At 39.6% G+C, this 72089-nt stretch overlaps 1 pseudogene; it reads right to left on the bottom strand.

The window, feature by feature from the left end:
• Nucleotides 1-46962: 46962 nt before the first annotated feature.
• LOC148043852 (small nuclear ribonucleoprotein Sm D1 pseudogene) lies at nucleotides 46963-47339 on the bottom strand (annotated as a pseudogene).
• Nucleotides 47340-72089: the final 24750 nt, after the last annotated feature.

The raw sequence follows: 72089 nt of genomic DNA, 5'->3' as shown, positions 1-72089 counted from the left end.
TCAAAGCAGTTTTACTTCACAACGGTTTTTGTGCTTCCATATCTGTAGGTCATTCCGTACACTTGAAGGAAACCTACAAGAACTTGGAATTGGTTCTTCGTAAACTTAAATATGAAGACCATGGCTGGCAAGTGTGTGGGGACTTGAAGGTCTTGTGCATGCTGCTCGGGCAACAAACTGGGTATACCAAATACCCTTGTTTTCTGTGACTATGGGACAGTGGAGACTGACAAAATCACTGGACCAAAAAGAGTTGGCAGCCAAGGGTGTTAACAGTCGGTGAAAAAAATGTCATCCGAGAAACTTCGGTACCTTTCCATAAAGTTCTTCTACCACCTCTCCACATAAAATTGGGATTGATGAAGCAATTCATAAAATCACTTCCAAGAGATGGAGAATGCTTCAAATACTTGGTCACAAGTTTCCATGCCTGTCAGAAGCAAAATTGAAGGAAGGTGTGTTCGTCGGACCAGACATTAGAAGGCTTATAGCTGATCAAGAGTTTGCCAATACCATGATGGATCCTCAAAAAGAAGGGTGGATTGCATTTAAAGAAGTTGTACAGAAATTTTTAGGCAATAACAAAGTTCCTCACTACAAAAAGATCATCGGAAGAATGCTGAAAGCATTTCAAGCTTTAGGTTGCCTGATGAGTTTGAAAGTGCATTTCCTCCAGTCCCACCTTGACTACTTTCCTGAAAATTTGGGAGCTGTGAGTTAGGAACAAGGTGAACGATTCCACCAAGACATTAAAGAGGTGGAAAGGAGATACCAGGGAAAATGGAGCATTACAATGATGGCAGACTACTGTTGGATGCTTCAGAGAGTCAGTCCAGATGCTACTCACAAATGTAAATGCACCAAGAGGAGGCTCACAAGGAAGAAGAATCGAATTAATGTGTGTAGATGAGCTCATTTCAGTTCAAAAAAGGATTTTCATGAAAATATTGTAATAAAACTTTAATTTTATAAGTCTATTTCCATTTATTTTGAGGTATTGCCTTATTTAACATAGTTACCTAAATTGTCAGGAAGTGTGATGTCCTATGACAAAATGGAGGTCATTTTTGGATTCAGTGCACCAAAAAACATAAAGATTACATGGAATAACCAAAACAGCTCTCAAAAATTTTTTTTTTGCAGACCTGTGAATTTGATTGTGATAGTACAGAAAAGAAAAAAAAGGTTATAAATAAGAGACAAGTTTGCTTTTATTGTATGGGGATTCATCAAGAGATGAGAATCAGTTAGGAAATGTTGGGACACTTCTCATGTTTTGATTGGAACTAAACCATATTTATTTAACTGAAAGATTTCTAAAAATATAACTCACCAAAACGAGAAAGGTGATAAAAAGCCATTTTTTAAAAAAAAGCAAGGATAAATTACAAAAATGCTTTATCCTAGTTTCAGATGTAGTGGATTGCTACCTTAGTCCAGACAGCTCAATTAGGCCCTTATGATAAAATACAACTTTGTGCACTTTTAAGCACTTAATGTGACTGAAAGGCTGTTAGCAAGAAATCTCAGAGAAAATAGGTGCTGTCGGGCTTCCAGGTGGTGACGTCACTGTGCTGAGAGCGGGGTAAGGGAGCTCTCCTAGCCCCTAACTCTAATTTATTCATTTGGGCTCATTTTTGGAGCACTCTTGATCCCGAAGAGACCAGCAGATCAAAGCGGATACTCAGTAGACGCCGGGGTGATAAGGCAAATCCCCCTGCGGATAGGAGAAACCCCCCTAAACGGATGAAGAAATATCCTACCTTTGGTTAGGACCTGAGCAATGGCGGCCGCATAGAAGGAAGAAGAAACAGAGATAAAAGCAGTTGAAATCGGATGCTTGTTATTATTGCTGACAATCCAGAGAGGAGAGCAATGCGAAACTGGTAGAGAGGGTGTGCTGGAAGAAGAAGTAGCCGGGAGAAAGGCTGTTTTTACAGTACAATTTTGCCAAAAAGGAGCGGAGCAGAGATGCTGTGTTAGAATGGACAGGAAGGGACAGCCAGAAGAGCCTAAAGATCAGCCACAGTAAGAACGAAAACCCGACATGGACTTCAGAAGATAAAATTTTGCCGAAAAGAGTTGGAAGGTTCAAAGAAGCAACTGCTTAATAGGCAGGTTGGTAAACAGAGTTCCCTTTTTTTCTGCTCAACAGTCCTTCTGCTGCTGTGTTGAACTTTTAAGTATTTGATATTAGAGCTTGGAACAGTGCCAGAGACAAAATATAGAGTTCTGTCTGGAAGTAGACTTTTGCTTCATGGATATTAACAGTGACACTAAGGAGAGAGTAACACCCAGTGAACTGTAAATTTGAATGGTGAAGTTGGTTGTAAGAGAACATAGAGAGACTAATTATTAGAATTGAATATTTGAATAACCGATAAAATTGAGAAACATTTATAAGATAAGAGTGTGATATATAAATTTATAATATATATTAATCAAATTAACTAAATGGAATACTACATAGGAATGTTTAAGTATTGAAAGGTGATATCAAGGAAAGTTAATAGTTGAATTGTTGCTGAATATTGAATTATACAATTATTTATATTATTGATATTACTGATAAAGTATAAATAAGGTAAAAGTTATAGCCAATTGTGGGCAAGGACAAATAGGGGGTTAAAAATGGCAATCTCAGTAAAATTAGGGAAAAAGACCATACCCAATGTGAGTTCAGCAACACCCCCTTCCTCAAATCAAAGATCAATGGAGAGTGCGTGGGGGTTGGAGAAAGCTGAAAAGCTGGCAGAATCAATGGGACCAGCACCAACGATGCAGAACATGCAATCGATGCTCCAGATGATACAGGAGACTTTGGCAAAAAGCCAAGAAGAGTCAAGGAAGAATCATGAAGAATTAAAAAATGAAATGGGAGAATTGAAAAGAACTATCAAGAATGTAGACGATAAAGTCGAAAAGATACAGAATGCCTTAGCAATCAATGAACAGAAAATTCCATCTATGGAAGAAAAAATAGAACATTCAGATCAGAAGATGGGAAAGATGGAAATAGAATATAGACAACTTAATAAGGAATTAGAATTATCAATAATCCGACTTGAAAACGAAAAGGCGGTATTCTACCTAAGATTTCAAAACATACTGGAAGAGAAGGAGGAAGACCTGAAAGAAAAAATGATTAATATCCTCACTGAATTTCTGCAAAAAAAAAAAAAAGAACAGGAAGTGAGAGAGAGTATCGATGAGGTTTACCGGGTGAATACTAACTATGCAAGAAGACATAGACTCCCGAGAGAAGTGCATATAAGGTTTGCTAAGAAAACTGCCAGAGATGAAGTGTACAAAAAAACCAGAGAAGAGACGATTATACTACAGGGAAAATAGCTGACCACGCTTAAACAGATCCCATGGAGAATTCGGGAACAACGTAGGCAATACCAATTTTTAACAAACGAGTTAAATAAAAATAGAATAATGCACAGATGGTTGGTACCAGAAGGGGTTCTGGTATCTTGGCAAGGAAAAAGATATAAGATAGAGAATTTAGAAGAAGCACACAAATTCTATGAAGAACACTGCAATAGGGAAGGAGAACAAGGAAGCAAAGAGGAACTAGAATGCAGAGGTCAAGAGGAAGAAACACCAGAAGACAGCAAAAGAAGCAGGAGAGAAGAACAGAGGCAAGAAAGAGAGAGAGCAGAGAAGGAAGGTGCGAGAGGGAAAAGTCAGATACAAACTAGAAGTAAAAGGAACAATTTCAGCTAAAGATGGATCAAGAAATAACAATTGTGTCGATAAACTTGAATAGACTGAATGCACCAAAAAAAGAACCCATATGTTTAATAAACTTAAGAAATTGAAAGTAGATATAGTCTGTATACAGGAAGTGCATATTAAAAGAGAACATAGGAACCTACTGGAAAACAAAAAACTAGGGAAATTATATACAGCATTGGCAGATAAAAAAAAAAGTGGGATAGCAACCTATATAAAGGAAGAAATAAACTCCAAAGAAGTTTACTCAGATGAAGAAGGCAGAACGCTAATGATTGAATTAGAGACAACAGAAAAAACGATATTATTAATAGTCATATATGCACTGAACCAGAAACAAGAGGAATTTTATAGGAAATTACATAACAAAAGAAATGAATTAGAATATGAAAACATTTGCTTAATTGGTGACTATAACGCAATAGTGGATAAAAAACTGGACTATGAAAGCAAAAAGAAAAATAAAACAAAAAAAAATACATTACCCAAATCCTTTTTTGAGATGGCAAGGGAATATAAATTACAGGATATTTGGAGAGAAAGACACAAAACAAGAAGGCAATATACCCTTTATTCGAGCCCCCATCAATCTCTATCAAGAATCGACATGGTTTGGATCTCATCCAGGCTGTGTAATCAAGTAGTCAAAATTGAAATAGAATCAAATGAGTGGGCAGATCATAACCCAATAAAAATAAGATGAAAAGGTCAAAAAAAAAGTAAAAGATGGATGATGAACTCAAGTATTGTAAAAGAAACAGAATACACTGAAATGCTAGAGAAAGAATTAAAATTGTTCTTTAAAATAAGCAAAAAAGAAGACACCTCAATTCAAAATTTATGGGATACCATGAAAGCATACACAAGAGGCCTTACGATTGCCTATATGGCGAGAAAAAGGAGAAAGCAAAAAGAGCAACAAGAAGGCATGCAAAAAGAACTTAGAGAAGCTGAAGAACTACAGAAAGATCCAAAGAATAAAACTAAAAAGGAAAAAATAGAGGTGATAATAAAACATAAGATCAATTTAATAACTCAAAAGAAATTAGCACAGAAAATCAAAACAGTCAGACAGTACTACTTTGAACATGCCAACAAACCAGGATGATGGCTGGCATATAGACTGAAGAACAAAAGAGATATATCAATTAAAGGATGACGAGGGAAGAACTCACTTCAAAACGGAAGAAAAGAATATCATTCGTAAATATTTCACAAAACTATTCACACAAGAAAATATGGAGGAAATCAAAATAAAACAATATTTAAATATAGAAAAGATAACGCCAATCTCAAAAGAACAAAGGGAGGCGATAAACAGACCAATAACGTTAGCTGAAGTGGAATCAGCCCTGAAAAATCAGAAAAATAATAAAACACCAGGACCAGATGGAATACCGGTGGAACTTTACAAATATAACAAAATAATATTGGAAGAGCTAGGAGTAGAAATGTTTAATGAGGTTTTAGGAAAAGCCAAGATACCTGAATCATGGACTGAAACAATAATATCCCTAAATCCCTAATCCCAAAAGAGGAAACCGATCTACAAGAAATTCAAAATTACAGACCAATCTCATTATTAAACTCCGATTACAAAATATTTGCAGCAATTATGGCAGAAAGAATTAAACAGGTGTTAAATGAACGAATACACCCAGGCCAAAATGGTTTTTTATCCCACAGACACATGAAAAATAATATGAGAGTTATTCTAGACATAATAGAGTACTATGAGACCCATCCAGAAAAGCAAATGGTACTGGTTTTCCTTGATGCACAAAAAGCATTCGATAACGTAATTCGGAAATTTATAACAATACTATTGGATGAGATGAAATTTGGAGAAAAATTTATAAAAATAATAGAAAGATTTTATAACACTCAGACAGCCAAAGTTCTGATGAATGGAGATCTAACAGAAAAGATTGAAATAAAAAAGGAGTCAGACAGGGATGCCCCCCTCTCTCCTCTGCTATTTATATTGACTTTGGAAACTTTACTAAATGAAATTTGGAATGACCAGGGTCTAAAGGTCTAAGACTCAAAAATGAAGAATACAAGGTCCAAGCCTATGCTGATGACTTAGTATTTGGTTTAGAGGACCCATTAGAATCTAGTTTGAAATTAATCCAAAAATTAGTAGAATACGGCAAAGTGGCAAGACCAAAGATCAATAAAGACAAAACAAAAATGATAACTAAGAATATGACAAAAAAGCAAGAAGAGGAACTGGAAGCAGCAACCGGATTGCAGTTAACTAAGAAAGTAAAATATTTGGGGATCTGGTTGTCAGCAAAATGTTCCACAATCAAAGAGGATAATTATAATAAATTAGTGATACAAATAAAGAAAGATTTAGAAAATTGGAAGAACATTCAGTTATCACTTATGGGACATATAGAAACAATTAAAATGAATATCTTACCAAGAATACTTTTCCTGTTGCAAACCGCTCCTATTAATCCAGGTAAAGAATTCTTTCAAGAATTAAAGAAATTAACCACTAGATTCATTTGGCAGGGACGAGGATTAAACCGAGGATGAAATTAAAGTCAATGCAAGACAGCAAGGAGAGGTGAGGCTTAGCACTACCAAATTGGGATTTATACGCAACTGCAGTAACAATGACAATGGTGAAGGACTGGATAGAGTTAAAGAATAAAAGAATTCTGATCTTAGAAGGCCACAACCTGCAGGCAGGCTGGCATACTTTCTTATGGGATGACAAACATAAAATGCACAAATACTTTCAAAATCATTTAATTAGAAGAACCTTACTGCAACAATGGCTCAAAATAAAAAAAAATCCACTATGTGAAAATCCCAAATTGGCTATCACCAAGAGAAAGGATGACACACCCAAATTTTACAGATTGGAACAAAATCCTAAAATACGGAGACTTAATTGGCAGACAGGGAAACTTAAAAACAAGTGAAGAATTGGCAGATCAGAATATGAAAGTTGATTGGCTAACTTACCTCCAAATTAAAACCAAATACAATAAAGATACTAAAATATATGGCATTGAAACAGAATCACATGAATTGGATAAAATTATTCAAAGTCCGGACAGAAAGATGATAGGGAAAATATACAAATTCCTCCTGAAGTACCAAATGGAAGAGGAAATTGTGAAAGAACCATGATAAAATGGGTGCAGAACTTTGGCTATAACATTGAACTAGACAAATGGGAAAAAATTTGGGGAATAAATTTAAGAATGACACTATCAGTCTCATACAAGGAAAACCAGTACAAAATGCTTTATAGATGGCATCTGGCACCATCAAGGTTGGCCAAAATTTCAACAAATACCTCCCCAAATTGCTGGAAATGTGATTCGGTACATGGTACATATTATCATTTATGGTGGACCTGTGAAGAGGCAAAACAATTCTGGAAAAGGATCAAAAATTGGCTGGAAGAAATAACAAGGGTTAAATTAGATTGGAAACCTGAACTCTTTCTATTAGGAATTATGTCAGTGAAACACAAAAAAGAAATACAATATCTAATACTACATATACTTACAGCAGCAAGGATTGCTTTTGCCCAGAAGTGGAAAAACAAACTAACCCCAAATGAAGATGAAATAATAAGAAAAATTATGGACTGTGCCGAAATGGATAAATTAACGAAAGAAATACAGGGAAAGGAAGAATCAGAATTCTACCAGATATGGGATAATTGGTATAGATGAATGGAGCAAAGAAATAAAGAAGCAAGGAAAGAATAGAATAACACTCAAAAATAATAGTTATGAGTAAAACAAGGGGGTCATGATTGGTGAAATCAAACCAGGATGATAGCTGGCATATAGACTGTAGAATGTTAGAGAAAAAAGGAAATGATATGAAACAAAAATGGGTTTGTGGAAATACCATCCCCAAGAAAACATAAACTGGGATTTGAAAGAGACACCTATAATAGAAAAAGAAAGGAAGGGAAGAAGGAAGGAAAGGAGGGGAGGGGAGGAAGGAAGTAGAGAATGGAAGGACGAAGGAAGGGAAAGGACTGGAGGGTGGAAGAGAGAGAAAGAAAAGGAGACATAGTAGGAGAGGAAAAAGAAGTGTGGAGAAGAGGTAAGGGAAGAAGAAAGAAGTAAGGAGAGGTGGGTGGAAGGGAGAGGAAAAGAAGAAGAGGAGGGAGGAAGAGAAAGAAAGAGAAGGAGAGAGGGTAGGAAAGAGAAGAAAGAGGGTAGGAGTAGGGGAGAGGTAAGGGAAGGAAGAAGGAGATGGAGAGGAGGAAGGAAGGAAGTAGAGAAGGAAGGGAGGGAGAAAAGAAAAGAAAGAGAAAACAAGGTGGTGTCATAGCAGGGGCAAAGGATGGTAAACAAAGCATTCCAAACTATACTTTATAACCTCTTAAATGGAATAATAATAATAATAATAATTAAGTTAAAAATTGACAAAATCACCATCAGTCAAATGCAAAAAGCCGCACTGCTTGGATCTGCACGCATATTACGAAAATACGTTACGACGTCCTAGGCCCCTGGGTGGGGCCCGACTAGTAACCAATGCCAAATCCGGTGAAACAACTGGCCGCTGTGATACAATTGCATAATAATATAAGAATGGCAAAGAAAAAGAATAACTATGTGAATGTATATCTATAACTGTATGTAAGAGAATAAATGACAGTAAAAATATAAAGCATAATATAGGTAAATAATATTTGGTCATAAGTAGCTAAGTATAAACAAATAAAGAATTGTACATAAAAATGGATAACGAACAAGGAGATTATGAACGCAAGATAGAAATGTATAGTAGGGAAAATACTAACTGCAAAGAAACCGATTCGGAACTGCGGTATGATATACGATGGAACTTATTGTTCCTATGTTGTTTTTAAGTTATGTGTTTGTTTCTGTTGATGTGCTTACGTGTATAAAATAAAAATATATTTAAAAAAAAGAGAAAATAGGTGCTGTCAAGTGTTTAAAGAAATTGAATTGGCATTGTATTTAACTTCATTTCTGAAAACTTGTACATAGGATTTTAGAGTAATTTAATTATATTGTCATTTTGAAGTTTCTTTTCTTACTTAATATGGTGCAATACTAAGAAGAAGGAAGATATTGTCAAGCATGATGACTGCATTCAAAGTGTACCAAATCATGACCAGATTGGAATAGCCCATACCGTAGATGAGGGGTCAGTTGGAATATTATGTATGCACAAGGATAGTTCATATTTCACAAAATAATGGAAAGATATGCTTCCAGATGAAGGGTTCACTTACCCTCTTTCAATCCTTAAATGTTATGAAGAAAGAATTGGGATATTTTACCACCACTTCCACTAGGAGAACTGCCAGAGAAGATCTAAAAGTGATTCTGCCAGCCTCTGTTTTGCTGCTAGCTTTTCGGCTGCCATTGAAATGGGAAGGGAGGGCATGGTATTTGGGTGAGGAAAATAATCTGTACAGGAGGATTGTTAATTGGGAGTTGTTCTCACCATCGTCTGCACATGTGGAAAGGAGGGGAGTTTCCCGCCAAGGCCAACTGTCCAGCATACCAACCTGATGATGATTTTTGAAGATGTCTCCCACCTGACAGCTGTGGAGATATTGGATTGGAGTATGGACTGGGGTTACCAAGGAGAGGGGAATGGGTCATGTATTGATATCTAATGCTTTCGTGCGCTTTTGCTCAGATCCAGCTTTGCTTAGCTTCTATTTACTTATAATCAGTAAAAGTACTCTTAATTCTGCAAAATGGAGTTGAGTGGTTTCTTTCTTGGTTATTAAGTGAAGCAGCATCTGACATTAAGCTGGATCTCATCTCACACCCATCCCGGAGCTGACACCTTCCGAGCGGGGTGCACCCAAAACCTGAAGGATGTCCTACCAGGACCAGGGCAGTGATCAAGAAGAAGATATGGGAGCAGCTGCATCCTCCTGCCCTTTGGAGATGGCTGGCCTGCACTTGGAAGAACGATCCATTCGACCCAGATGGACTTGGGGAGTGGGACGGAAAGAGGACCCTGAAGAACCTTTGACTGGGATTACTATGAGGAGACCCAAAAAACCAGTGGCTGACTGGCGGGACCCTGAGGAGGAGAACCTTATGATGTCCCAAGTGATGAAACTTTTTGAAGGGGCATGGGAGAGGTGCCGAGCCCGTGAGAGTGGTATGGAGAGAGAAGCCGATCTCCAGGAAACAGAGGAAAGGTATTCAGAAACCTTGGGTGATCTGAGAGAAACTGGAGGGGCTGAAGGGGGAGCTGAACAAGATGACCCAGCACCGACCCCAATCACAGTGGCTAGAAACATTCCAAGAGCCCCCCCCCCCCGAAGACGCCAGATGGCTAAGGTTCCTCTAAGTGTGAAATATGGAGGAGAACTGAAAGATCTAGGGTTCTTCATTGTTCAAGTATGGAACTATATGCAAATGTATGGGGATGAACTGATTACTGATGAGGCGAAGAGTTATTCTGATGGCTTTGGAAAGTAAGGCAGCAGCATAGATGGTGGGCTTGCATAACGCTGATTCCCCACTATTGAGAGACTATAATGGATTTATGGCTGCTTTGAGAAAATGCTTTGATGATCCCCTCACAGAACGTAAAGCTAGAATTAAGTTCAAAACTCTTACCCAGGGGAAACGGCCAGTAGCTGATTATATACAAGAATTTCGTGAGCTATCAGCTTTTATGAGGGGTTGGTCTGAAGATGCATTGTTAGACCATTTCACTGATGGGTTAAACAAAGAGATTTACCAGCATTGTGTGAACCGGAGGCCTCCCCGTAGACTGCAGCCCTGGTATGAAGCGGCTGCTGATGTGGAAATTGACCTGGCCAGGCTGAATTACCAGGGAGAGAGTGAGGGCAAAAAATCCCCGCCTGCCAAACCCCCCATAGGAGCTCCGAAAGGAGGGAAAAGTGGATCTGCAAGCAAACCAAAACCCTTTGTGTGTTTCCGCTGTGGGAAGGAGGGGCATCGTGCCATTAATTGCTGCGTCAAAATGGCCCAAAAGGTTGGGCCCTTGGAAAGAGAAAAGGCTGGAAAAACCTCCCAGCAAGAGGAAAGAACCTGCCCTGAAGGGGGAGGAATCTCCTCAGTGTTTCAGCCCTGGTGAGAGCGGGGAGGATACCCCTAGCTCTTCGGAAGAAACCAAATCTGATGATGAACGTTGGGTAAGTTCCCGAATGGGACCCATGACTATTCAAGTTGAGCTTAGGGTGCTCTCTTCTGGCGCAGAAGAGAAAATTCTAGCTCTTTTAGATTCCGGATGCACACGATGCATTATGAGCCCGGAAATAGTAGAAAAATTGGGATTGAAGCTAAAAACTTTAAAAATTCCAATCGCTTTTTGCCAATTGGATGGTTCTATTGCGGGAGGGAGCCCTGCTCATTTTGTTACTGAGCCTATTGAGATGTGGATGAGAATCCACCAAGAGACAATAAGTTTTATTGTAGCCCCGGGAATGGACCAGCCCCTTATATTGGGATTGCCCTGGCTGCGTAAATGGAACCCAGACATAAATTGGAGGAAGGGTTGCTTGCGCATCCGGTCTGCTACACCACCTGGAAAGGAATAAGGGTTCCAGAACCAAATAAGAGAGCCCCCAATCTAGCAGCCAGAGGGCAAGAAAAGATTGAGGGGGAGGAAAAAATCCTGAGAGAGTACTGGGACCTGAAGGATGTTTTCAGTGAAAAATCTTCGGATAAATTACCCTCACACTGGCCCACCGACTTCAGCATTGGGGTGAAACTCCCTAAACCTCAGATTTATTCAATAACTGCTAGAGAAATGGACGAATTGAGACAATTCATTGACAAAAATTTGGAAAGAGGATTCATTGAACCTGCTAGGCCCCGAGTTGCTGCTCCAGTCTTATTCAGAGAAAAAAAAGATGGCTCCTTTCATTTGTGTGTGAATTTTAAAAATCTAAACTGGGTATGTGTCCAAAATCTCTACCCTTTGCAATTAATGAAGGACATGCTGGCCCCGCTGGGTAAAGGGAAGATTTTCACAAAGTTAGATCTACAAGAGGCCTATTACCGAGTCAGAATTAAGGAAGGGGATGAGTGGGAAATGGCTTTCAACTTCCCTCTTGGTTGTTTTCAATTTCGCATTATGCCATTTGGACTACAAGGAGTGCCAGCCGTTTTCATGCAGTTAATTAATGAAGTTTTGCATGACCACCTTTACAAAGGCGTGATGGTCTATCTTGATGATATCCTTATTTACACAGAAACACGTGAAGAACACGTGAAACTAGTTCGCACAGTACTGAAAAAACTTCGTGCAGCGGAACTGTATGCTAAATTCTCTAAATGCGAATTTCATCAGGAGAAGGTGGATTACCTGGGATATCACATCTCCCACGAAGGGATATAGATGGACCCAACAAAGGTCCAAGCAGTCACTGAATGGGCGTCCCCCCACCCACAAATAGTTTCTTACGTTTTGCTAATTTCTATCATCAATTTATTCCTTCCTTTGCTAAAATTGCATTGCTCATTATGAATCTCCTAAAGTCAAAGGGGGAGGCAAAACCTAGACCGGGTAAACCATTAAACTGGACTATGAAATGTCAAGCAGCGTTCGAAAAATTAAAATGGCTTTTTGCGGATGAACCAGTTTTGAAACACCCAGACATGGATTCACATTTGTGGTCCAAGCAGATGCTAGTGATGTTGCAGTAGGGGTGGTGCTGCTTCAGGCAAATGCTAATGGGAAGTTGCAACCATGTGCTTACACCTCTCAGAAGCTAACAGAGACTGAGAGACGATGGGCTATTTGGGAAAAGGAGGCTTTTGTGGTCAGGTGGGCCTTGATGACCTGGCGTCATTTTTTGGAGGGGGCTAAACACCCTTTTGAGGTGTGGACTGATCAAAAAAATTTGGAGGCATTAAAGACCCCCTGGAAGTTATCCCCCAAACAAATAAGATGGGCACAACATTTCAATAGATTCAATTTCACTTTGAAATATATCCCAGGAGGGAAGAATTTTATGGCTGATGCTTTGTCCAGACTTCCTCAATATAACAGTTGAAAGCTTAATGTCGTCCAACCAGTCATGCCAACGAGAAGTCTCGCTGCTCCGGTCGTCACCAGAAGCCAGACCAGTTCTAATTTGGAAGTCACACAAGACCTCGTTACAAAACTCAAGGAGGCCCTTGAAATTGATGAATGGTTTCATCAACATGCAGATGAATGCACCATGAAAGATGGCCTGGCTTGGATTGGAGCTAAATTGTATGTTCCCGTAACTATTAGGGGCCTGGTTCTTCAATGTGCTCACGACTCACGCATGGCTGGACATTTTGGGTTTGTAAAAACCCTGCATCTCATTAAAAGACAATTTTGGTGGCCCTCATTGAAAAAGGACATTGAATCTTATGTAGCTAGCTGCCCCACATGTGCTACAGCAAAGCGGCCACCGGTGAAACCCCAAGGACTGCTCCAAGTGGTGGCCCATCCTGAGGCACCGTGGAAGGAGATATCTATGGATTTCATTGTTGAATTGCCAGAAAGTCAAGGAAATATGGTAATTTGGGTCATTACCGACTTGTTCTCCAAGCAGGTTCATTTTATTCCTTCTTCCAAGATCCCGTCCACTAAATCAGTGTTTCTCAACCTTAGCAACTTGAAGATGTCTGGACTTCAACTCCCAGAATTCCCCAGCCAGCATTTGCTGGCTGGGGAATTCTGGGAGTTGAAGTCCAGACATCTTCAAGTTGCTAAGGTTGAGAAACACTGCACTAAATCCTTAGCTAAGTTGTTCATTACACATGTATATCGTCTACATGGAGTACTGGACCACATCATCTCAGATAGGGGGGTCCAATTTACCTCCTTGTTTTGGAAGGAGTTTTTAAAGTTGATAGGCTCCAGCCAGGGCTTAAGCTCCACCCACCATCCTCAGACTAATGGGGCCTGTGAGAGGACTAATTCTGTGCTGGAACAGTACCTCTGATGTTTCATCAATTACCAGCAAAATAATTGGGTGGAATTATTGCCTCATGCTGAGGTGGCATATAATAACTCAGTGTACAGCAGCACAGGATATATGCCCTTCAAAATAGTGTATGGACATGATTTTGTACCTATCCCGGAGGTACCTCGAGAAAAACCACAAGTGCTGTCCCTTTCCGAGTGGAGTGACCAACTCCGGGAGATGTGGCCTTTGACATATTGGGCGCTGGATGCGGCACATCAAACACATAAGAGACAAGCGGATAAAAAGAGAATGAAGCCAAAGGATTATAAAGTTGGTGATCGTGTATATTTATCCACCAAGTTTCTCCAGACCTCTCAAAAGTTTAAGAAATTGGGTCCCAAGTATGTTGGCCCGTTCCCGATTGTCAAAGTCATAAACCCTGTGTCCGTACGTCTGGAACTGCATAAATATCTCAGTCGTGTCTACTCAGTATTTCATGTCAATCTTCTGAAGCCGGAACGTACTTCTCCCTTGCATGGCCCTTTGGCGGCTCCACCTGCCCCACTTCTGATCAAGGGTGAGCAGCATTTTGAGGTTAAAGAAATTTTGGACTCTAGGAAACATAGAAACCGCATTCAGTATATTGTTTCATGGAAAAACTTTCCTCCCCCTCATGCTGCATGGGTCGATAAGTCCCATGTGCGGGCTCCTCGACTCCTCCATAAATTCTACTCTACCCACCCAGACAAGCCTTGACCTCGATTGATTTCTCCTTTTTTCCCTTCCCTTTTTCTTTTATTTTATGTTGTTTGTCTGTTTTTGCAGGGATGATGTCCTTTTTCTGGAGGAGGGCCGGATGTCAGCCTCTCTTTTGCTGCTAGCTTTTTAGCTGCCAGTGAAATGGGGAGGGAGGACATGGTATTTGGGTGAGAGAAATAATCTGTACAGGAGGATTGTTAATTGGGAGTTGTTCTCACCATCGTCTGCGCATGTGGAAAGTAGGGGAGTTTCCCGCCAAGGCCAACTGTCTGGCATACCAACCTGATGATGATTTTTGAAGATGTCTCCCACCTGACAGCTGTGGAAATATTGGATTGGACTATGGACTGAGGTTACAAAGGGGAGGGGAATGGGTCATGTATTGATATCTAATGCTTTCACATGCTTTTGCTCAGATCTAGCTTTGCTTAGCTTCTATTTACTTATAATCAGTAAAAGTACTCTTAATTCTGCAAAATGGAGTTGAGTGGTTTCTTTCTTGGTTAATAGGTGAAGCAGCATCTGACAGATTCAGAGTGTCCCAATTGGGCAAGCTGCATATTCTCAGTGTTTTGCTGAAGAAAATCACATTGTTTCAGAATGCAGACTGTCTCGTTGAAGAAAAACATGCCTCCAAATTAAGAAAATATTTGTAGCTCAAGGTTGAAATGAGGGGTCCTTGGTGCTCCTTGAGTTTGGTTATTTTCTTGCACATGTTTCATAACCAAATTAGGTAATATCATCAATGCTAGTAAGGAGTGGGGTTTGCTCTCAGTTTATATTCTAGTGTTAGTGGGGTGGTCTTAGAGGTTCTTTGGTTGAGTTGTTTACTGTTGGCTTCTTTGGCACTTCCTTGATTGGGATATTGTTTACTTCATACAATCAGAATAGAGCTGGAAGGGACCTTGAAGAATTTCTTGGCCAACCCCCTGCTCAAATAGGAGACTCGATACTATTTCAGATAGGTGGCTGCCCACTCTCTTCTTAAAAATCTCCAGTGTTGTAGCACCCACAACTTTTGGTGGCAAGCTGGCCCACTGGTTAATTGTCTTCATTGTTAGGAAGTTTCTCTCTCCTTGATGAGTTTCCATCCATTGATTGTTGATCTGTCCACTAATTGGTGTTCACGACTCTTTTCTGCCAGTTTTCTGCCTGATAAACAAACAAAAGACTGACAAATATTCTGACAAAAAATTGACAAAGATTTGTCAAAAGATTGTCCTCCTCCTATTTTTTCCACAACAATAACCCTATGAGGTTGGTTGGCTGAGAGAGAATGACTGACCTGAAGTCACCCAGGTGTTTTTTCATGTCTAAGGCAGGACTAGAACTCACAATATCCTGGTTAATAGCCTGGTGGCTTAACCACCAGACCAAATTGGATGATTATTTTTTCCTTTGGTGAAAGTTTCTGTTCTCTGATTTTCACACAATGGAAAAACAAATACTGCAACTTAATAATGAAAAAAATAGCTGCATTGTGACTAAATATAGCTGTCAGCTTCTGCATATTTTCAGATATCATCTGTCCTTTGATATTGCACTTTATACATTTCTGTATAAATGAAATAGAGGATAAAATTCACATAGGACAAAATGTGACTTAGCTTTTAAAGCTTAAAGTGGCTAGGAGTAAACGTATGCTTTAAAATGTAATAAATCCCATTTGGCTGCCTGAATGAGTGAAGACAAGTAGATAAGAAGCAGCATCAAAGGGCCACTGCAGAGCTGTATTTTACGGAATGACACATCACAAGCCATTTGATAGGGTCAGACTATGGGAGGCACATCGTTCATTTTATTAAAGCTGCCATTTGTTCAAAAACATAAATGCTAAAATATCAAAGCTTGTATCAAAATTTATTTTTGTTGTATATTGAAAATATTGATTAATACAGATAAATAATATTATTTTATCTCTTCTAACACACAAACACATACAAAATCCCATAGTCTTTAAGAAATGAAACCGGTAGGATTGCTGAATTTGCATGAACCTTTTTTAAAATTATAATTAAAGTCTCTAAATATGTGCATCCTAGATTATGTCTATTGTGTCTTATATAAGAAAAAAATACAGATTTGAATTGGTCGGCATTCAAATTCATACATAGTTTTTTTTTTAATGATGATGCTGGCATTCATCCATAAGATGATAAACATTATTACCACAGGGAAATGTAAAACTAAAGCTGAAAACAGAAAAAGCTAGTCAAGGGATAATGTTGTCAATGGAAAAATGATTTGACCGAAGTCTCAAGAAACAGTTATGAAGATTGTGATGTCTCAAACCTCTAAAGTTATTTTATAGCATGGTTTAGTAAGATAGATAAATTTGAAAATAGTTTAAGATGTTAATAGAAGAGAAAAAAACTGTTCCTAGATAGCATAGAAGCAAAAGAAAACTAAATGTAATCATTAAATAAATGCTAATAACAAACAGGTACAATACTAAATCAAAACTAACAAAAGAAATTAAGTGCCATTTCACATTTTAAGATTTTCTTGTATGGTAATTCTGCTTAAGAGAAAGTGGAGACAGAGGATATTAGTATGTGAGACTATATGAATATTTATTTTTTATTGAACCTGTAAGAGATGTTTTGTTGTTGTTGTTAGTTGTGAAGTTGTGTTCAATCCATCACGACCATATGGACAATTTTCCTCCAGGCCTTCCAGTCCTCTACTATCCTCTGGAGTCCATTTAAGGTCACGCCTACTGCTTCAGTGACCTCATCCAGCCACCTCATTCTCTGTCATCCCCTTCTTCTTTTGCCCTCAATCTTTCTCCGCATTAGGCTGTTCTCCAGTGAGTCTTTCCTTCTCATTAGGTGGCCAAAGTATTTGAGTTTCATCTTCAGAATCTGACCTTTTAAAGAGCCATCAGGGCTGATTTTCTCTAGGACTGACCAGTTTGATCACCTTGCAGTCCAAGCAGAGGTAGGTTGCTCCCAGTTCAAACCAGTTTGGGCAAACCAGTGGTGGAAATTGGGCCTGGGTTGCTGAACCAGTAGTGATGGCTGGCTGGCCATGCCTCCGAACTGGCCTGCTAGGATGCTCACCCTGCCTTGCCATCGCCACATGAATCCACAGAACTGCTTGCTCCTGCCCACACACAGGTAAGCATTCACGCTAGCCTAGTCCCCCAGTCACTGTCTCCTGAAGCTGCTGCCATTGTAGCCTGGCAAGCTTTGCATTCTGGAGAGGTGGAAGAAGAGGGTGGCAGCAGGAGAGGGCAGTGGCAGCAGGAGGAGAGGGAGGAGGCAGGAGAGGGCAGCAGGCTCAGCTGGCCTCACCTCCAATGCTCCATCCGGCAGGAGTGGCAGCAGCGAGTGGTAAGGGAAGTGAGCCCCAGGCCAGTATCCCTGTCTCCTTCCTCCGAGAGCCGCAGCATCAGGGAAAGTGAGGTTTCTTTGCCAGTCTCCCAGCTGGCAAAACAGAAATTTTCACTGGTTCTGTTGCTGTGGCTAGGTGGAGACCTGTGACTGAGTGGGTGTGGGTGTGAGTGATGTCAAGTTGGCCGCAGCCACTCAATCACATGCCCCCCACCTAGCCAAGCCCACAGAACTGGTAGTAATTTTTTTTTGAAATCCACCCCTGAGCCCAAGGGATTCACAGAAGTCTTCTCCAGCACCATAGTTTAAAGGCCTCAATTCTTTGGTATTCAGCCTTCCTTATGGTCCAACTTACACAGCCATACATTGCAATTGGGAAAACCATAGCCTTGACTATACACACTTTTGTTGTTGGGGCGATGTCTCTGCTTTTTAGTATGCTGTCTAGATTTGCCATAGCTTTCCTCCCCAGGAGTAAGCGTCTTTTAATTTCTTGACTGCAGTTCTCATCTGCGGTGATCTTGGAGCCCAGGAAGATAAAATCTGTCACTATTCTGTACTCTTCAACATCTTCATCAATGATTTGGATGAGGGAATAAATGGGGAACTCATCAAATTTGCAGATGACACTCAGCTGGCAGGAATAGCCAACACTCCTGAAGACAGGCTTAAGATACAGAATGATCTTGACAAACTTGAACATTGGGCACTATCTAATAAAATGAAATCCAATGGTGAAAAGAGTAAGGTTCTACATTTAGGCAAGAAAAACAAAATGCACAGGTACAGTATAGGTGGTATCTTGCTCAATAGTAGTAACTGTGAGAGGGATCTTGGAGTCCTAGTGGACAACCATTTAAATATGAGCCAACAGCTACCAAAAAAGCCAACACAGTTCTAGGCTACATAAACAGAGGGATAGAATCAAGATCATGTGAAGTATTAATACCACTTTATAATGCCTTGATAAGGCCACACTTGGAATACTGCATTCAGTTTTGGTCACCACCATGTAGCAAAGATATGGAGACTCTAGAAAGAGTGCAGAGAAGAGCAACAAAGATGATTAGGGGACTGGGGACTAAAACATATGAAGAACGGTTGCAGGAACTGGGTATGTCTAGTTTAATGAAAAGAAGGACTAGGGAGACATGATAGCAGTGTTCCAATATCTCAGGTGTTGCCACAAAGAAGAGGGAGTCATACTATTCTCCAGGGCACCTGATGGTAGAACAAGAAGCAATGGGTGGAAACTAATCAAGGAGAGAAGCAACTTAGAACTGAGGAGAAATTTCCTGACAGAACAATTAATCAGTGGAACAGCTTACCCTCAAAAGTTGTGAATGCCCCAACACTGGAAGTCTTTAAGAAGATGTTGGATAGCCATTTGTCTGAAATGGTACAGGGTTTTCTGCCTAGGCAGGGGGTTGGACTAGAAGACCTCCAAGGTCCCTTCCAACTCTGGTATTGTATTGTATTGTATTGTATTATTGTAGTATTGTATTGTATTGTATTATTGTATTGTATTATTGTATTGTATTATTGTATTGTATTATTGTATTGTATTATTGTATTGTATTATTGTATTGTATTATTGTATTGTATTATTGTATTGTATTATTGTATTGTATTATTGTATTGTATTATTGTATTGTATTATTGTATTGTACCTCCATTTCTTCCCAATGTATTTGCCAGGAATTGAGAGGAAACGGATGCCATGTTTTTAGTTTTCTTAATGTTGAGTTACAAGCCAACTTTTACACTCTCCTTCTTTACCCGCATCAAGAGGCTGTTTAGTTTCTCTTCACTTTCTGCCATTAGCATGGTATCATCTGCATATCTTAGGTTGTTGATATTTCTCCCAGCAATCTTAATTCCAACTTTTGATTCATCTAGCCCCGTCTTTCTCATGATATGCTCTGCATGTAAGTTAAATAGGCAGGGTGACAGTATACAGCCTTGTCGGACCCCTTTCCCAATTTTGAACCAATCAGTGGTTCCATCTCCAGTTCTCATTGTTGCTTCTTGATCCGCATATAGATCTCCCAAAAGACAAATAAAATGGTCTGGTACTCCCATCTCTTTAAGAACTTGCCCAATTTGTTGTGATCCAAAAAATCAAAGGCTTTAGCATAGTCAATGAAGCAGAAGTAGATGTTTTTCTGGAACTCCCTAGGTTTCTCCATGATCCAGCATATGTTGGCAATTTTATCTCTAATGAATGCAAAACATTGTTTCATTCAACAATGAAACAAAGAAAACCATCCAAAAGTGTGACCTTTATAGGAAGTCTTAGAATGGCAACAGAATTGTATCTAATTGTGCAGAATTTGGGTATTATACTTTTAAAAATGAACTAGCACAATTTCATTGCCATACAGGGTTGCTTCTTGTTAAGTAATTCTTAGGTAATTCCTACTTCTTAATTTTATATAAATTAAGAGTGAATGTAGAATACAATTACTTTTTTATTATTGACTTTGGTCTTTTAAAAAAAAACTTTATTGATTTTCAAAGATAGAAAATTAAAAAGATATACAAAAATAAAAGATTTAAAAATCAAGAAAGAAAAATATAGAAATATTTAAAAAAAACAAAATAAAAATAGAAAAAATGACCTTTTACATTTACATTGAACTGCGCACAGGTGTGCAGTGTGTGTCTGGTGCACATGCGAAGCGCACATGAAGTGAACCGGTAGTAAAACTGGGAGCAACCCACCTCTGCAGAGGATGTCCAGGGGTTACACATTTGAATAAAAAATATCAATTCCTATTCTAAGTTTAAAATTTGTTTACATTATTTTTATAGTCCCATATAAGTGTAATAATAAAATCCTCAAATCTACATCTACATGTCTTTGTTTCCTGCACACAAGTCAAAAGTAGTTTCCAAGTAGAAATAAAATTGGTATTTTTAAATCAAATCATTATATTTATTTTTGCCATCTCCACCTATTCTATCAGTTTCACCATCCATTCTTTCATTGCAGGTATTTGTAAGCTTTCAAACATAAGCAACATTACTTCAATCTTTGACTTATCTTCTTATTCTTATTCTTCTTTAGTTTACTATTTCAATGCAATTTTTATCTATCTATTGTATTATATTTATTTAAATGTTATATACATTGACAAGTAGCTGTATACTGTTTGAAATACACTGTGTAATAGTGAAGCCATTTTCAACAGACAGGATGAGGGCAAGTATAAGAAAAAGTCAACAGCTTCTAAGACAGCACAGTAAAAAGGTATTAAAATTTGAAATAAAATAAAATAAAAATTCTACACCATTTTGTCTGGCTGCTAAGAAGCCATCACCTATCTGATATAGCTAACCTCTTATGTAATTATTAGACAACTTATGCCCTGCTAGGTCATTGTTTCAGAGATATTTTCTTTCCCAAATAGAAAAATGAAATGACCACAGGTGGGTAAAAAAGCAGTAGGAATGAGACCAGTTTACAACTTGCTGCTGGCCTCCCCCTTGAATATTTTTGTTGGATGCTGGTAGGGAACATGAAAAATCTTCCCCCTTACCTCCCAGAAGCTACAAGGCCAGGGCCAGCAAGACTGCTGCTGGATGTGAGAGAGCACTGGCGGAGGATCAGAGGTGGGTTGCTCCTGGTTTGGCCCGGTTTGGCAAACTGGTAGTGGTATTTTGACCTGGGTTGCAGAACCGGCAGCAACCCATGCTAGCCACGCCCCCGAACTGGTTCCTCGGTTGCTGCTGCCATTGCCGGCATGTTGTTTAGTAGTGCATGTATGTGTGCAGTTCACTTAAATTGTTCTGCGCATGTGCGAAGAACAATTTACATTGTTACATTGTTCACAGGTGTGCAGTGTGTGTCTGGTGCACATGCAAAGTGCACATGAAGTGAACTGGTAGTAAAACTGGGAGCAACCAACCTTTGCAGAGGATGTCCAGGGGTGCACATCAGGAATGGAATGTGAGGGTATGTGGGAGTGCTACATGCAGTGGAAAGGATGTGTGGGTGTGGATGTACACCAGAGATGCCAGGCAGGTTGAGGAGTGTGCATGGGTGGGTGGCATTAGTTGGGAAAGATACCTAGTGTATATAAGAGGTGCTATATAGGTTAGACTGGGCATGTAAGGGAAGGCAATGCAGGACAAGAGAAATGGATGAGATTTGTAAGAGCTATTGCACTGGTTGGGGATAATATATGAGGGGATGGCATGGATTGGCAAGAATTCCTGAAGGTGCTTGGGGTAAGAGGTGCTGTGGAGGTCAGAGATAGCATGCGGGGGAGAGGGAGTGGTACAGGTCAAGAGAGGTGTTTGGGATGGCCATTGGTTGGGAATAATATCTGGGGGTGCACAAGAAGTGCTGTGTGGTTCAGGGAAGGGACATAGGAATACACAAATAGTATCATTTTGGTCAAAAAAGGCACAGATGTGGGTTAGTGTGTGTGAATGGGGATGTGGAAGAAGTGCTGCATTGATTAGAGAAAGCACATAGGTGGTGGTATTGGTTGGGGAAGGCACTCAGGGGAAACATAGGTTGGTAGAGTTTTTAGGGCATAGTATGGTCAGGAAGGGTTTCTTCCCTTCCCTTCCCTTCCCTTCCCTTCCCACAGCCAGTGGCAACTGCTGGTTAGGGGAGAGGCTGAAAATTGCAAGATTGGCTGGGAAACTGTCATGGAACCTTGAAGATGAATGATGACTGCAGCAGCAGTCATTAGCACTAAAACAGCTGCAATTTCCCCAAATTTCATTCCATTGAAAAGTATTGGGTCCTGACTTTTGCACATAGTTTGTTAGTTTGAGATACCATTGTTTAAACATCATTTAAACAATGAGCCAAGGTGGCGCAGTGGTTAAATGCAGCACTGCAGGCTACTGCTAGATCAGCAGTTCAGCGGTTCAAATCTCACTGGCTCAGGGTTGACTCAGCCTTCCATCCTTCCGAGGTGGGTAAAATGAGGACCCAGATTGTTGGGGGCAATATGCTGACTCTCTGTAAAACCGCTTAGAGAGGCCTGAAAGGCCTATGAAGTGGTATATAAGTCTACTGCTATTGTCCTATGTTGCACCATTTCATCTGTTGAGGACTTGGAAAGTCCTTGACTTACGACTTGGCGGCTAGCAACAGACTAGGTTGCGCCCTGATTGGCTAGGGCGCAGCGTCAACAGTTGCCAGACGCTGGAAGCGCGGCCATTGGTTACCCCTGCTTTGACAGCCCGTTTAAATAGATGTCAAGCAGGGGATGCTCTGAATCGCTTGTAAATAGTTGTCTTGCAATAAACCTGAGTTCTCGAAGTCCTGGCTCTCGTCTCTTCTCTTCCTCGATCCTCTAAATCACCCAGTTAAAGGTGATAAGAGTTTTAGTAGTATCTTTGTTACTGTATGCTTGCTGGACGTACAATCAGCCAGTATAGTTGCATAGTACTTTTCTTTTCTATAACTAAACAGCATGAAACACAAAGCAAGAATTGTCATTCTCAGCTTGTTATCTATAAAGAGCTATGATGAAACAAATACAACTTTACAATTTGCTACCCAGAGTGTGGGAAAATTCTGGATTGGTAGATGAGAATGTTGTTAAGAATTTGCAAAGGGCCATAAGGGATGAGGTGGTTCTCTAGAATTTTAACTTATACATCAATCTAAATTAAATCCACATGTAATAATATGATTATAGATTCTTGAAGAATTTAACTATTCTTCTAGTCTTGTTTCCATTTTTCATCCTGTTTTTGACATAGAGTTGGATTAATAACTAAACAGAAACCTTTTGGCAATAAACTGGGGGACACAAGTTGATTACTATTATTATCATTTTTATATGTATCACTTATAAAAATGTGTCATATTTTTATACTGCTTAAAATACAAAGTACAATTATTGTTGTTAAAAATACATTTCTGAGTGCATGTTTTTTTTATAAAATTAGAAAAACATTTCTCCCTCCCTCTCCCCTCCCCGTTTCTTACTCTGAATAATGAGAAGGTTGAAGAATAGTTGAGCCTCATCTTGTTTTTTTCTTTGATATTCTTCTCAATATCTAACATAAAAATGTAAATGAAGTTGCCATTTCCTGAATAGCTCTGATGACCATGTTGCCATGGTGACAACTGAACATTCAGGTTCATGAAATAGAGCTAGCAATAGAGCTTTTGAACTGTAATCATTCTGCAGCCACCTGTCCCCAATATTTCAATATCACTTCAATAAATTGAATTCCAGTCAGTTGTCAGTCCAGCACATCTCAAAAGGTTTTCCTCAACAAAAATTGCCTCTTTATTCTAAACGCTGAGGCTCATATAGTACATGAATCTTCAGATTGTTACCATGCTCTCTGTATAGCTGTATTTTACAATAGGCAATATTTGGCTGTGATACTGGGAAGCCTAAAAATACCTTTCAGTTTTGAATCTTCCTTGCTCCCTTGCTCTCACAAAAGTTAGTAAATCTGCTTTGAATCCTGTTGATTCCTATGACTTCATAGGAACTTCATAGTCAAGGGGTGGGGAACTATGGTCCTTTTATGACTTGTGGACTTCAACTCCCAGAATTCCTGAGCCAGCCATGTTCAATTCTGGGAATTGAAGTCCACAAGTCATTCCCCATTCCTGATATAGTTCTGTTTGATCTTGGCAACAATATAGAAGTAGCTTGACATTGGTTTTGGGGGGGATTCCTCCCCTCCCCCAATTTTCCAAGTCTGCATTAAAATTCTGGGATCTACTAATGGCTTTCCATTCAGTATTGAGCAGGTCTGATTCTATTTAATTTTTTGAACTCACCCACATTTACTGGTTGCTGCCACTTCCTGTTATCTCTATCTTTATTTACATATAGAAATCTATATTATCATCTATATCAGGTGTGTCAAACTCATGGCTCACGGGCTGCATGCAGCCATGGATAGCTAGTAATGCAGTCCTACAGGATTATTAACTTTTAACATGATTATATGATTTACACATATTAACTATATTATACATTTTATATGCAGATCAAGATAATTCATCTTTTCTCAGTGAAGTCCAGGCAAGCCAAAAGATTGGAAACTGTCAATTTATATCAATCAAGACTTGCAAAAACACACACTCACATCTTTAGCAGAGTAATTGTTTTTATTTTTTTAGAAATGAGAAATCTTAGTTAATTATACATGTCATCTAAATATTTATTGGTGGACTAATTTGTTGGCTGAAGTATTAAATTAATGTAACTTGTTGATTCTCATGAAGTTTAATTTACACCAGTAAATTAAAGATTATTGAGTTGTTCAAGAAGTTAGAATACTTTGAAATATTCATTAAAATTTTGATATTAATGTAAACCCAGTTTTGAACTCCAATCTTATTTCACTGATATAAAACCAAACATTTGGATGCTATTTCTTCAGTTTAAAAACCAGTGATATTAATAGATAGATAAAAATTAATACTTAACTATTATATAATGTGTATGCATAATTTTGTTAATGTGTAAAGTATATTTTAAAATTTTATTTTTGCTTTTCTGATCTTGTCAGACATTTTTGTGAACAGCATAATTATTCCAGGTTTTCTAGAACCGAAATATATAGCAAAATGTATTAAAATTTTATTTTGGGTGCTTTCCTTAACTCTGGAAAATTTAGAATCTTATCCATAGTATATATAGGTAGGCTGTTCTTATTTTTATAGTTTCATTTCCTACATATTAAAAAAGGAACTACTGCAAATCTAAAATCAATTTTAATATGAATTAACATTTTAATACCTCTTCTTATTTGTCTCTTGCCATATACTACTTTCCTTCTATGGAAGTATGAATAAGATAGGGTTAGGGATGGGCTTGCCTAGTGCTTATTGATGTTATCATAGTTGTGGGCAAAATTGACAGAATTACAGCTTGTCCCTGGAAGCCAACGCTAACAGCCAAAGTTTAAAAAGCTATACCTTCATATTACTGTTTATTGGAGACACGGTGGTACAGTGATTTAATGATCCTGGAACTGCTGGCGCAAAGTGGTCTGGACTCTAGTGATTTGAATCTGGCTCCATGAAATGGAATGAGTTCTCATCACTCATTCTGCCTACTCAGCTATTCAAAAGCATATTGTGAGTAGATAAATGGGCTCCACTTTGATGGGAAATACCTAGCTGCATTCATGAGCAGAAACTGGGCCTGGATCTGGTGACACGAAGCAAGGTGAGGCAAGACCAGCAGGGGAGCCCAGGAAAACCAGCAAACCTGAGTACCATTAGTTAGCTAGTGCAAAGCTAGTTCCCTCCCCACAATCACCAAGGATACATGTGCAAGTGCCAAACAGAATGAATTAGAAATCTAGGCTGTCAGAACTGCATTGTGTCTAGCATATATAGATTTCCCTGACATTGTGTGCCATACACCAAATAAGTAATAGCTACTGTTTATTATAAATGGTAACCGTAACATCATATGTCCTGCAACATTATTTATATATTATAAATAGTAGTACTTAGTGTAGCATAGTATAGAAAAGTACAGTAGAGTTACATACAATATAATACAGTATACTACAGAACAATTCAACTCAGTATAGTACAATGAAGTATAGTGCAGTAAAACAACACAATACATTATCAGCATCTTGGCAGCAATAACTGCCAAAATAACTAGTATCAAGAACAATGGATATTAGTGCATTCCTGATGAAATGTTTAAGATTCTAGTCCTGAGAATTATCTTAGTAGGGAATGAATTCCATTACAATCTGTGTGATTTACCTTCTGGACTGCCTGTAGCCCTTGTTTACCTATTGCTCATTCAGTGGCCATTTATAATTGAAAAAGAAATAGTGTTGAAATTTACAGTTGATATTTGAAGTTATGGTCATCATGCCCTCCCCACAGTCACATGATTGCAGTTTGGGCACTTGGCAACTGACATACATTTCAATAGTTGCAGCATCCCACAGTCACATAATTTCAATTTGAAACTTTCACAACTGACTTCTGATAAGCAAAGTCAATGGGAAAGCAGGCAGGAAGTGACATTGCGCTAAATGAGCACAAGTGAGTGTCTTAATGATGCAGAAGGAACTGATGTTGTAAGTTTGTGTGATCATGTTATGTTTCACTTTATGACATTATTGCCTAGCAACACAATTGCTGGCACTGACTGTGGTAAGTGAGGATTGTCTGTAAATAAATTACTGTGGCTCCTGTATACTTTGAGTTTGGTTGTTTTCTTGTAGTCATTTTGTTACCAAACTAAGTAATACCATCACCTCATTTTATGATAAATAATACTTCAATTAAGGAACTACCAAACAAGCTAACAGGAAACAGCCCAACCAAGTCCACCCCACTAACACTGACAGGATAAGCCACTAAAATATAAAATGAGTGAAAACCACTAGCACTGATATTACCTATTTTAGTAATGAAATGTTTGTAAAAAAACAACAAATATCACAGGGAACCAAAGACCCCATAGTTCAACCCTAAGCTACAAATGAATTACGTTGTGTTATAGTTTTAAACAGGGACGGAGTTGCTCAGTGGCTAAGACACTAAGCTTGTCGATCAGAAAGATTGGCAGTTCGAATCCCTAGTGTCACATAACGGAGTGGGCTCCTGTTGCTTGTTCCAGCTTCTGCCAACCGAGCAGCTCGAAAGCATGTAAAAATGCAAATAGAAAAATAGGAACCACCATTGGTGGGAAGGTAACATTTAGTCATGCCGGCCACATGACCAGGGAGACATCTTTGGATAGCGCTGGCTCTTCGGCTTTGAAACAGAGATGAGCACTGCCCACTAGAGTCGGGAACGACTAGCACATATGTGCAAGGGGAACCTTTAGCTTTACCTTTATAGTCTAAAAACCTGTTTCATTATTCATTCCTCAGATCAGATTCTCACTCTCAGGACTACTAATACGCAAGACAGAATATTTCAATCTCCAACAATAAAAAAATATTGGGAGATTCCCATAGCTGCAGTAGCAGTGATGGCATGGGGTTTTGCTGGGAAACTATTCAAATCTGGAGAAGTTCTGCCATTATAAATCAGTGGAAACTCTAATAATTAATGCAATTTTAAAAAACGTATAGGTTAGCTTCTTATATTTACTTTAAACATGTCCCAGAACTATACTGTAGAATGAAGTGCTAGGAAAAGAATGTGAGGCTTTTGTCCTAGACAATTTAGTTGGAAATAAGTGGGGAAAGGAATGTGAGCTAAAGCTTTCAAACATAAGCAACATTACTTCAATGTTTGACCTATCTTCTTATTCTGATTCTTCTTTAGTTCATATTTCAATGCAATTTTTATCTATCTATTGTATTATATTTATTTAAATGTTATATACGTTAACAAGTAGTTGTTTACTGTTCGAAATACACTGTGAAGTATAGTGAAGTATGTATACTCCACAAACGGAACTGCCATTTTGATAAAGATCAAACTTCTATCACACCAATTTCAATACTCTGCTATCACCTTTCTAAAATATTTCTAATTGTTTTAAAAATATGCATTTTTTGAAAAAATGTTTTGTGGACTACAAAATGCATAACTGGTTAAGTTTAAGGTTAAGTTTAATGCAACCATGACATCCCGTTTATTGATTTATTTACATTTAATATTTCTAAACCACTCATCTCCCTCAAAGAGGGGCTCTTGGTGGAGTACAATATAATATAACAGAAAAATAAACATTAAAATTTAAAAATTAAATTAGGGTTAAAAAAATTAAAATGCTAGAATAGCAACAATTAAAGATCAAAACCAGCCATAAATCCAATTCCAGTGGTGGGATTCAATTTTTTTTACTGCTGGTTCTGTAGGAGTGGCGTGACTTGGTGGGTGTGGCAGGGAAAGGATACTGTAAAATCTCCATTCCCTCCCCACTCCAGGAGAATGTTACTGCAAAAACCCCATTCCCTCCCAATCAGCTGGGACTCAGGAGACAGACAATAGATGGGGTGGGGCCAGTCAGAGGTGGTATTTATCGGTTCTCCGAACTACTCAGAATTCCTGCTACCGGTTCTCCAGAACTAATCAGAACCTGCTGAATACCACCTCTGTCCAATTCTTCTTTGCCTTCCAAAGAGAAAAGAAAAGAATGTTGAAGTTGCTTTGTTGCCAGTGTACAGAAAAGAAATGGAAGGGAAGAGAGAGGCATTAAGGCAGCTGAGCCACAAGCACTGCTTGTGGGTTAGCTCCCATCTTGATCTAGAAGTATTTGCTGCAGTGCCTTGATTGAAGGATGTTTTTCACAATCGGGTTGTTCTGCTTCAAACCATATTGTAAGTAAAAGATCACTATGAGATTGGGTATTTACCTATGTGAGAAGGTATTCTGGGCAATAATACTGATGATGGTTAAGTACCTAGGATGTCAAACAAATCTCAGAGAGTTACATTTATTGTGTTTAATTCTCTCCAGCACCAGGTTTTGGGTAATGTAAGTTAATAAAAGAAAATGATTGCATTACAACTAAATGAATTAAACAAAACTCCAAAATATAAATTAGCATTTAACTATGCCCTTAAAAATGAATTTAATTTGCAAACCATCATTATTAGATAATAGAGGCCTACTTCAAAATGCAGAACAACACACTGAAAAAAAACAAGCTATAAATCTCAATGAGCACAGAAATATTCATTCAGTAAGAATAAGGGTTGGAGAGATCCTGAATAAAGATAAAGAAATAATGAGATAGTGTATGAAAAGAAATTTCTGGTGTTTGGGTATAAGAAATATCAGAAAAAAACTGGAAGAAGAAAATGATTTGTTGTTTTCATCAAATTCAGTATCTTTTAAAAGTAATATTCAGTAGATTGTTGTGCTCCTGCTAGAAAAGCCATTAAGATAACTGACCAGATGTGAGGGATAAAATGCTTTAAAGTTTTAAGAGCTTATGGCTTAGCAAGTAAGGCTACCTGCTTCAGGCAGAAGCATCAAGTTGTAGATAAAGAAAAGTAAGAACTGACATTTGAATTGCCCTGCAAGATCTTTCAAGATGTGAAAAAGCAGGAGGAATTAGGCTGCCCTTAAGGCAGGAAATTGTCTTTGGCTTATATGGAAGAGTAGGCTAAAAGAAGCAAATTTTAGCAGGTTTAGCAGTTTTATTCCATGAACATTTATTCAGAAATGTTCTTTCCTTTGCATAATTTTGACTATAGAACTCCAATTCTGTTTTGCCTGAAGTGATCCCATGTGAATTTGAAGTGGGGGAGGGGGAAGAGGGTGTGAGTGTGGAAAACCTGAGTGGATAACCTCCCAAATGTTGATTCTTCTGCCTGGGATTCTTTTCAAGAGGATTTCTTCTAGGACAGGAGGGTCAAACTCATTTCATTGAGGGATGCATCAGGGTTGTGTTTGATCTCGGGGGGGGGGGCAGGGTGGAGGGGTCAGGATGGACATGGCTAGTTCAATGTCACTCCTGTTGGTGGCACCTGTGGTGGCCCAAGCACACTGCCATTGAATACAGGCTTCCGAGTTCCGTTTTCGGCTGCCATACAATGGTGTATTAACCATTAAGCAGACTAAGCATGTGCTTAGGGCACCAGGCCCAAGGAGGCACCACAAAATTGGGAAAGAAAAAAAAACAATGAAGATTTGTACAGTATGTACGAAGGAGGGGGACACCAAGATTTGTCAGTGCTTAGGGCACCAGTGATCCTTAATCTGCCATTGTTGCCATGGCCTCCTGAAACCCTCTGCCAGTGAAAATGGAACTTGGGGAGGGGGGAGGTATGTGCAGTGCTTGCGAGCTCTGTTCTCGCTGCCAGAGGCACCACGGGCCAGTCCTTTGCTGTTTCCTGGACAGCTCCGCAGTTCTAAGTACTCCACAGGCCGGATCCGGCCCCCAGGCCTTGAGTTTAACACCCCTGTTCTAGGGTAACACTCATTAACAATTGCTTTTTTAACATAATTGCATCTCTATCTAAAGCAACTTAGTGGGAAAAAAGAACAAAATAATTTACCTTTATGGATAAAACTATAAGGATGCTATTATTCCCACCTTTCTTTTCAAGGAATGGGATAAGTAAATTTTATAATCAAAATTAGCACACCAACAAAACAGATACTATTTTAAAGCATTACTTTGAATGTGAACTGGGAATAAAATCAGGTACTGGTTTTAAAGCAGAACTTCATTATTGTTTTTTGTCTTAAATGTGAAAACTCATTTTGATGTTTATTTTCTATTTTTCTCCATGCAGAGGAAAAAGGAGGAGAAGGATAAAAAAACATACAGTGCATTCAGCAAACTAGACTTGCTCAAATGGCATAACTTTCCTAAACTATTATCCCTCCTTCAGTTTTGGAATATATATGTGACAATGATATGATATGTAAGAAATATATTATTTTAAACAAAAACAAGTTAATTCATTCAGTTAAAAAAATTGCAAACACTTCAAAGGGCTTTTTAAAGTAATGTTTTGGAATTTTGTAACTTTTTAAAAATTCAGATGAAGGGAGAACTGCAGTTCAAGTAGTTTTCTTTAAAAAAACCTGTACTATCAGCAGATGGCACTGCAGTACTTTACTTTTAATCTCCCAGTGGTCTGATTTTAAATGATGATTACCATTTTAATAAAATTAATGTTATTAATATGAGACGTAGTAATAGCTTCATTTGTCCAAACTGTCTTATCTTATTCCATACAAGGCTAAGAATTTATATATAGTACACTTTCCCTCATTTCTTGAGAGTGGCTCAAACGGTACCTAAACTGCAGTCAACTGAAATTGCTTTGCTCTTTGTTTCAACAGTTGTGTAGAAGGTCATTCATTGGAGGTTTTTGATAGATAAAATAATTAAATCAAGCCATATTTTTAAGACTCATTCAATTTTTGTAATTATAAAAATCGTCCTGGACTTTAGAATAAGCTCTTATTGAAGATTGGTTGTGAGAGTTTGTTGCTGCTCACATAAAGAGATGAAATGTTAACTTAGATATGTGGGTCTTTAGTTCAATATCACTATCAATTTGAGCTTATGAGTAGCTGTATGCATGACTAGCCCTCTTATTGACTGTGATGGTGCTAGTCATGCATGTCAGACTACTTAGATGCTTAATCTTTGCAAGATTTGGGTTCAGCTTTTGTAAATCAATATTATGTGAAGCTTGTGAAAGAACTTGAAATGAAAGATGCTATAGAAATGTCAGTCATTATTTTTACTATCACATTTAGTAGTTATGTTTGCTCAGACCTACCACCAAAGTTTTGGATTCTAAATTATAATAAACATCTAATTACAGGAACACATATTGTAAAGAAACTATATAAAGACATACTGTAAGTATCTTTGGAAAGTATTTGTGTCTTTTGTTCAGATTAGCTTCGTTCTTACAAATTTTGCTTTTCTAATAGCAGAAAATTGTGAGGCCATCTTCTTTATAATTTTATAGCTGGGCAGCTATAAAATTAATTTGGATTCTAAATTAAATATTAATTGGATTAGCCCAGTGTTAAAACTCATTTCACCATTAGCACATACTAGGATCTTGAGTTCTCAAGTAAGCAATTGCATATGGAAGTTTGATTCTCTGAAGACAGCTTGCTTCCTTTCAAGTTCATCTTGACACATTTAATGACCTAATTCTACTAAAACTGTGTTTCTTTCATAATATAATTTCTCAAATTAAAATGCTCAATTCCAGTGATACTTTGAAATTATTTTATACATCTATATATTTTAAACTGTATGCATGGAAGAAATTTTTGAAAAACTTCTATTGATGAAAATAGAGATTCAGAGATTCAGAAAAACATTGTGTTCAAGTGGATTTCAATAAGTGTCTAGTGTTCTGATCCCCACCTTGCCTGTTCAGAAACTACAGCCACACACAACTTGCAAAGGAATGCTTTTATCAGTACCAGCTCTTGCTGGCTGTGAGCCCAAAATAAACACAGATAAATTTTCTGGCAAAAGTAAACTACAGCAAAACAGTTTTATATAAAGCAAATCACTTATCCAAGTGCTTCTTCTCGATGATTGCAAACAAACAGAGACTTGACTAGGACAGGAATAGAACGGAATGGAACGAACGTTGACTTCTGCAACTAGGGCATGGCACCATCAGTCTTTTATCTGCAGGAGGAGATCCTAATGAGCCACAGCTGCTCATTATCCTCTCCTGTGAGTTGGTCAGCCCTGCATCCCGAAACAACTCATAGGAGGTTTCTGCTGAGTTACAACACTATCCCTCACCGCAGGGCCCTTCCCCCGGGTCTGATGGTCCAGATGTGGTCTGAATGGGTTGTCCATAAAATAGGCCCACAATAATCTCCTGTGTTTCCTCCTTTGTTCCTTATGCTGAGTAACCCTCAGCATGTGTGCCTCCTTATATAACTCCCAAATACCTTCAGGAACATTCCCCTTGATCCAATGCTCCCCCGGTATCCGGTGGCCACCACGTCTCTTCCTGCCTTGCGCGGCGTCGACACCCCGTCCAGGGTCCTCCACCTTCTCCAAGGCCGACCCACCAACCCCCGTACTGTCGGATTCTGGTGGCAGCTCCAAGGGCTCCTGCCAGGCCCTAACACCCTGTCCAGGGTTCTCCATCTCCTCCAAGCCAACCCACCAGCCCCCGTACTGTCGGATTCTGGCAGCAGCTCTAACAGCTCCTGCCGGCCACAACACCCTGTCCAGGGTCCTCCACCTCCTCCAAGGCCAACTCATAAGACCCCTCACCGTCGGAGTCTGGCGGCAGCTCCAACGACTCCTGCCATCCCACAATCCTATCCCCCACCCCAGGGCCCATCTCCCAGTTCTAATGCTCAGGATGCGGCCCGGAAGAGTTGGTGACGGTCTCCATGGAACACAGTCCAAGACACTGGTGCCCTGCCGGGATCCTAGAAACAAAGGCCTGTGCTATGGGGACCGGAGTCAGCAAGGGCTGGAATCTTGGTGAAGCCCTCCTCGCAGACCTGGCCCCTTGGCACTGGACACATGACTCCATGCACTTCCGCACATCATTTCTTAAGCGGGGCCACCAAAACATACGGGATACCAGGTGCAATGTCCAGAAAACCCCCCAATGTCTTGCTGCGGAAGCGCCATGAACCTGAGAGAGCACCCATCTACGGATGGGCCCTGTGGGAACATAGAGCCGGTCCCGATACTTCAAAAGATCCCCCTCCAAAGTCCACGGGGAAGCCGGCCCTACTTCCGCCTTTCATCGCTCCACCCATTCGTCACCCTGCTGCACATCCCCTATCAGAGACTGTATGCTCACAGGATGATAAACTGCAGCGCAGGATGCGACAGGTAGAACTGTCCGGGGTGGAAGCGAGTACGCAGGGTCAGAGTTTTCCAATTTCCTAGGCAGGGCATCCACCCTTGGATTCCACACACCACAAATGCACGCTACATTGTGCGAGTGAGGTATCAGAGTCGTTCAAACGTGCCGGTTGTCTGACACGATAGTTCATTGCTGAGGGATGGCCGCAGGCTGCACAAGCCTCCTACTCTTCTTGGGGCAACTCCCCACTAGGTGTCCAGGATCCCCACAGTAAAAACACAACCCCTCAACACGTCGTCTGTCCATCTCTGTACATGACACTTGGGGTCTGACAGCACCCAACTCCATGGGCTCCTTCCATCCCACTGCAGTCTCTTGATGAACTGGCACACTAGTGGTCTCCTGGAAAGCATGGCGAGGCCTCCGCCTCTGCAGCCGGGCATCTATCCAGAGGCACAAGTGGACCAACGCGTCGAACGTTGATGGCCTGTCCACCCTCACCAGTTCATCTTGTAAGGCATCAGACAACCCATCTTGGAAAGTGTCGATCAGAGCTGGTTCATTCCATGCTGAATCCTGGCTATGCAGCCTGAATTCACTCACATAGTCTTGCTATGAACCACTCCCCTGCTGCAGTGACTTAAGATGTCTGGTTGCTGTTTCCCCCTTAATAGGATCCTCAAACATACACTTAAAGTATTGACAAAAACCCTGGAAGTCATCCAACAACGGGCTAGGCTGAGTTAACAAGGGGGTAGCCCAACGGGCAACTGTGCCTGAGAGCAAACTAATAATAAATCCCACCTTCATCCAGTCAGTGGGAAAGTCCTCTGCTCTCAAACTCAGGAACAGCTGGCATTGTCCCAGAAATGCTGCAAACATAGCTTGATTTCCATCAAACTTATCCGGCATAGCCACTAGGCATTTCCTCCTTGGCTGTGGTGGTTTTGCAGCTCTCTGCAATTGAGAAATTTGATCAGCCAATACTGTTATTTGCTGGGCCAGTCTAGCGTTCTCAGCATAAAGTTGCTCCATAATTATATGAATGGAGGTTTGTCTGGCAGAAGTCAAACTGTTCTGACCCCTACCTCGCCCGTTCAGAAACTACAGCCACACACAGCTTGCAAAGGAATGTTTTTATCAGTCCCGTCTCTTGTTGGCTGCGAGCCCAAAATAAACACAGATAAATTCTCTGGCAAAAGTAAACTACAGCAAAACAGGTTTATATAAAGCAAATCACTTATCCGAGTGCTTCTTCTCATTGATTGCAAACAAACAGAGATTTGACTAGGACAGGAACGGAACAGAATGGAACAAACGTTGACTTCTGCAACTAGGGCGTGGCACCATCAGTCTTTTATCTGCAGGAGGAGATCTTAATGAGTCACAGCTGCTCATTATCCTCTCCTGTGAGTCGGTCAGCCCTGCATCCCGAAACAACTCACAGGAGGTTTCTGCTGAGTCACAACAGTCTAATATTGTTAATTTTGAATTGTGATTATTCTATTATTCTATTCTATTGTCAAAGATTATTCATATTGTCAAAGGAAGGAAAAGTTAGATTTATTTATTTTCCTTTTTTTTTTAATAGCAATAGCAGTAGACTTATATACCGCTTCATAGGGCTTTCAGCCCTCTCTAAGCAGTTTACAGAGAGTCAGCATATTGCCCCCAACAATCTGGGTCCTCATTTTACCCACCTCGGAAGGATGGAAGGCTGAGTCAACCCTGAGCCAGTGAGATTTGAACCGCTGAACTGCTGATCTAGTAGTAGCCTGCAGTGCTGCATTTAACCACTGCGCCACCTCGGCTCTGCATCCAAGCATCTGGCGCACCACTTAGAAAGCAGTGGCATTGATTGAAATCACCATACATCAGTTGCAAAAGATACTTTACTTGGAACAGCTTATATCCTGTGATGATACCTTCAATATCATTAAACAACAACATCTCGCTATCCCAGGTCTTTAGGAAGGATTTTATAGGTGGATAAAAATGCCAAATCTAATCACAACACAAGACAATGCAAACATCTTGGTGATGACCCATAGTAGTAATGATTAATAATGAAATTTGGCCTAGCCCTAGAGAAATCTGATACAGTATCAATAAACCAGGTTAAAATCACAAACAGTGACTGAATTGTAATTCTTAAGAGCCAAACTATCAGGAGCCATCAGAATAAAGCTTAAGGGTATCTGGGCAATCAAACATAGACAAGTTAAAAATATGGTTGGTAAATAATATATCCAAAGAATAAAAAAGGGCTAATTGAACAGTGGAAACACTATCAGAGCTGTTAATACTTGGCCCATGCCTGTGATACAATCTGTTGCTTGAATATTTAACTGGGCACAAACTGAACTGGACATTTTGGAGTGAAAAATATGAAAACTAATGACTATTCACTATGCATTACATTCCCACAGTGATATTGACAGATTATATTTGCCCTGCAGAAATAGAGGCAAAGGTTTACTTCAAGTTAAACAACTGTTGTAAAAAAAGAAGAAGCATGCATTGGCTGATTACATAAAAGACAGCAAAAATAAGTATTGATGCAAACTAAAATTGAAAATTACTAAATATGCAGGAAACAAAAAGTGAAGATCAAAATAATGTAATAAAATTTAATAAAAAGATGAAGGGAACAGTGGATAAAGATACAATCTGGCAATGATATATAACTAGAATATTTTTTTAAAAAGAAATTGAAGGCTTGATTTTAGTGCTCAAAAGCAAGCTTGTGAACTAGTGCAATTGACTCCAAAATAAAAAAAAAATTCTCATGTGAACTAAGATGCAATTTAATTACTTACAAAGAATGTCCAAATCTTTTCAGTATTGGAAATATCAAGGAAAGATAATTGCTATAATAATGGAACCAAATATATGCTATAATTCCAAAGATGCTTAATTAATTATTTCCACTTGGTGTAAATACTATATATTTAATATCCATTCATTGTAAGATGTTCATCCTTATTGAATTTAACCAATACTTCAATGGGGCAACTTAAAATAATGAAAATTAAAATAAATCATATGGAGGTAGTAGTTTTTTGAGAGAGAAGTCCTTGTTGTTTAACTATTCCATAGAAATTTAATCATTAACTTCTATGTACTAACTGTAATCTTTCCAAATATCATGTAAAATTAAATCAGAGTCAAAGCCAAAACTATGCTTAAAGATCCAATTTAATAAAGCAGGCATGTTGGCATAGAGCTATGTGATTCCGACTCCGGAAGTTACATCAGAATCCCACCCAGTTAAAAGTTCATGATCTTGCCCCCACACCCACAGTCCATCACATGGTCCAATCTTCTTCTTCCATGCTGGTGTCCACGCCTAACTGCTTCCGTCCAGGTGTTCAGGTTTGGAAGACAAAAGATGACCTTGAGCTTCTAGGAAAGAATTTCTTATTTTGAAACCAACACATTCTACCCTTTGCTAAATCCCCCCCTTAATAAGAGTGTGGCAGGCCAAAGATTTTTAAAGGAACCGCTGCAGGCCTGACAAGCAGCCTCTCCTCAAAAGAAAAACATTTTCTGGAAAAGAAAATTAAAGAAAAGTTTCTATCTCTATCTCTATCTCTATCTCTATCTCTATCTCTATCTCTATCTCTATCTCTATCTCTATCTCTATCTCTATCTCTATCTCTATCTCTATCTCTATCTCTATCTCTATCTCTATCTCTATCTCTATCATCTCTATCTCTATCATCTCTATCTCTATCTCTATCTCTATCTCTATCTCTATCTCTATCTCTATCTCTATCTCTATCTCTATCTCTATCTCTATCTCTATCTCTATCTCTATCTCTATCTCTATCTCTATCTCTATCTCTATCTCTATCTCTATCTATCTATCATCTATCATCTATCTATCTATCTATCTATCTATCTATCTATCTATCTATCTATCTATCTATCTATCTATCTATCTCTCATCTATCTATCTATCATCTATCATCTCTCTCTCTCTCTTTCTCTCTCTCTCTCCATATATATGTATGTATGTATGTATGTATGTATGTATGCATGCATGCATGTATATGTATATGTATATGTATATGTATATGTATATGTATATGTATATGTATATGTATATGTATATGTATATGTATATGTATATGTATATGTATATGTATATGTATATGTATATGTATATGTATATGTATATGTATATGTATATGTATATGTATATGTATATGTATATGTATATGTATATGTATATATATGTGTGTGTGTATATATATATATATACACATATATATATACACACATACACACACACACACACACACACACACACACACACACACACACACATATATATATATATATATATATATATATATATATATATATATATATATATACATACATACACACACACACACACACACACACACACACACACACACACACACACACACACATAACCAGCCCTTCCTCCCCCAGGGGGACCCTTGGCTTATCAGGGAACTTCTCATGGAATTGTTTCACCAATTCAGCTGCTTTTAAATCCCAACTTTTCACCCATGTAGCTTCAGACAAAGGGTAGCCCTTCCAAATATTGTAAGCAACCTCTATACATCCTGGAATCCAAGATTTTTTTCACTTCATAATGTGTTTCCCCTTCTACCACTACAGGAGGAGGGGGAGCTTGGGCAGATGGCCTTATGCTAGATCCCATTACAGGTTTTAACAAGCTACAATGGAATACTGGATAAATTTTCCCTAGAATTCTAGGTAGGCTGAGTCTAACTGTAACTGGTTTAATTATCTTTTCTATTGGGAAAGGTCCTAGGAATTTTGGACCCAGTTTCTGTTCTGACCCCCTTCCTTGCTTGTTCACAAATGACAGCTAGACAGAACTTCAAAGGAAATATCTTTATCAGTCCCGGCTCAAGCTGGCTGCGAGCTCAAAATAAACATAGATAAAGTCTTTGGCAAAAAGTTATACAGCAAATGCAAAAACAAAACTCTTACAGCAAACCAGCTTTACAGAAAGCAAATCACTTATCCAAGTGCCTGTTTGAATCATGGAACTGAATTCACGAACAAATGAATGACGAACGACGTTGACTTCTGCAACTAAGGCGTGGCACCATCAGTCTTTTATCTGCAGGAGAAGACCCTAACGACAAACAGCTGCTCATTATCTTGCATCCTGACACAACTCACAGGTTTCTGCTAAGTCACAACACTATCCCCCACCGCAGGGCCCTTCCCCCGGGTCTGACAGTCCAGATGCGGTTGGAATGGATTGTCCATAAGATGGCCCGCACTCATTTCCTATGTTTCCTCTTTCGTGATTCCCAAATACCTGCAGGAACATTCCCCTTGATCCAATGCTCCCCAGGTATCCGGTGGCCATCACCTCTCCTTCCGCCCTGCGTGGCATCAACACCCCGTCCAGGGTCCTCCACCCTCTCCAAGGCCGACCCCCCAGCCCCCTTGCTGTCGGAGACTGGCGGCAGCTGTAACAGCTCCGGCCAAGCCCTAACACACTGTCCAGGGTCCTTCACCTCCTCCAAGGCCGACCCCCTTGGAGTCGGAGTCTGGCGACGGAGTCTGGCGGCAGCTCCACCGACTCCTGCCGGGCCACCACAGTTTTTTACTAGGCATCCTCAATCTTATGTATTTTGTAGATAAAAAAACTTTGTCCCCCACCCTAAAGAGGGGTTGGAGGGAACGATGTTTATCGGCTTGCTTCTTATAGGCTTCTGCTGCATTGGTTAGAGCCTTCTTCGTATTTTCCCATCCCTTCTTCTGTGTGTCCATCCATTCATTCAGAGACATGGAGGAGGGAGGTTCTTTTGGTAGCTCAGGCATGTGAATGAACTCCATGCCACTGGTAATTTGGAATGGAGTTAAACCGGTACTGCTGTGGATCGCATTGTTGTATGCCACTTCAGCGAAGGGTAGTAAGTCTGACCAGTTGTCTTGCTGATAGTCCACCTAACACCAGAGTTATTGTTCCACCATTGCATTGGCCCTCTCTGCTGCGCCATTGGTGCTGGGATGAAATGCTGAGCTGAGCCCCTGCATGGACCCAATTGATTTGAGGAACTCTCTCCAGAACTTAGCGGTGAACTGAACTCCACGATCTGAAAGGACCCTTTTTGGCACCACGTGTAGGTGATAAATGTGTTTCACAAACATTTTTGATAATTTCTTTGCGGATGGCAACCCCGAGCAAGTGATGAAATGCGCTTGTTGGAAAACAAATCAATAACTGTCCAGATTACTCTATTACCGCCGCTGTTTGGAAGCTCAACGATAAAATCCATGGCAATCTCTTCCCACAGTCTGCTGGGGCTGGTCACTCGTTGTAGTAGTCCAGGGGTTTTTCCCGGCTGGGTTTTCATTGTGGCACAAGTAGCACAGCTTTTGACATAATCTTCCACCTCCAATTTCATCTTTGGCCACCAAAATTGACGTCTGGTGAGGTGGAGTGTTTTGAGGAATCCGAAGTGGCCTCCTAGTTTCGCATCATGGCTCTGCTGTAGCACTTGCAGTCTCATCTCTGCAGGAACGTATAGCTTGGACCATTTCCAGGCTAAGCCCTCGCTCACTGTTAAAATGTCCTTGTTGTTGTTGAACCACGGGTCTGTCTGGAGAGCTGCCTTCAGCTTGGTCGTCAACTTATCTTGGATCTGAGTGGTGACTAGAGCTCCTTTTTGGTGAGAGGGAGATATGATGGGATGGACAACTTCTTCCTTCTTACTGTCATATTGTGGTTTCTTCGACAGAGCATCTGCTAACAAGTTCTTTCCTGCTGGGATATGTTTAATTTCGAATTTGAACCTTTGGAAGTATTGTGCCCAGCGAACTTGCTTAGAGGATAACCTCCAATGAGCTAAAAGTGCTTCGAGGTTTTTATGATCAGTCCAGACCTCGAATGGTATATCGCCCCCTTCTAGAAGATGTCTCCAGGTGAGCATGCTCCACCTGATTGCGAATGCCTCTTTCTCCCAAATGGGCCACCTTCTTTCAATAGGGGTGAGTTTCTTGGAGATATAAGCACAAAGCAAGAGGTGGCCTTCTTTACTTTTTTGTAGTAGTACTGAGGCTATTGCTACATCACTGGCATCCATCTGGATTATAAAAGATCATTCTGGGTCGGGATGTTGCAAGATGGGCTCTTGGGGAAAGAGCCGTTTTAATTTCTCAAAGGCTTTTTGACAGTCCATCGTCCACCTTAGAGGTTGGTTAGCTTTTGGCTTTGTTTGGGGAAGGACCCATCTTTAGTAACTCAGTTAATGGTAGAGCAATTTCAGTGAAAGTTGTGATGAACTGCCTATAAAAATTTGCAAATCCAAGAAAGCTTTGCAGTTGTTTGCGAGTACTGGGAGGTTTCCAATCCAACACCACTTTTACTTTTTCTGGATCCATTTCTACTCCTTCGTTGGAGATCCGAGGTCTTGTGGAATTCACACTTTGACAACTTGGCGTACAGCTTGGCATCTAGAAGTTTTTTCAGAACTTGACGCACCAGTTTTACATGTTCTTCTAAGGTCTCAGAGAAAAGCAAGATGTCATCCAAATAAATGAGTACTCCGCAGTACAGGTGGTCATGTAACACCTCATTTATGTACTGCATGAAGACTGCGGGTGCTCCTTGTAGTCCAAAAGGCATGATTTTGACCTGGAAGCTTCCCAGGGGAGTGTTAAATGCAGTTTTCCACTCATCCCCTTTCCGGATTTGTATGCGGTAATATGCCTCTCTCAAGTCCAGCTTGGTGAAGATTTTGCCTTTAGCCAAGTGGTTCAACATATCCTTCATGAGGGGGAGGGGATAGGTGTTCTTTTCGCACACTGAATTCAAAGCTCACAGATCTACACAGAGGCGAACTCCACCATCTTTCTTTTCTCTGAAGTGCACGGGGACAGCTATCTTCGACTTGGCTGGTTCAATAAAACCCCTTTTTATATTGGTGTTGATGTACTTCAGTCATCTCCTTAGGAGTCATAGAGTACATTTTTGGTTTTGGTAAGGTTACCCCTAGTTTAAAGTCTATCGCACAGTCTGTGGGGTGGTGAGGTGGAAGGTAGTCTCCATCTTCCTCACTGAACATACCCGCCAAGTCCCAGTAGACCTTTGGCACTCGTTGGATCCCCGGAGGTTTGGTGTCTGCTGCGGGGCTGCAGGTTCTGGATGGTTTGGGCTGTTGGTTCTAATTGTTCCTGGGTGGCCTTTAGGCTCCACGTATGGTAATGGCCCAAAGTCAATGATTAATTTTCTAACACCGTCCTCCCACTTGATAGTTGGTGCCCACTTGTCCAACCATGCAAGTCCCAAGATAATTGACTTCTGCATTTTTGGGGCTACAATCTGACGAACTCATAGTGTCGGCCTATCTTCAACTTCACTAATTCAGTGATCTTTGTGGCCGGGGCGCCCCCAATTAGGGTTCCATCTACTTGCTCGAACTGAATAGGGTGGGTTAGGGGTCTTGTGCGTATACCTAGCTGCTCCACTATTGACATGCTGATTAAGCATCTGGTGCAGCCAGTGTCTATGATCGCCCCAACTTCCCCTTCTACCCCTGTTCTGGGTACTTGGAGTTGGGATTTTATGGTAAAGGAGGGAATAGGTGCACTCACCATTGGGTCGTCTTCAGCATTTTCATCCTCCTCCTCTGAGGCCCCAGGGGCTTCTTCAATAGCAGGGTTCTCCGCCTCCATTGGCTGCTGTAGTAAGCGGCTCTTTTCGGGTGGCTTTTTTTGGTTTTTTCTTCATTGCGCTGGCAGGTGGTTGGCACTGTTGTGGAACAGGAGCTGGAGCCAGGCATTCTATTGCTCTGTGGCCCATCTGACCGCATCTGTAGCATTTTATGTAGGCCCCACGGGGGGTTGGTAGAGGCCTCTCAGCTCGCTGCCTCTGCATACATTGGCCCAAAGGCTTTTTGGCAGGGGTTCCGGTACCAGGCTTTCGATAGGTGTTAATCTCATGGTCTAGTATGATTGCAGCGGTATACCAATCTTGGAGATGTTCCAGGATCCCCCTTACAGCACAAGCTTCTTTAAGTTTGGGATCTAAAGCTTTTTTGAATGTGTAGACCAAGAGTCTTTCTGGCCAATAGCGTAATCTCCCAGCTATTCTCCGGATCTCCCAAACTAATTCCTTCACGGGACGACCAGCCTGTTGCAATTCGTGGATCTGGTCTTCAGCATCCACATTTTGGGCCACATCGCTAAACCTGGCATGCATCAGTTGGATGAACCCATTTATATCATCCAGCTCAGGAGCTGCTTCCTCGTGGAGCTCCGCTATCCACTGCGCAGCCTCCTTTTCATTCATCCCTTCTGCTATCTCTTGGATCAACTCTCGATCAGATAGGTATTGAGGCCCCACTTGATCAACGTACGCCCATACTCAATTCAGGAAATAAGCCAGCTTATCTGGGGACCCATCAAATGTTGCACGGAACTGTGGGGGTGTGGGAGGAGGGGCCGCTGGTGGTTAAACAGGGGCAGCTTGTTGGTTTGCTGCTGGGGTTGGTAAGCCCCTCCATTGACCCACACCCATCGTTTGAGCAAAAGCCTGGGGAGGCATTGCTGGGCGGGGGGCTGGACCTGGTGGCGGTCCCATTCTCTGGGTTTGCCCAGGAGCAGTTATCTGGGAAGGCGCCATCTGCTGGAAGAGGTAGGCGTCCATTGACATTGAGCCCATCCATGACCCGGGATGAATGCCCACCCTTGGTTTGTTTGAATCATGGGTTCGGAGTCATCCCTTTGCTGTTATGGGGAGGTGTATGTGTTCCAGGCCTCTTTCTGCCAGCTGGATTGACTTCCCCTAATTGGAGGGGGTCTGGTTGCACTCCAGTAGGAGGGAGGGGTGCTGATGTGACTGCTCTAGACATCAATGCAGCCACAAAGGTGTGGGTTGATTCATTAGCTACTGTATGGAGGGAGCCCACGTCTCCGCTCCACTTGGCAGAGATTTCCTACTCACGTTTAGCCATAGGAAATGGTCTGGGAGGCCCATTAGAGAATGACTGCGTGAGTTCTCCATTCATCAGTTCTTCTGGTAATTATCCAGTCATCTGTTGAAGGTTCCCTGGCAACCCCTTCTTCTTCTGGCAGGCATTCCTTAGAAGTCATAAATCTTGATGTCTCCTCCTGGAATTCCTTTCGCCAGGCCCCCTTCCCTAATCTCTGCAGCTTCTATCAATTCCTTAAGAGGCACCTCTTGAGTCTCGACCAAATTAATTGAGCTGTCATTATTAGCTTTCTTCATCTTCACTGAATTTTTGTACTGCCCAGGGTTGGGTCAGAACTGGGATTCAGTATCCCTGACAGCTTCCCAGCTTGGGATGCTGATAATTTATCTTAGAGGAGAGTCGGAATGATGTAAGCTTTCCAAATATCATGTAAAATTAAATCAGAGTCGAAGCCAAAACTATGCTTAAAGTTCCAATTTAATAAAGCAGACATGTTGGCATAGAGCTATGCGATTCCGACTCTGGAAGTTACATCAGAATCCCACCCAGTTAAAAGTTCATGATCTTGCCCCCACACCCACAGTCCATCACATGGTCCAATCTTCTTCTTCCACGCTGGCGTCCACACCTAACTGCTTCCGTCCAGGTGTTCAGGTTTGGAAGACAAAAGATGACCTTGAGCTTCTAGGAAAGAATTTCTTATTTTAAAAACAACACATTCTATCCTTTGCTAAATCCTCCCCTTAATAAGAGTGTGGCAGACCAAAGATTCTTAAAGGAACCGCTGCAGGCCTGACACAAACATTGTTTACTACAATTAAGATACCTACTATTTTAGTTTCTCTGTGTGTGTGTCTGTGTGTGTGTATCTTGAAACCATAGTAATTTTTGCTACATATATTTTTCTTCCCAATTCCCAGCTATTTTCATCTACTTCTTACTATGCCTATTTTTCAGTGCTATACAGTTTGAAATATTAATATCTACCATACAAGGTATTTTCAAAGGAATAATTAGTGCCAGGTATTTAATCAAGTCTGAGCAAAAATGCATTTATGTACTTTCACAAATATCTTGTTGCCAAATGGCAAAACATTACATTTCTTCTACTAAAAAGTATATCCTGAACATTTACCATATGTCCCACAAATCTTGATAAAAGTCTTTATAATCATTGAATTACATCATAAGTAATAACAATAATGTATGTGTAGTTCCTGCCACTAAATTTCCTCTATAACTACATTAGATTATTAAATGTCATATATATCAACACTATATTAAATATTAATTCTTAATAATTTAATCCTTAATGAGCTTTGCCACTTAGGTACAACTAGCTTAACAATCAACTCCCGGTATGCTCAAATATGGGAGGAAGATCACTACTCCCATTCTCTGTCCTTCGGCTCGTCAAAAGAGACCATCCAGGCAGAAACCCAATATTTTTACTGTTGCCTTTTTGTTACATTTTGTTGTATTTGTGCTGATAAATAAATAAAGGGAGACTAGTATAGATGTATTTCAAGCTATTTAGCTCTCATCCCAGTAAGGGTATGGCTAGCTGATGAGAGCTAAATAGCTTGAAATAGATCTATACTAGTCTTCCTTTATTTATTTATCAGCACAAATAAAAACATATATATATATATATATATATATATACATATACATATATATGTCCTCCTTTGGCCAATTCATTATACCTACAGGATATCTGATGACTGGCAAGACACAAATGTTGATGGTATGGCTCTTCTTTCCATTAAGCTATCTTTTCATGACTTGTTCTATCCTTTGGAGGTACTTGGATGGTACAGTGCTCCTTGTCTTTTCATCATAGTTCCCATGTGATTATGAGATGCTAAGTTATTTGTAACTGACCTGTATGTCTGCCATGAAAATTGCTGCTAATTTGACTCTTAACTACCTTCCTTTTTTGCTTTACTTTTTAATTTCAGTTTACTACCATTCATCTATATCTCTGCAGTCCAAATGGCAACCCAAAGTCCTCACTGTACATCTGTGTCAGGTGGCTCAGTCAATTAATGTCTCATTCAATCTTAGCATACAGCCTGATGTCATCCATACAGATAAGATGCTTGGTATTAGTTCCACTGTTGAACTTGTACCCATATTTAGTCTTTATGATTAAGTGACTGAAGGGGTTCAAGCATATGCAGAATAGCAATGGGGATAGTGCAATCATGTAGTATATTTATTTATTTATTGAATTTATATTGCTGCCTATTCGCCCATGGCAACTCAAGACAGCTTACAGAATATAAAACCACATTTAAAACAATAAAAACTAACAAAAAGAATCAAATAAATTAATATAGTACAATATAACAAAATCACCTCCCATCTTTCACCTCCTGCACTGGCAACAACAGATCACAGGAGCCATTTAATGGGCTCCATCCCACTCTGGGTTCTCCAGGCCTACTGGCAGAAACAGGTCTTCAGTGCCTTCCGGAAGAGTATTAGAGTGGGGCCCATTCTAATATCTGAGGGAATGATGTTCTAGAGAGAGGGAGCCACCATGGAGAAGGCCCTTCTTCTGCATCCCACTAGGTATATCTTCCTCGGGCATGGAACACTCAACATTCCCTGCTTCCCTGCTCTGATGGGTCAAGTAGATGTGATCAGGAAGAGGTGATCCCTCTTATAACCTGGTCCAAAGCCATGAAGTGCTTTAAAGGTGACAACAAGCACCTTGAATATGCTGCACTTGATGCCACTTGATCTCTATTTGATCTCCACTAGCCTTAAGTCAGCTGGGATGACTGTAGTTTAGTTTATCCATAATCTTTATCCATAATCAACAGCTGCTTTTTTCTGTAATAGAAGGGGTGATAGTGATTTTACATCTTCAGATTTGGATGTATATCCAGTTGTTCTAGTGTCTTCTAATATATAGTTAATCTATTTCAAGTTGTGAGAACAGCTTTCTCCCCGCCCCCCACATTTTCTACATTTGTTTATTAAAACTGATATAAAACCTGTTAAAAAACCCACTTGTTTGGGGCTTTTTAAAATAACAAATACAAAGAAATTATCGTCTTGGACCTCCTCTTCCTCTTCCACGCCCTCTTCCACGCCCTCTTCCTCTTTCACGTCCTCTACCTGCAACTCCTTCCCTTTTTTGGGGATTTGACTTTTGGTTCAACATCTACCAGCAAAGTATCAAGAGGTAAACTGTCTGGCAGAATAAAATATCTGATATTATTGCCTCGAATGCTCAATGTCTCCAACCGGACAGGTTCTCTATTCTTCAAAGTCATCTTTACAGCTTTAAGATGGGTATTCATGCTGACATCCACTCCTGCAATGGTTCCATGTACCTGAGTCCCATTTTTCAGTTCAATGATGACAGTTTCATGACTAAGTTTCATAAGAAATTGCACAAGTTTCATGGCGGAAAGGCAACAGGGGCAGGAGAACAGCTTTCTTATTCACTATGTTGAAATGTTTAAAGCAGTAATTATTGCTTTTTCAGTTATTGTGCATGCAGGTCTTCTGTCCATCCATAGTTTCATACATCTCTCTCATTACGTCTATTATTGTTGTAGCATTCAATCAAATCCAGATTTTCTTGCCTTATCCAGCTTTAAATTTATTCTAATAGCTCATTTATTGTCAAATTGTCCTAGTTCCTCAATATGTGATAAGGATCTTATTAATCTAACTAATGTCTAAGTTGGCATGAATGTCCTAGTTCATATCACTCTAATATTTGAGATAAGCAGTGAAGCTTTGAGGGAAGGTCTTTGACCAAGGACTGATAAGGTAGGTGTCAGCCAGAGGTAGGTTCTAATTTTTTAACTACCAGTTCCGGTGCGCTCCCGTGCGCATGCACAGAAACATTCAGGTGGGTGGGTGGAGCCTCCTGCCACCACTACTACTGGTTCGGCTGATCCAGGCCAAACTGGCAGCAACCCACTTCTGGTGTCAGTTGACATTTGAACTCTAGTCCACTGCATCAAAGGAGGTGCTCTAACCATAATGCTATTCAACCATGAATTCATTCTCTCTCTCTCTCTCTCCCCCTGCCCTCTCTCTCCAGAAGAAATAAAAAATAGAAAAATGCAATTACAAAATAGTCATTTAATGTATTTAAAGGTTGTCACTTCTTCTTATATATCTTATATACAGTTGAAACTTGAAAAATCAGAATTCCGTGCAAAAGTTCATTTATTTCAATAATGCAACTTAAAAGGTGAAACTAATATATGAGATAGACTCATTACAAGCAAAGCAAGATAGTTCAAGCCGTGATTTGTCATAATTGTGATGATTATGGTTTACAGCTCATGAAAACCCCAAATCCACAATCTCAGAAAATTAGAATATTACATCCAATCAATAAAACAAGGATTGTACATAGAACAATATTGGATCTCTGAAAAGTATAAGCATGCATATGTACTCAATACTTGGTTTGGGCCCCTTTGCAGCAATTACTGCCTCAATGTGGTGTGGCATGGAAGCTATCAGCTTGTGGCACTGCTGAGGTGTCATGGAAGACCAGGATGCTTCAATAGCAACCTTCAGCTCTTCTGCATTGTTCGGTCTCATGACTCTCATCTTTCTCTTGGCAATGCCCCATAGATTCTCTATGGGGTTCAGGTCAGGGAAGTTTGCTAGCAGATCTAGCACAGTAATCCCACAGTCATTGAACCAGGTTTTGGTGCTTTTGGCAGTGTGGGCAGGTTCCAAATCCTGCTGGAAAATGAAGTCAGCATCCCCATAAAGCTCATCTGCGGAAGGATGCATGAAGTGTTCCAAAATCTCCTGGTAGATGGCTGCATTGACCCTGGACTTAATGAAGCACAGTGGACCAACACCAACAGATGACATGGCTCCCCCAATCAACACAGACTGTGGAAACTTCACACTGGACTTCAAGCATCTTGCAGTGTGTGCCTCTCCATTCTTCCTCCATACTCTGGGTCCTTAATTTCCAAATGAGATGCAAAAGTTGCTCTCATCAGAAAAGAGAACTTTGGACCACTGAGCAACAGACCAGATCTGTTTTTCTTTAGCCCAGGCAAATTTCTGACGTTGTTTGTTGTTCAGGAGCAGCTTGACAAGAGGAGTACGACATTTGAAGCCCATGTCCAGGATCCGTCTGTGTGTGGTGGCTCTTGATGCACTGACTCCAGCCTCAGTCCACTCCTTGTGAAAGTCCCCAACACTTTTGAATGGCCTTTTCCTAACAATCCTCTCCAGGCTGCTGCTTGTAAACCCTTTTCTTCCACGCTTTTCCCTTCCACATAGCTTTCTATTAATGTGCTTTGATACAGCACTTTGGGAACATCCAACTTCTTTTGCAATTACCTTTTGAGGCTTTCCCTCCTTATGGAGGATGTCAATGATGGTTTTCTGCACAACTGTCAGTCACCAGTCTTTGCCATGATTGTGATTCCTATTGAACCAAATTGAGAGATCATTTAAAGGGTCAGGAACCCTTTACAGATACTATGGCTTAATTAGCTGATTAGAGTAGGACACTTTGATCCTAGAATATTGCACCTTTTCACAATATTCTAATTTTCTGAGATTGTGGATTTGGGGTTTTCATGAGCTGTAAGCATAATCATCACAATTATGACAAATCATGGCTTGAACTATCTTGCTTTGCATGTAATGAATCTATCTCATATATTATTTTCACCTTTTAAGTTGCATTACTGAAATAAATGAACTTTTGCACGATATTCTAATTTTTTGAGTTTTACCTGTAAAGGCTCTATGGATTGCAATTATTCTTTTGCACATTGAAATGCTGCTTGACATTGCAACCTTTAAGTGATAAATAATGAGACCATGCAGTCATTGTCTTAAAATGTTTTGACAATTAACATCACCTGTATTGATCATATTGTTATAATAGTTTGTTATTACAATAGTAATATGAATCTAAAATTGGCCTAATGCAATGTCTTATTAAATAGTTCAGTACTTTGTGTTTCATATTAAATTGAATATTGTAGCATATCAGAATATAGAAATTCTTTCAGTTTATGTATTGCACAGCAGAAGGTTGAATATTAGATTTAGTTGGAAAGGTTACAAACATTATCACTATTAATCCTTCTCTTTCTTATGAACATCTAAAACAATATGATGTGAGGATATTGAAAATGTCCTATATATTGTATGCAGTTACATTTCAAGCTACTGTGTATTAGTTTCTATTTGGAGATGGTATTATTAGAAATGTGAATTCTGTAAATCAGAAAGTATGCATGTTGTATGCAGGATTGATATTTTAGAATGTAGAGCTAGTTTCTCCAGTTAGACTGCCTGTAGATGTCACTGGAGCGCTTTAACTCCCCTTTCTTGATTCTAATTTCTAGCTCCACTGCACTATGATTTAACAGAGCTTTGATGCTGATTTTGGCATGTTCAGATCAGTTTCTTTTCTTTTTTTTCCTTACCCCACTCCTACAACTCTTAAAAGGATAATATGCTGCTTTTTCCAAGTCAATTAACATTTAGGGCACATCAAACTGGAAGATCAAAAGGTCAATTGTTGTAGGATGATCTCAGAAACCTTCCTGGTTTAGTATTCATCCAAGGATTGAATATTGCTATACTAAAACAAACTATACTAAAACAGAGTAGAATAGAATAAAATAGAATAGAATAAATCTTAATTAGCACATTTTCAAAATGATTTTGTTAGTGACTTCTAAAAATGTTCTTTCAAACTGTTGATAAATGTTATTGTTTCAAATTTGTGCTGGGTGTTACTATGCTAGATGGTATATAACTTTGCTATTTCATTGAATCCTCCAGACATTGGAACATCATGACATTGATGTGAAAATTGTTGCCAAGCAAAACTTATAAAATAGAATTTTATTTAAATTGTTGCCATACATTATGTTAGTTTTCTGTTGTGACTCAGCAGATGTCTGCTGTGAGTCTTTTTGGGATACAAGATTCATTATGCAGTTGGGGCTGGTTAGAAGAAGTTTGGGGATAAAAGGACGGATGCTGCCACGCCCTAGTCGCTGGAGTCAACGTTCCTTCGTGCGTGCCTTGGTTTGTACAACATTGTTTGATCATCAGTCGTGGTTTATGTAAGATTCACTTGGATAAGTGTTCTGTTTGTCTGTAACCCTGATTCGTAGAGACTTTGGGAAGAAGTGTTTTGCTTTCGTTTTCTTCAAATTGAGTTGCCATAAGAAAGATTTGTTTTCATTACGTTATCTGGTCAAAGACTTGTATTTATGTTATTTTTTTGGGCTTAAAGCCAGTTTGAACTGAGAACTGATAAAGAAAGACTTCCTTTTAAGTTTTGTCTGCCTGCGTTTGTTAAGAGCCGTGAAGGGGGGACAGAACAGTTTTCTCTTTTTTTAAAAAGCAGGTAACATTCTGCTTGTCTTTTGTTCATGTAAATCAGCCCATAGTTTTATCTGCATTAACTTCCTATCCTTCATTAATTTATTCTTCATTAATTTATTGTGTGACATCCTTATTAACTGTTTCTTTAAATCGATTTAGTAGCAGTGCAACCAGGTGCATATTTTCTCAGAAGAAAATCTCATTGCACTCATTGAGGCATGCTCTGAGATCAGTCCACATAGATTGTGCCACAAAACTGCAATTCTATGCACAAATTGAGGATAAAATTCAGCAAGTATAATTAGGCAATTCTGTATAAGCATTCACAGATAGTACTATGAATGTAATTTGAGAGCAATTATACTTGAACCAAAAACTGCCTTTCTGATTTCTGCATTTGGTTTTACTTCTACAAATTATGCATCTACAACATATGGAGAGAGAGAGAGAACTGTATATTCCTGACCATGTATTTATCTGGCTAGTTCTAATTTTGAGTAGGACAATTGCTGTAGAATTGAAGTAAGAAGTCAGTTTCTCTCTTCTGATATTCTCAGCACAACTTATTTCTTTCTTTAAGGAAATCACCAAAAATACCTAAACAAATGGAATCAAACAGGCAACTCCTCAATATGTTGAAATAGTAGGGGTTGAAATAGTGCAGATAGGGGTGGGCTTCAAAATTTTTAGAAAGGGGTTCTCTGCCCAGTTGCTGGGTAGGCGTGACCATGCTGGGTGTGGCCTAGTCAGCTTTCTCCACCATGGCAGGGGGGGAATTTTTGCCCTCCCCGGGCTCTGGAGGCTCGGACTGGAGCCTCCATGGAAAGGGCGCGGCGTGGCTTCTGAGTGATCCGCCGGCTTCTCCAGTTCCTGGCCCGCCTCCTCCAACAAACAATCCTGCTGCCCCGGCCTGCAGCCAGCCAGCCCACCCCCCCGCCTGACCTGCTCCCTGCCTGGACTCACTGCTCTCCTCCTCCTCCTCCTCCTCCTCCTCCTCCTCCTCCTCCTCCTCCTCCTCCTCCTCCTCCTCCTCCTCCTCCTCCTCCTCCTCCTCGTCCCCGCTCGGTGCTGGGCTGGCTGCAGGCCAGGGCAGCAGGATTGTTCATCGGAGGAGGCGGGGGGGGGCAAGGCGGTGGAGCGCGACGGTGGCGAGAAGCATCTCAGATAGATCCGGGACACCCGGAAGGCAAGCCGGCACTTCGGCATTGCCTTTTTCTTTTTAATTCTTTCTTAACTTTAAAAGGCGAAAAATTCCTTATGCAAAGGAGGACCCGAGTTCTCTCGCCTCCTGCTTTGGTTAGCACTAAGCAGACACCAAGCCACTGTGACTTGAAATCTGGTAGCAACTACCCTAGCTTTAATTATTTTAAAAAAAATATTTTAAATTCTTTCCTTTCCCTGAGGACACTGGTGAGGCCCCGCCTCCCTTGCCTCTAGTGCAGTGATGGGCAACCTTTTTGGCGTGGTGTGTCAAAAATCGGCAAAAAATCGAGCATAACTCGCGTTGTGTGTCACTTCGACAAAAACATAATTTTGCGCAATTTATAGTTTAAACTACAAAAATATATAATTGCAATATAATTGTATTTAATAAACCAAAAACAAATTATTTAACATACCTGCTTAGTAACTTCTTTGTTCATCAGTCACTTTTTTCAATGCCATTGTAACTCTGGTCACTAAATGTTTTCCCCCTCCTCGAGACTCCTCACTTCTTCCTTCATTCCTCTTGCTTATCTACCTTCACCTTATCTGTCTTCTGCTCTTTCCCTCTCTTCCTTCCTTTCTCCTTCCATCCTCTCTTCTTTCCTCACTCACTCCCTTCCTCCTTTTCTCTTCCTTCCTCCTTCCATTCTTTCAGCTTCATTTCTTTTGCCTATCTACCTTCTCTGTCTTTCTGCTCTTTCCATTTCTCTCTTCCTCTTCGCTTCTGTTCCTTCCTCCTTCCCTCCTTCCCTATTTCTTCCTTCTTCCTTCCTTCTGCCTATCTACCTTCACCTTCTCTGTCTTTCTGCTCTTTCCCTGTCTTCCCCTTTCCTCCCTCCCTCCCTTCTTTCCTTTCTAGTTCCATCTTTTCTTCTTTCCTCTCTCCCTCCCTTTTTCTTTTTTCCTTCCTTCCTCTTTCCTCTTGCCTATCAACTTCATCCTCTTTGTCTTTCTGCTCTTTCCCTCTCTTCCCCTTTTCTTCCTACCTCCTTCCCTCTTTTCTCCCTCCCTTCTTCTTTTTCTTCTTTTTTTCTTCCATCTTCCTCCTTCTCCTCCCATTCTTTCTCCTTCCATCCATCTTTTCTCCTTCCATCTTCTCCCCCCTCCCTTCTTCTTTTCCTTCCCCCCTCCCTCCTTCCTTCCTCTCCTTCCCTTTCTCGCACACAGGAAGGGGAGGGGAGGCTTTCTAGTCGCTTTCACAGCATAATTTCTTTATCTAACTTTTAAAAAACAGTGTGCAAATCAAACTTGAGATTTTCGTAACCTGCGAAGCACCAAGTTATTATCTTCTGTTGTTACAAATTCGCAGCTACTCCATTCTTTCCGATAGGGAACTGCATTTCCCAAGATGCCTCAGGTCCTCAAAGCGCTGAACGCGGTTTTGCAATTGACTCCAGCGAGGCCCGGTAGCCGCCGGCTGGGGTGGCTGTCAAGGCGCTGACAGCGGAGCAGACGCGCCATTTGTTACTGCTTCCAGCAATCGAGACGGACGAGGGAAGCGGCGGTGGCAGACGTCAGCAGCGACTGTAACGACCGCGCGGGCGAGGTGCGGAGGAAGAACGGAAGGTCCCTCCCGCCCGCGATGACGGCTCCAGCCATGGACGAGCAGGCTGGCCCCCTGCGTCTTCTTCAACAACAACAACAACGTGCTGCTCTTGCTGCCACCTTCGGGTGGGAAGCAACCACGCCTTGCAGACTCGCTTCCCACCGCAGCACAGGGGCCGCACAGGCGTGGTTGCTTCCCATCCGGAGATGGCGGCAAGAGCAGTGCGTTGTTGTTGGGGCCAGCCTGCTCGTCCATGGCTGGAGCCGTCGTCGCAGGCGGGAGGGACCTTCCGTTCTTCCTCCGCACCTCGCCCGAGCAGTTGTTACAGTCGCTGCCGACGTCCGCCACCACCGCTTCTAATTAATATAATTCTCCCTCTCTTTTTCACTCTCTCTCCAGCACACAAACACAAATGCATAGGGCAGCCCACCTCACACACAGGTAACTCCGGGCGGCTTACAACATTATGATGCACCTCTCCCCATAGGAGAGGAGATGGGGAAGCCGGGGGCCCGGAGATCACCCAGGGGATGCCGAGGATGCCTTACCAATCGAAAGCCGGCGTACCTCGTCATAATGGGGGATGGATTTCTTGCCAGGAAACGCGAGGGTTGGACAACGGCGGAGGCTCAGGTTTTTTTTTTTCCCCGGGAATAAAAGTGAACATAAGACTTCTAAATCCCCAGCAAGAAAAGAAATGCAACTGTAGTGGTCTCTCCCCCCGCTTCCTCTAAAGAACAAATGTTATCCTGCCGCAGAAGCGAAGAAATCTCAGATTTCGCCCTTCTGCAACAGCCTCCCTCGGGATCCCACTCCTCCGCTACAGATGCATCGCGTCCCAACAGCGGAACGTCTGGTCACCTTAGGGATGAATCCTGTGCGTGTCACCCCAAATGGCTACGCGTATTAGCACTGACACGTGTGTCATAGGTTCGCCATCACTGCTCTAGTGACTGCATGTCCCTGCCCTGCATTTACCTGCATCAAAACGGGCCGCGTGGGGATTCCTAGGAGGGGAGGGGGCAGGGCCAGCCAGGAGTGGGATTTGGGGGTTCTCAAAACTGCACAGAATCTTAGCTAGAGGTTCTCCTGAACCCTTGAAAACCCCCAACTCCTGACTGCGGAGCCTTGCTATAGTTGAATTTTAATTTTCTCTTAAAGGATCACCTCAAAAAAAAAGACAGTGTTACTATTGGAAGATTATTATTTTGTTTGTCTAAGTAGTATGAAAATATAAAAAAGCACAAGGAATTGAATGTACTGTATGTAATGAAGAACTTCTTATAACATATAGTATTATTTATATTTACACATAATATTGTATTTGGCATGATGTTCTGCTTTTTGCTATAAAATTCTCACTTGTTTAATGTGTTTTGATGGCAGGTAAAATGTATGATATAAAAGCTTATCATTTTCTTTTTACTTTTACATATGAGGCAAAACCTACCCATGTTTATTTCTTATTTTTTTCCTATTCTTAAATTAAAAAGAAAATCTTCAGCATGACCTACTTGGTGTTGAATTTATGGGCATCCATAAATTTGGAAAAGCCCCAAACAAATCAAAGATAGCAGTGACAAATCATTTCTATACTGTTGCCAAGAAAACTTAGAAGCTCTATCTAAAAGTAAACTAGATTCAAAGGAGTCTTCTTTTAAAAAAACATGCAAAGTAACAGAAAACTTTGCAATAATTTTTTAATGGAAGTGAATTTCCTGAAAGGAAAAATGATTCTTAGCTAACTATAGCAATAGAAAATGAGCATCGTTTCAGTGTAAATAATTCCAATAACTTGAGTACATTCAATGACTTTTGTATTTGGGATTGTTTTCTACCAATCTACTTTATCACAAGCCTACACAATTCGATTTTTCTGGGTGTATATAGGTTTTTGTGGTTTAAATCAGAAGAAATATTGGTCTGATATAGAAAAGGACAAGAAGTAATTACAAGAAGGAGATTTTTTTAAGTGTAAACTTTTGAAGTTTTCTACTTTTGAAAAGAATGACTAGATGGATACTAAACCAGGAAGGTTTCTGAGGTCATCCTATAACAATTGACGTTTTGATCTTCCATTTTCATTTGCCCTAAATGTTAATTGACTTGGAAAAAGCAGCATATTATCCTTTTAAGAGTTGTAGGAGTGGGGTAAAAAAATCATGTTTTTTCCTTGATGAAGGTGAAGAAGACATTTTGCTTCTCATCCAAGAATCTTCATCGGTTCTGGTAGGGTAATGGGAACAATAGAAAGATTAATTCTGTCAGGATGAGATGGTGGTGGCTTTGAAAGGTTCCTATTTATTTGCAGTCATCTGGCACGCTCCCTGAGGGGCTCTTGAGGTAACTTGGGGGTTTATCTGGGCCCGTATCAGAGTACAAATGCGGTGGATGAAGCTTGTCCCCATAAAGCTTGTCTGCGGAAGGAAGCATGAACTGTTCCAAAATCTCCTGGCTGCATTGACCCTGGTTTTAATGAAGCACAGTGGTCCAAAGTACTGTTGCTCAGTGGTCCAAAGTACTCTTTTCTGATGAGAACAACTTCTGCCAACAGCACCAAAAACTGGTTCAATGACTGTGGGATTACTGTGCTTGATTGGCCAGCAAACTCGCCTGACTTTAATCCCATAAAGAATCTATGGGGCATTGCCAAGAGAAAGATGAGAGACATGAGACCGAACAATGCAGAAGAGCTGAAGGCCGCTATTGAAGCATCCTGGTCTTCCATAACACCTCAGCAATGCCACAGGCTGATAGCTTCCATGCCATGCCACATTGAGGCAGTAATTGCTGCAAAAGGGACCCAAACCAAGTACTGAGTACATATGCATGCTTATACTTTTCAGAGGTCCGATATTGTTCTATGTATAATTCTTGTTTTATTGATTGCATGTAATATTCTAATTTTCTGAGATGGTGGATTTGGGGTTTTCATTAGCTGTATGCCATAATCATCACGATTATGACAAATCATGGCTTGAACTATCTTGCTTTGCTTGTAATGAGTCTATCTCATATATTAGTTTCATCTTTTAAGTTGCATTACTGAAATAAATGAACTTTTGCACGGTATTCTAATTTTTCGAGTTTCACCTGTATATCAGTTTTGAGTTTCACCTGTATATCAGGATTGTATTACTTTCTTGTATAACCAGATATAACATACAATGAAAGCTAGATAACACTATCACCAACAAAAAATATTTAATACAGCCTTTTTCACTTTTCTACTGTTGGTTGGTTGATTGACGCCTCTTCACCCATCGTGGGTATAGGCGACTTCCATAGAAATTTGACGCCACTGTAATGGATACGGCGATCCATGGAAGCTGTTTCGGCTGGATATACCCAAGGGGACGCCAGTTCCAAGGGTGTGTGCTTTGAATAATCATTATCATTAATTTCATTTCTTGGAAGGTGTCAGTCAAAATACTTATTTTCTTGCCCCTAAGGATATAAGTACCATTTACTCTCATTTCTGGAAAAAAATTATTTCAAGATGTCATAAAGCTCCAGATACTGTTATTCATAATTATTGAATTATGATAGGTCTGACTTACCAAATTCATTTAAAATGGAGGCTGCATTTGGTGCATCTTTCACTTAGTCAACAAATTATGGTTTTCATTTGTCATAAAATTTAGTTTTTACAATATTGATCAATTTTCACCAGGACTTTTGTCAAAAATTTTAAAACAAGTGAGATAGTCAAATTCTGTTATTGATAAGACAGAATAGTTTAGTTTTAGATCTTTAGCTTATGGTTTTAGATCACATTCTAGAATGAAAAGAAATGCAACAGAATATATGGAATGCCAGATTCCATTCAGATTCATCATTTTAAATGTTTTTATCTGCTACAATAGTTTAATTAGAGAAGTCTCCTTTTGGTAGAAGCATTTGTATAATGTTAATGAAACTGAGGAGCATGAAATGTGGTTTCCCTGTTTTTAAATGAAGCTACTTTTAGAGAAATAAATGAGAAATGAAGAAATTGTTGAATTCACAGTGCATGAAATTAAGACAGCCCAGACTTTATTGGCAACATTTTTCTTTTATGGAGTTTTTTTCAGTATATATATTGATGGCTATAGAATTGAGTAGTAATGGGATAGTGGTTAGATTGTGTTTGCTTTCTTTTTTCATACAGGGACTTTTGGGTGGCAATACAAATGGAAAATTCATATTTTGCACTTTATGCTTTGATCATGAAAATCCCTGCAAAAGTTAAAGTAGTGGGAGGAATTTTTATTTTTCTGTATATGCTCATATCTAGGTCAATGATAACCCATGATTATCTTTGCCTTTGCTTACCTACTTAATTGAAAAGTCAATGTATCTGATCACAAGAATGTTAATGCTAAAGAGTTTTCCTTCTATATATGACCTATATCGTGGAATTGCAACCTTGTTAATCAGTGAATGGCCTTGATTCACACCATATGTTTCCATAAACTACAATATTGTCACAGATATTGATGATGTGTATGTTTACAACTTTTCTATTAAAAATGGAATGCAAGGTTGCAATGTTTGCCTAACAATCGAGTTGACTGACACTTTTCCAAGGCAATTATCACTTTGAATTACAAAGTATTATCTTTATGGTCATGAATGCTCATATTCCTGTGTACCCCTATCAAAACTTACCAGTTGTAAAATAAATGTCAACAGATGTATACATATATTTATCTTCAATTTCTATAGCCTTTGATAAAAAATTGGTTGACTAATCTCTGGTGCTCTTTGTTCTGAACAAGAGTGACTCAATATAATTTTCTAGCTTCAATAAAATGTTGGATCCTCTTTAATTGTTGGCATGTACTTAAATAGGTTTTCATAGCACACACACACGTACACAGAGCCTATAGGAGCCTTTATCTACCAATATGACTTCACTGATGGCTGCATAAAGAATTAGGATGGAGGTGGTACATATTCCCCCACTTAGCTACATTTTGTCCTTGGAAGTCTATAAAAAGATGTGTTTGCCAATAATGAGAAATGCCCAAAAAATGATATATGATGCCAAAGGCAAGGTTGCCCAAGAGGGATTTAAACAACAACAACAACAACAAAAACAAAAAAACAAAAAAAAACCTGAACTGCAAAGTAAAAATAGTATTATCAGGCAAACAGAGAAGAGGATGTTTGAATATTGATCACATGTAAACAATCTTGCAGAGCACTTTTTCTCTACATTGAGTATTGTCACGACGCCTGCCTATCATTTTTTAATTCTTTCTGTTGCTTTCTGTTGCTATCATTCTGAGTTACTCATTCATACTTCTTAATATTTTATTGCCCACCCTGATTTCATCTAAATTCAGTGAAGAATGTTTTCCTTGGAAATGGAATGAAACATGTTTGCCTCTGTCCACTTTAGTTTGCCAAAAAGTTAAGATTCTATCTTGTTTCCTTGTTTAGTGTCTTAAAAATGGGCCCATTTATACAAGATGTTGAAAATCAAACTACAAAACATAGCTTCTTGTTTATTATGCCAAAGGACATATTATACAAATGTCTAAACATTGTGCACTATAGATGAATCTCTATTATCTACTACACTCTTTTTAAAATGATAGTTACATGAAGATGTTGAAAATGTAAGCTAGTTTTTTCAGATTTATCCTCTGATTTTAGGCTAGAACTCAACCCAATATACTTAATATAATAAGAAATTTCTGAACAGATTAGGTTTTTTAATTGAAAATTTTTGAAAAAAAAAGCTTTTACAAATATTTACCTCCCCTCCCCCACCCTCCCCTCCTGAACCCAACTCCCCCAACCTTCCCCCCCCTGACTTCCCAGAACAAATACAAGGTATAAATCTTTAACAAAGATGTTCTAAAATAAACTTTAAAAAAAAGGTAGTATCATCTTTCATTTGAGCTTTAACTCCTCTTTTGTTAAGCTAACTCTAAACAGATTATATCATTCCTTGCTTCTTCAGTCATAAACTATCTGGAATTTCTTAGTCTTGTATTTATTTCGAATATAGTCAATCCATCTTCTCCACTCCAGTTTATATTTCTCATTTGAGTGGTCCTTGAGATATGCTGATATTTTAGCTATCTCTGCTAAGTTTGTGACTTTTAATGTCCATTCTTGAATAGTAGGCAAATCTTCCTCTTCCAGTATTGCGCCACCAACAGTCTTGCTGCCGTTATTAAATGCAAAATCAAATTAGTCTCTATAACAGTACAATCAGTAGTTATGCCTAACAGGAATAACTGAGGGGTAAACTTTATCCTTTTTTAAAGAACATTTTGCATAATCCACCCTATTTTTATCCAAAATGCTTTAACCTTTTTACAAGTCCATCATATATGGTAATATGTGGCATCAACACAATCACATCTCCAGCATTTAGGTTGTAAATTCGGATATATACAGCCCAGTTTTTTAGGATCTAAATGCCATCTATAAAACATCTTATAAAAGTTCTCTCTTAAATTTTGGGTTTGTGTGAATTTTACATTTCTTACCCATATCTTTTCCCATGTATCCAACATTATTGGTTCTTCAAAATTTTGTGCCCACTTTATCATACAGTCTTTGACTAATTCTGTTTCCGAATCCATTTCTATTAATACATTGTATAACTTTTTTATATGCATTTGACTTTGATCCCTAATTTGTTTTAGTAAATTATCCTCATTTTGCGTAAAACCAATTTTTTGGTCTTTTTTCCATCTGGCCTGTAGTTGCCCATAATGAAACCATGTTTGAATTACCTTTTCCTCTTTTAGTACATTCAAGGGTTTTAGTTGTAATACACCTCTTTCTAAAGTGAGAAGCTGTCTGTATGTGGTTACATCCTGTTTTTGTACTATATTTATGTTCTCTATTGCATGTGTGGGAATTGCCCACATAGGTATCTTATCGTTTAGTTTATGTTGATATTTTTTCCAAACCCGCAATAGAGCATTCCTTAAAATATGACTTTTGAAATTCTTATCCACCTTCTTGTCATATAATAGATAGGCATGCCAACCATATACCAAATCATGCCCTTCGATATTAAGTATTCTATCATCTGTTGAGTTAATCCAATCACTGATTAGTGATAAAACTACTGCTTCATAATATAGTTTTAGATTTGGCAATTTTAAACCTCCTCTCTCACGTACATCTTGCATAATTTGAAGTTTTATTCTCGGCTTCTTCCCTGCCCAAACAAATTTGTTAATACCCTTCTGCCATTCTAGCAAATTTGCATCTTTTTAAAGTATTGGTATCATTTGAAAAAGAAATAGAAATTTAGGCAAGACATTCATTTTCATTGCTGCTTTTCTTCCCAACAAAGATAATCGTAATTTTTCCCAATTCATCTCTGCCTGTATACTATGCCATAGTGGCTCATAATTATACTTATATAGTTTCCCGTTAGAGGTTGAGATGTAGACTCCTAGATATTTAACCTTTTTAACTATTTCACACCCTGTCATTTTTCCTAAGTCTTCCCTTTGATTAATGTTCATATTTTTAACTAGCATCTTTGTTTTTCCTAGGTTTATTTTAAATCCAGATACTTGGCCATATTGATTAATCATATTCATTAAAACCTTGATAGATTCCTCTGGTTGGGTTAATGTTATAGCCAAATCGTCCACAAATGCACGTAATCTATATTCTTGATGCCTAATCTTAATTCCCTGTAAATCATCTGACCCCAGTATTTTATTCAACAATAATTCCAGGGTTATAATAAGCAATAATGGCAATAGGGGGCAACCCTGTCTCATACCTTTCTCAATTTTAAATGAATCTGTTAAACTTCCATTGACTATAATTTGTGCTGTTTGTTCCTGATATATTGCTTGAATTGATTGTAAAAAATATTCTCCTATTTGCATCTTTTACGTTGTTTTCATTAAAAATTGCCAATTCACTCGATCAAAGGCTTTCTTGGCATCTAAGAATATAAGCGCTGTGGGGATTTGATTATTCTTTCCCAAGTATTCAAGTATATTAAGAATTTGTCTAACATTACTTCTCATTTGTCTCCCTTGTATAAAACCGGTTTGATCATTATGAATCAATTGCTGAATAACCAACATTAACCTATTTTCTAGTATTTTTGTAAAAAATTTATAGTCTATATTAAGTAATGATATAGGTCTGTAATTTTTTGGTTGACTAAGATCTTGATCTTCTTTAGGTATCAGGGATATGAAAGCTGTCTTCCAAGATGGGGGTACTTTCCCTTCCATTTGTATTTTATTAAATAATTCCTTAAGGGTTTCTACCATTTCTAATTGTAAATTTTTGTAATAAGCCGCTGTCAAACCATCTGTACCCGGTGCTTTCCCTGCCTTTAGCTGTTTAATTCGTGGCACGTCAAAACCGCGCTAGACAAAAGAGCGCCGACAAATACGCGTCGACAAGTACGCGTCGTCATTAGCGCGCCCACATTACCATGTCGATATCAGCGCGACAACGGCAGCGCGAAAAGTGAATGCTTTGAATTAACGTTTGTGTAATGCTTTTGAGTTTGGTTTTTTTTTTGTTTTTTTATATATATATTTTATTATGTTTTCATTCTATACAATCACATATTTACTGTGCTTAATCAGGGCATATAACATTGAGTAATAAACACGGCCCTCACTTATATAGAAAATGCCCTCTACAATACAAACCCAATATACCACCTTGGCCCACCATACACCCTCTTTCAACCCCCTCCAACTTTCATTCTTCCTTCTCACACACCCCTCTACGCCTACTTCCCCTCCCCTTCTTTCTAACCCTAACCCTATCACTCCCTCTAATCCATTCCCTCCCTCCCTTCTCCTCCTCCTCTCTCTCACCCTCTCCACCCTCCTTCTTCTTTCACTCGACTCTTTCCTTCGGTATATTTCTATTACCTTCCAGTATATTCGGTTTGTTCTATTTTCGCACTAACATTGAAAAGCCACAGTATACAAATGCAATCATGGAATTTAACACATATTGTATTTCCCCCCTCCCCCCTCCCCCTAAATCCCCACCTCCCTTCCCTCCCCCCGACTTCCCAAAGACCATACGTGGTATAACTTTTGGACAATCACAGTCTAAAATATCTCTACATTGAACTCAGCTTCTTACTGTTACCCAAATTTTAAACAATTTAAATTGTTACTGATACTAAGCATAAGCTATCTGGAGTTTCTTAGTCCCATATTTACTTTTTATGTAATCAATCCATTTTTTCCAGTCTCGTTTATATCTCTCGTTTGAATGTTCTTTGAGATATGCTGAAATTTTGGCCATTTCGGCTAAGTTCATAACTTTCAAAGTCCATTCTTGAATTGTAGGTAAATCTTTCTTCTTCCAATACTGCGCCACCAAGAGTCTTGCTGCCGTTATTAAGTACAGAACCAAATTAGTCTCTGCTACTGTAAAGTCAATACATATACCCAGTAAAAACAACTGGGGGGTGAATTTTATCCTTCTTTTGAAGATGTTTTGCAGGATCCACCATATTTTTATCCAAAATGCCTTGACATTACGACATGTCCACCATATATGAAAATATGTAGCATCACAAGAACCACATCTCCAACATTTAGGTTGAACATTTGGATACATAGAGGCAAGCTTTTTAGGATCTAGGTGCCATCTATAAAACATCTTATAAAAATTTTCTCTCAAGTTTTGTGCTTGTGTAAATTTCACATTTCTTACCCAGATTCTTTCCCATGTTTCAAGCATTATTGGTTCCTCGATATTCTGAGCCCATTTTATCATACAATCCTTAATCAGTTCCGTTTCAGAATCCATCTGTATTAGTACATTATATATCCTCTTTATATGCATTGAGCTTTGATCTCTTATTTGTTTAAACAAATTATCCTCAACTTTTACAAAGCCAATTTTTGATCTGTTTTCCACCTAGCCTGTAGTTGACTTTTGAGTTTGTTTTAAGCGCGCGAAAAGCGCACGAAAAAGTGTGAAATAACGTTTCTTTAATGCTTTGAGTTTGTTTTAAGCGCGCGAAAAAGTAAATGCTTTGAATTAACGTTTGTTTTAACCGCAGTATTTTTTAAATGTTTTAAATGTAAAATGCAGCAGCGCGAAAAGTGAATGCTTTGAATTAATGTTTGTTTTAACCGCAGTATTTTTTAAATGTTTTAAATGTAAAATGCAGCTTTTGAATGTTTTGAAACAGTGAAATGTAAATAAAAGTTTATTTTGTTGCATCAAATCGATTAGTTTTGTTGACTAGTTTTATTATTATTTATTTATTTATTTATTATTTATTTATTTATTTATTTATTATTTATTATTACGTTTATTATGTCACTAAATAAGTGAGGCTTAGGGGTTTTGTTTAGGGTTTAGGACTAGTTTTATTACTATTTATTATTTATTTATTTATTATTATTTATTATTAAGTTTATTATGTCACTAAATAAGTTAGGTTTAGGGGTTTAGGGTTAGGTTTAGGATTAGGTTTAGGATTAGGTTTAGGATTAGGTTTAGGGGTTTAGGGTTAGGTTTAGGTTTAGGATTAGGTTTAGGATTAGGTTTAGGATTAGGATTAGGTGTAGGATTAGGTTTAGGGGTTTAGGGTTAGGGTTAGGTTTAGGTTTAGGTTTAGGTTTAGGATTAGGATTAGGTTTAGGATTAGGATTAGGATTAGGTGTAGGATTAGGTTTAGGATTAGGTTTAGGGGTTTAGGGTTAGGTTTAGGTTTAGGATTAGGTTTAGGATTAGGTTTAGGATTAGGTTTAGGATTAGGTTTAGGATTAGGTTTAGGATTAGGATTAGGTGTAGGATTAGGTTTAGGATTAGGTTTATGGGTTTAGGGTTAGGTTTAGGTTTAGGTTTAGGTTTAGGATTAGGTTTAGGATTAGGTTTAGGTTTAGGTTTAGGATTAGGTTTAGGATTAGGTTTAGGGGTTTAGGGTTAGGTTTAGGTTCAGGATTAGGTTTAGGATTAGGTTTAGGATTAGGATTAGGTGTAGGATTAGGTTTAGGATTACGTTTAGGGGTTTAGGGTTAGGGTTAGGGTTAGGTTTAGGATTAGGTTTAGGATTAGGATTAGGTGTAGGATTAGGTTTAGGATTAGGTTTAGGGGTTTAGGGTTAGGATTAGGTTTAGGATTAGGTTTAGGATTAGGTTTAGGTTTAGGTTTAGGGGTTTAGGGGTTTAGGGTTAGGTTTAGGTTTAGGATTAGGATTAGGATTAGGTTTAGGATTAGGTTTAGAATTAGGATTAGGATTAGGATTAGGTTTAGGGGTTTAGGGTTAGGTTTAGGTTTAGGATTAGGTTTAGAATTAGGAATAGGTGTAGGATTAGGTTTAGGGTTAGGTTTAGGGGTTTAGGATTAGGATTAGGTTTAGGGTTAGGTTTAGGATTAGGTTTAGGTGTAGGATTAGGTTTAGGATTAGGTTTAGGATTAGGTTTAGGATTAGGGTTAGGTGTAGGATTAGGTTTAGGATTAGGATTAGGTGTAGGATTAGGTTTAGGATTAGGTTTAGGATTAGGTTTAGGGGTGTAGGATAAGGTTTAGGATTAGGTTTAGGATTTAGGGTTAGGTTTAGGTTTAGGTTTAGGATTAGGATTAGGTTTAGGATTAGGATTAGGATTAGGATTAGGTTTAGGTTTAGGTTTAGGATTAGGGGTTTAGGGGTTTAGGGTTAGGGTTAGGGTTAGGGTTAGGGTTAGGGTTAGGGTTAGGGTTAGGGTTAGGGTTAGGGTTAGGGTTAGGGTTAGGGTTAGGGTTAGGGTTAGGGTTAGGGTTAGGGTTAGGTTTAGGTTTAGGATTAGGTTTAGGATTAGGTTTAGGTTTAGGATTAGGATTAGGTGTAGGATTAGGTTTAGGGTTAGGTTTAGGGGTTTAGGATTAGGATTGGGTTTAGGGTTAGGTTTAGGATTAGGTTTAGGTGTAGGATTAGGTTTAAGATTAGGTTTAGGATTAGGTTTAGGATTAGGTTTAGGATTAGGTTTAGGATTAGGGTTAGGTGTAGGGTTAGGATTAGGATTAGGTTTAGGATTAGGTTTAGGATTAGGTGTAGGATTAGGGAATAAAGATATCAATTACAGACAGTAAAATGTAGTACTAAAATTTATTTTGTTGCATCAAATGGAATAAAGATATCGATTACAGAATAAATAAATCAGTTTATTATGTCAGTAAATAAGATAAACAGTCAGCAAGTCAGCAGTAGAAGCATATTATGTCAGTAAATATACAGAATAAATCAATCAGTTTATTATGTCAGTAAATAAGATAAAAAGTCAGCAAGTCAGCAGTAGAAGCATATTATGTCAGTAAATATACAGAATAAATAAATCAGTTTATTATGTCAGTAAATAAGATAAACAGTCAGCAAGTCAGCAGTAGAAGCATATTATGTCAGTAAATAAGATAAACAGTCAGAACTATAAGCTTATTATGTCACTAAGACAAAAAGTCAACAGTAGAAGCATATTATGTCAGTAAATAAGATAAAATACATTAAGTTTTAAATTACTCAAAATTATTATGTCAACAAATCAATTAATTTAGAAGTCAATATTATGAGATATTGCATGTAGATAATCTGTAAGTTCACGCCCTGCATATGTGGGCAGAATTGCAGCAAGACGTCTTGAAAGTTGTATATATTTAGATTTGCCGCCTGGTTGACTGTTGGTGATTCCGCTTTGAATTAGTGCGATGTTTTGCTCTGTCATGTCTTGCTCCTGCCGGAAATGGTGAAGCAAAGTGTAGATGGTTGGATGGTGGCATGATACAGATGTTTGGAAAGCATGATGCCAACCCTCGATAGAATTATTGGTTCGTGGCAAGCCATGAGCAACACGTTCTCTCATGTTCCACATCGTGATGGGAAATAATGGATTTGCTCTTTGATTGCGTCTCCAACGGCCGATGTTTTTTCATTTCATTTCATTTATTGAGCATTTATAGGCCGCCCTTTTCCCTGAGGGGACTCAGGGCGGCTTACAATCACAAAGGAAAGGGAGTGTAGGACAGTGCAAAAAGAAATGTGAACAAAAATAAATTAAACAATAAAACTCAACATTCACTCAACATTCGGGAGGGGTGAAAATAGGCTTAGCCCCAGACCTGACGGGCTAGCCAGTTCTTGAGGGCTGTGCGGAAGGCCTGGACGGTGGTGAGGGTACGAATCTCCACGGGGAGATTGTTCCATAGTGTCGGAGCCACAACAGAGAAGGCTCTCCTCCGGGTAGTCGCCAGTCGGCACTGACTGGCGGATGGAATACGGAGGAGGCCAACTCTGTGCGATCTGATGGGACGCAGGGAGGTAATTGGCAGAAGGCGGTCTCTCAAATAGCCAGATCCACTACCATGGAGCGCTTTATAGGTGGTGAGTAGGACCTTGAAGTGCACCCGGAGATCGACAGGTAGCCAGTGCAGCTCACGGAGGATCGGTGTTATGTGGGCGAACCGTGGTGCGCCCACGATCACTCGCGCGGCCGCATTCTGGACTAGCTGAAGTCTCCGGATGCTCTTCAAGGGTAGCCCCATGTAGAGCACATTACAGTATTCCAGCCTGGAGATCACAAGGGCTCGAGTGACTGTTGTGAGAGCCTCCCGATTCAGGTAGGGCCGCAACTGGCGCACCAGGCGAACCTGGGCAAATGCCCCCCTGGTCACAGCTGAGAGATGGTGGTCAAAAGTCAGCTGTGGGTCCAGGAGGACTCCCAAGTTGCGGGCCCTTTCTGAGGGGTGTAAGTTTTGTCCCCCCAGCCTGAGTGATGGTATGTTGGTCACATTTTTGGGAGGAAAACACAACAGCCACTCGGTCTTGTCTGGGTTGAGTATCAGCTTGTTTGCTCTCATCCAGTCTTTAACGGCCTCTAGACCCCGGTTCATCACGTCCACCGCTTCATTGAGTTGGCACGGGGCGGACAGATACAACTGTGTATCGTCCGCATATTGGTGGTATTTTATCCCGTGCCTCCGGATGATCTCGCCCAGCGGTTTCATGTAAATGTTAAATAGTAGGGGGGATAGGACCGACCCCTGCGGCACCCCATAAGTTAGGGGCCTCAGGGACGATCTCTGCCCCCCCACCAACACCGACTGCGACCTGTCTGAGAGATAGGAGGAGAACCACTGCAAAACAGTGCCGCCCACCCCTATCTCCCGCAGTCGTCGCAGAAGGATACCATGGTCGATGGTATCGAAAGCCGCTGAGAGGTCCAGGAGAACTAGGATGGAAGCATAGCCTCCATCCCTAGCTCTCCAGAGATCATCGGTCAATGCGACCAAAGCGGTTTCTGTGATGTAATTATCTTCCCAGTAATCGTAAATGTTTTGTAGAGTGTCAGGTTTAGTGTCATTAAGTTCATCAAAGGCAGAGCCAACATCTTCCGGTGGCACGAAACTTAGTCCAATCAGCATCTTTGAGTACATTTTAAATTTATCATCGTCACGATATAAATTGGTTAACCCTTCGTGTTGTATACGCCGCCATAAGGACTGCCCAAGGTGAAATAGGCAGCCCAGTATGGTAGCATTTGGAAATACACTAGTGAGTGCATTCATAGTTGCTATTTCAAAATCTATTAGAATGCTGACAGGTGTGACAGAAGGTTGCAGTTCAATTAGTTTGCGGAACACCCTCTCATAGTCAGCCCGTGATTTTGTTTTCAATAGAACATATATTAGTGGTATTGAGCGATTGTCAATTAAGGAATGAATGGTAAATATCTGGAGATAAATTTCAGGCGCTACTTTAAAGGTTCCATCCATGAACCAGTGAGGATATTCCTCCAGCAATTTCAAATTTGTACCAGTCCCGAACATAAATATTCTATTAGTGTCTTGCTCACCTGAATCCCAGAGAAGAAAATTTTCTGCACGTGTTGTCACCTTCATGGACTCTGGAATAATAATTTCGTGCACACATTGTGGTCTTGGATGGGTGACATCAGGCCTCTTCCGTTTTCTCTGTATAGTACGCTGGCTTGCTGAAAAGGTTGGCAAAAGATGGGCTGCTTCTAGTGAGACTCCAGCTGTGCTACTGAGAATAATTTGGCGTGGTTTTTCGACACTGTTTTCCGCTTTTTTGCGTATAGTAGCTTTTACTTTCTCAATTTCATTTTTGGCATTGTCTGGAGCGTGCATGTGTTCAGTAGATGTTTCTAATGTGCCATCTGTCTTCATCTTAAGTCTGCACACTCTTTTTTAATACACCTCCATGAAGAAGACTTATCTAAATTTAATTTGTCCTGTCTGTATCTATAGCCTTCATAGAGTAAATGAGGTTTGCCTTTTTGTGACTTTATCATCTCCATGCCACTTTAAATTTAAATTAAAGTAATATTGAGAATTACTTTTAGTGGCACAGTGCAGTTAATTATACAGGTTTTGCACAGCTTGAGATTGTGTCAGCGTTTTAAAGTTTTAAGCAGTTGACATTTGACAGCTTCAGAACAGCAACCTGACAGCTTTCAGAGCGTTTAGAACTGCAAACTGTACCTGTGAGGGTAGTTGCTCTTTAACGTTTTCAGCATTTGACAGTTGACAGCTTTGACAGTTGACAGCCGTTTGAATTGCGCGCGAAGGTTTGACAGTTGAAAGGTTTGACAGCTGCAAAGAGCACGCGATGGTTTGCCATTTGACAGCTTTGACAATTGCAACGTGCATGCGATGGTTTGACATTTGACAGCTTTGACATTTGCAACATGCACGCGAAGGTTTGACAGCGCCCGATGGTTTGAATCCTTTGACAGCTTTGCAACACGCGCGTGATTATTTGACAGTTGACAGCTTTGACAGCTGCAACATTTGCGCCTGCGTGATGAAGCGGCACTAGCAACGCACGCGCAATTATTTGACAGTTGACAGCTTTGACAGCTGCAACATTTGCGCCTGCGTGATAAAGCGGCGCTAGCGTCCCATTTTGCTTAAAAATACTATGGAAAGGCGTGGATTTGCCCTACGCCCTTATGTGTCCGCGCGAATGTCGATTTCGCTTCAGCGATTCCGATGGCGCGGATTAGACCTTCGCGCTTATGTCTCCACGCCGAAGGTCTTCGCGCTATTGTGGTGGAACCGTTTAATTACCTGGAGAATTTCCCCCGAGATTATTGGTTGATTCAATCTTTCCTTCTGCTCGTCCTTAACTATAGGTATTTTTTCTTTGTCCAGGTATCTATCTATTTCTAAACCTTGTATTTTGTCACTTGTGTACAATCCTGTAAAAAATTCACGAAAGGCCTTTTGAATCTCATCCTGTTAATACACTTCCTTCCCTTTGTAATGTATTTTCAATATGTTGATTTCTGTTTCTTCCTAGTCAAATATGCTAACCATCTACCAGGTTTATTTGCATTACAGAAAGTATTATGTTTTGCATATAACAAATTAGTAGCCACCTGGTCTGACATCAGCATATTAAATTGCGCTCGTAATAAGGTAATTGCTTCTTTAATCTTCTTATCTCCTGGATTTAATATTAACTCCTGTTCTCTCTTCCTAATCTCTTCCTCAAGTTCATTTCTTTTCCCCCCTGTTTACGTCTATGTAACCTATTTAAATTTATTAGGACTCCTCGTATGTACGCTTTACTTGCATCCCAAACCATTTCCATAGATGTGCCCTTATTCATATTAAAGACAAAATATTCTCTCAACAATTTTTTACATTCATTAACATTTTTCTCATATCTAAATAAATTTTCATTTAATCTCCAAGTCCTTCTAGCTTCCTTCCCAAATTCCAACTCCATCCAAACCAGGCTATAATTTGTTAAAGCTCTGGAACATATCTTCGTCTTCTTTACCCTAGAGAAAGCAAATCATTTGTTGTTAATATAAAGTCAATCCTGGAAAAGGATTGATGTCTATCAGAAAAAAATGTAAAGTCCTGTTCTTTTGCATTCCTTTCTCACCAGATGTCTCTTAGTTTCATATCATCCATCATATCCAAAAAAGACTTAGGTAATTTCGCTCGCGTTTGGATATTTTGCAGGAGACCTTTCTTGTCTTTCTTGGTATCCAGAACACTGTTACAATCACCCATTAATATGCAAGATCTATAGTCCCACTGTATTAACTTAGTATGGAGCATTTTGTAAAATTTATCTTATTGTTGATTGGGAGCATATATTCCCATTAAAACCATCTTTTTCCCTTCTAATACCAGTTCTATTGCAATATATCTTCCTTGGGAATCTGCTTCAATTAGTTCGGCTTTCATGTCCTTTCTTAAGTAAATAACTATGCCATTTTTCTTCTCCTGGGTAGAGGCTACAAAGTGTTGTCCAAGTCTTGAATTGATCAAATATTTCTGGTCAGTTAATCTGATATGTGTCTCTTACAGGCAAATTATGTCATTCTTAAATTGTTTCAAATAATGATTTATTTTCTTCCTTTTCTATGGAGAATTTAAGCCATTAACATTCCAGGTTAAGAACTTAGTTGTCATCTTTAGCTCCCTGAAGCTTTTTAAGAGCCATCTGAAAATCCTGTAGTTTGGTTTTCGGCCTGGCTCCTCCCACTGCTTCTGAGCTAAAACCTATGAGTCCTTGATCCATTGCATGTGCTTGTTGCAAAGCTTGTTGCTTTTTTAACTCTTGTTCCATACGCCTAGTGACCACGCAGGTTTGTCTTTGCTCCTTCGCTCCTTCTAGTTCTGAGAGAGGAAGTTGATCCAGCCTTAATGATTCTTGGGTATCTTGCTGTCTGTCTTGTCCTTCTTGTTCTCTTTCTATGAGTCCTGGAGGGGGGGGATGTCCAGCCTTCAGTATATTATTATAAAAATCTTGAGCCTTCCATACTGAGTTAAGATGATATCTTTGCCCCTGGTAATTAACTGCAAGCCAGGAATTAACATGATATATCTTGTCAATCTGCCAGTCCAAATCCCCTCCTGGCCATTCCATCAATTGATCAAAAGCTTCTGAGAAGATCTGCTTCAAATTTTCTTGGTTTTCTCTTTAAGGCCCCTTATCCTTAAAGCGAATTCCATCTGTCTGTACTGCAACATTATAATTTCATTTTCTGCATCATCAACCTTGTGTTGGACCACATCCATTTTCGTTACCAGATTAATATTGGAATCACTAAGATCTTCAAATTTAGCCTCAATTCCTGGTACATAGCCAG

Source organism: Thamnophis sirtalis, unplaced genomic scaffold (genome assembly GCF_051295495.1).
Source record: "Thamnophis sirtalis isolate CommonGarterSnake01/CBP01778 unplaced genomic scaffold, rThaSir2_p1.2 scaffold_10, whole genome shotgun sequence".
Taxonomy (NCBI): domain Eukaryota; kingdom Metazoa; phylum Chordata; class Lepidosauria; order Squamata; family Natricidae; genus Thamnophis; species Thamnophis sirtalis.
Note: the sequence above shows the minus strand (reverse complement) of the source record. Positions and strands in the feature narration are given on the sequence as shown.